The sequence below is a fragment of the Pinus tabuliformis genome, chromosome 6, assembly GCF_031772625.1.
Source record: "Pinus tabuliformis cultivar Carrire ecotype Pingquan chromosome 6, CPIR1, whole genome shotgun sequence".
In the NCBI taxonomy this organism is placed as follows: Eukaryota; Viridiplantae; Streptophyta; class Pinopsida; order Pinales; family Pinaceae; genus Pinus; species Pinus tabuliformis.
The window spans coordinates 249,904,975-249,977,063 of record NC_142292.1 but is presented as its reverse complement, the minus strand read 5'-3'; the positions used below and the strand labels follow the sequence as shown (position 1 = coordinate 249,977,063).

The 72,089-nt window shown below is 35.3% G+C and overlaps 2 protein-coding genes across 4 annotated transcripts; both read right to left on the bottom strand.

The window, feature by feature from the left end:
• Window positions 1-15,901: 15,901 nt before the first annotated feature.
• Window positions 15,902-24,599, bottom strand: LOC149258327 (uncharacterized). 3 transcript variants are annotated; one of them, XM_089371300.1, is made up of 4 exons: window positions 24,466-24,599; window positions 24,039-24,320; window positions 16,562-16,690; window positions 15,902-16,433 (listed from the first exon to the last, which is right to left on the bottom strand). In XM_089371300.1, exons 2-4 carry the CDS (start codon window positions 24,039-24,041, stop codon window positions 16,017-16,019), a joined length of 549 nt encoding a protein of 182 aa, XP_089227426.1. In that variant the 5' UTR covers window positions 24,042-24,320; window positions 24,466-24,599; the 3' UTR covers window positions 15,902-16,016. The 3 variants fall into 3 exon arrangements, 2 of the variants coding, with proteins under 2 accessions (XP_089227426.1, XP_089227423.1); XM_089371297.1 differs by having other exon boundaries at window positions 24,039-24,333; window positions 24,466-24,597; XR_016246035.1 differs by having other exon boundaries at window positions 16,546-16,690; window positions 24,039-24,585.
• A 21,113-nt stretch (window positions 24,600-45,712) lies between these two features.
• On the bottom strand, window positions 45,713-46,252 carry LOC149258326 (uncharacterized). The gene has a single exon (XM_089410683.1). The coding sequence runs from the start codon at window positions 46,250-46,252 to the stop codon at window positions 45,713-45,715; it is 540 nt and encodes a 179-aa protein (XP_089266809.1).
• Window positions 46,253-72,089: the final 25,837 nt, after the last annotated feature.

The following is a 72,089-nucleotide window of genomic DNA, read 5'->3' as shown; positions in this document are numbered from 1 at the left end:
ATAATAATAATAAATAAATAAATTAGTTAAGAAAGAAGATGGTAAAAAAAGAAAGAAAGAAAGACTAGGACGAGAGTGCTGGGACCCAACACCGACTGATTTTCCAGCCATCATCTCTATTGAGATTACTCGGCCTCTTTTCAATCTCAAGCGCCTCCCTAAATTTCCGATGATGGAAGAGCGAAACCTTAGCAATAACACTAGCTTCCTCAATACAAACATGATGATTGGTTTTCTTAGCATGCTCAGCTAAAGCGGAAGACTTAGTTCGCCTATGCTTAAGGTCTGCTGCATGCTCACTAATCCTTTGATTAATGGAGCGACCAGTTTCCCCAATGTAGGGGGTCCCACAGGAACAGGGGATCATGTACACACCTTTCATATCTTTAGGGTCGATAGGATCCTTCGCTGATCTGAGGGACATGCGAATGGTGTTCAAGGGCCTAAAGGTCACAGGGACACTATGCGTCCTGAGAATCCTACCAATCTTATCAGTAGTCCCCTGAACATACGGAAGATGGACACCTGGAACTCGCTCCTTCGGTTCTCTTTGAGACAGCGAATTCTTGGAAGCTTTAAGGAAAGCCTTCTGACCCATGTATCTACTATAACCATTCTCAACAAAGACATCAAGGAGATGGGATTTTTCTTTCTCAAAACTCTTCTTATCCGAGATCCTTAGGGCCCGAGTAGCAAGGGTATTGAGAACACCCATCTTTTGAGCCGGGAAATGGTGGGAACTGGCATGAAGATACTGCTCAGTATGTGTTTTCTTCCGAAAAACTTGGTGGCCGAGGGAACCATCACTATTCTTAGAAATAAGAATATCGAGGAACGGAAGGCAACCATCGACCTCCTGCTCCATAGTGAACTTAATGGCAGAGGATTGATTATTGAGATGATTGAAGAAGAGATCTAATTCTTCTCGACCGTGAGACCAGATAACATTGGTGTCATCCACATATCTTCTCCAAAGCTTTGGCAAGAGCCGGGAAGAGTTTAGAGCCTTGGACTCAAAATCTTCCATGAAAAGATTAGCAATGACAGGGGAAAGGGGTGAGCCCATGGCAACCCCGCAGGTTTGCTCGAAGAACTCTCCCTCAAAACAGAAAAAGGTAGAAGTGAGACAGATCTCAACTAACTTAGCAGTGTCAGGATCTGTTAGGCGGTTGATCACTGCCATGGCCTCATTAATAGGGATGCAAGTGAAAAGGGAAACAACATCAAAACTAACAAGAATGTCCCCAGGGTCAAGCTTGATGTCCTTGAGCTCCTTAATGAAGGAAGCAGAGTCCTTTACGAAGGACTCCGTACGACCAACCAAGGGCTTAAGCTTTAACGCAAGGAACTTAGCAAGAAGGTAGGTAGGACCACCAATGGTGTTGACAATGGGCCTCAAGGGAGCTCCATCCTTGTGAATCTTGGGGAGACCATAGATTCTAGGAGTGATAGGGTTGCTTTCAATGAGTTTATGGTGCAAGGAACTCATTGAGCTAATGGATTTAATGGCAAATGCCACATTCCTAGCAACCTTCTTTAACGGATTCTTAGGAAGCTTTTTGTAGCTACCACTATTATGAAGATGATCCAACATCTTGCTGCGGTAATCAGCCTTGTTAAGAATGACGACAGCACCACGCTTGTCTGCCTTTAAAACAATGATATCCTTGTTCTGGTTTAAGGATTTGAGAGCTACAGATTCTTCCTTTATTATTGTTAATAATTTTAACAATAATAATAATAAATATAATAATAATAGATTCATTAATAATAAAAATAATAATAATTCGATTAATAAGTACTCATTTTTTAATGCAAATATTTCTAGCATGGAGAATAATAGGAATGATGTTTATAATCATTGCCTTTCTTCTCGTTCTAATAATAGGGTTATAAATCTTTCCAGTTTCTCCTTTCCCCCTTCTGTTTTTAAAGTTTTAGGCAAAGGTTTAAATTTTGCCTTAGCTCCGAAGAAAATCCCTGTAGATGATATCATTTGTGACATAGAGTTTGGGATCAGAGATTTACCTGATAGGGTCAAGGACACTATTAGGCAAGATTGTGCGGTTGTCTTGAGAAAGGCTAAGCCCCCTAAGAGCAACCTTAGCAAGGAAGAATCTGTAGCTCTCAAATCCTTAAACTAGAACAAGGATATCATTGTTTTAAAGGCAGACAAGGGTGGTGTTGCCGTCATTCTTAACAAGGCTGATTACCGCAACAAGATGTTGGATCATCTTCATAATAGTGGTAGCTACAAAAAGCTTCCTAAGAATCCGTTAAAGAAGGTTGCTAAGAATGTGGCACTTGCCATTAAATCCATTAGCTCAATGAGTTCCCTGCACCATAAACTCATTGAAAGCAACCCTATCACTCCTAGAATCTATGGTCTCCCCAAGATTCACAAGGATGGAGCTCCCTTGAGGCCCATTGTCAACACCATTGGTGGTCCTACCTACCTTATTGCTAAGTTCCTTGCGTTAAAGCTTAAGCCCTTGGTTGGTCGTACGGAGTCCTTCGTAAAGGACTCTGCTTCCTTCATTAAGGAGCTCAAGGACATCAAGCTTGACCCTGGGGACATTCTTATTAGTTTTAATGTTGTTTCCCTTTTCACTTGCATCCTTATTAATGAGGCCATGGAGGTGATCAACCGCTAACAGATCCTGACACTGCTAAGTTAGTTGAGATCTGTCTCACTTCTACCTTTTTCTGTTTTGAGGGAGAGTTCTTCGAGCAAACCTGTAGGGTTGCCATGGGCTCACCCCTTTCCCCTGTCATTGCTAATCTTTTCATGGAAGATTTTGAGTCCAAGGCTCTAAACTCTTCCCGGCACTTGCCAAAGCTTTGGAGATATGTGGATGACACCAATGTTATCTGGTCTCACGGCCAAGGAGAATTAGATCTCTTCTTCAATCATCTCAATAATCAATCCTCTGCCATTAAGTTCACTATGGAGCAGGAGGTCGATGGTTGCCTTCCGTTCCTCGATATTCTTATTTCTAAGAATAGTGATGGTTCCCTCGGCCACCAAGTTTTTCGGAAGAAAACGCATACTGAGCAGTATCTTCATGCCAGTTCCCACCATTTCCCAGCTCAAAAGATGGGTGTTCTCAATACCCTTGCTACTCGGGCCCTAAGGATCTCGAATAAGAAGAGTTTTGAGAAAGAAAAATCCCATCTCCTTGATGTCTTTGTTGAGAATGGTTATAGTAGATACATGGGTCAGAAGGCTTTCCTTAAAGCTTCCAAGAATTCGCTGTCTCAAAGAGAACCGAAGGAGCGAGTTCTAGGTGTCCATCTTCCGTATGTTCAGGGGACTACTGATAAGATTGGTAGGATTCTCAGGACGCATAGTGTCCCTGTGACCTTTAGGCCCCTGAACACCATTCGCATGTCCCTCAGATCAGCGAAGGATCCTATCGACCCTAAAGATATGAAAGGTGTGTACATGATCCATTGTTCCTGTGGGACCCCCTACATTGGGGAAATTGGTCGCTCCATTAATTAAAGGATTAGTGAGCATGCAGCAGACCTTAAGCATAGGCGAACTAAGTCTTCCGCTTTAGCTGAGCATGCTAAGAAAACCAGTCATCATGTTTGTATTGAAGAAGCTAGTGTTATTGCTAAGGTTTCGCTCTTCCATCATTGGAAATTTAGGGAGGCGCTTGAGATTGAAAAGAGGCCGAGTAATCTCAATAGAGATGATGGCTGGAAAATCAGTTGGCGTTGGGTCCCAGCACTCTCGTCCTAGTCTTTCTTTCTTTCTTTCTTTCTTTTTTTTTACCATCTTCTTTCTTAACTAATTTATTTATTATTATTATTATTATTCTTAATTTTTTATTTTTATTTATTTATTTTTTTTATTTTTTAATTTTATTTTATTTTTTATTTATTTATTTTTATTTATTTATTTATTTTTATTTTTTTTCTCTGACTTATTTTATTTTTCTCGTTTCTTGTTATTTTTAAGATTGACTTATATTATTTTTCTCATTTATTTATTCATATTTTTAACCATCTCTTTCTTTTATATTCATATAATTTATTCATGGTCCTGTTTTTAGCTAAATTCTTTCAAATACTAATTTAACTTGTAATTTTTAATTATTTATTTTTAACTAACTATTATCATGAATTATTTTTAAATACTAATTTAACATTAAAATTTAATTATTTATTAACTAACTATTATCATAAAATTATTTTTATTTATTTTAAGGGATTGGTCCCCCTAGGGTAACTTTTTTCCCTTAAATTATTAAAAATGTTTTGATCCCGGTACCATAGTCAAAAGTAGTTGTTGGTCTTTTTAGCCGTTGGAGGGTCTGCTCAGTCTATTTAACTTGCTAAGCTGGATCTGTTTCTTCAACTTGTCTTGACGATGAACCACACTAGTTGGTTCAAAACGCGTCGACAAATGGTGTTTCATGTGATCTTCGCCCAAAAATCTCTTGTAAATGTCATATTCAGTTTTTTAACCACAGTAAATTCAAATATTTACATTTTTCCTGGGCGTTACACTTGACAACTTCCCATTGAAATATTTTATTTATTTATAACCTACCTTAAACTTTTCTTTGTCACTGATATTTTTAAAATCTTGTATATCAATTCCATATTAGAAATAAAATAAATTACATATCTCCCTAGTTAAAGTGAAAATATAAGAATTTTTTAAATTATTTATTCTAATTAATTGGCAAATTTTTGGAAACTATTTCAAAGTTTATTAAAGTTTTGATAAAATTAAATATTAAACTTATTATTTCTAATTTTTTATTGGTGGATGACTAATTTTATGTGGTTTAAAATAAAAATAAAAATCAGAATTAAAAATTGTTTAAAAAAATTAAAAAATAACCTCTTATGGCAACGGTCCTCATAAATTAATTATCCATTTTTTTTTCTAAATTTAGATTTTTTCCATAATTAATATTTAAAAAAAAATTGCCATTATTTTGGAGCTTTTACTAACCATGGAAATTGGCCCAAGCACGTGTGATTTTCTTCATACTTTTAGCTGGGTGATTTTTATAATTGAATGGACTTAATTCAATCATTTTCCTCAATAAATCTTTATATATTTTAATAAGATTTTCTTCACAATTTTAATCATAAATTAAAAATATACAAATATACAAATAATTTTTAGGAATGTTTTGCACTCACACTTAAGCCTTTGTGTAACTAAATTTTTTATTTTAATATACTAAATAAATTTCATATCAATAGGATATTTCATATTAATTTGATTTTTTCAACATAGAAATTCTACCATAGATTATTTATTTGCCCTTGAATTAAGATGATTATAAATTTAAAGTTAAATAAATAGTTTGTTACAATAATTAGTTTTTAAAATTTTTATTTATTTTATTGATGTCCTATATATATATTATTTAATATAAAGCTATTAGGCAGTGTAATTTCTCATCCTTATTTAGTCTCATGAGCTATAGATGGAATAAAATGTGCACAAACACATTTCAATAAACTCTCAACTTTGGTAAGAAATGATGATGTTGGGGTTAATATTTCATTCAAAATTATCTATGCACCTATCTCTATTTTGCTCCAAAGTTATCTAGTCCATTAATTACTTTCATTACTTCCTTTCCTCGTATTCAAATGTGTTTCATTATTAGATTTATGAATTTGTTCAAGAATTCAATAATTGCTATCAGGGAGGTACTAAGCAGCAACACATATTATACTTGTTTAATATGGAAATATTTTTTTGTTATTAATATTTTTTGTGTTAAATATCACTTGTAATCTAAATGTTGAATTAATTACATATTATGTAATATTAATAATATATTTCTTACCATATTAGCTAGTGAAGAAATTACATTTCTTCCTCTTAGTAGAATGATTTTTTTTTTTACTATCTCCATATTAAGTAGTGAGTAAGTTATATTTATTACTCATACTAAAAAGTAGATTATTATTTTTACTTTTAATTATTTTATATTACTATATAAAGTTATAAAAATTAAGGTGTAAATTGAAGAATTTTAATTATGGTCAACTTTAATTTCTTTTGTTATTATTAGTTTAATTTGTCCATTTAAATGAATATTTTTCTATTTTTAAATATAATATTAAGTGATAACATTTTTCTTATATTAAATTGTAGAAAATCTCTCAACACAATTAATAAATTTTAAATTAAATAATATTTAAAATACTAATATATTAAAAAAATTAAAACAGTTTTTAAAAGGCAAAAAATATATATTAAAATTTTTAATTTATTTTTCATTTTAATTAATATGTTTTTTTTTAATTAATATGAAATTAGCTTTAAGAAAAAAGTAATTGGATTCTCTATCTTAGAATTTTATCATTCTTTTATGACCCATGTACAGTTGTAAATAATAATGACAAATGACCACACAATGTGCTTTTAGAAAAGGAAAATTTGTGAGATTTTATAAAAGTGTCATATGTTTTTGAGACTTTTAACTCAAATGTCTTGTTATGACAAAGGTGGGTGTAATCTGTCTCATAAAATACTGTATGCTTTTTATCTTTTCACAATTTATTCGTTTTTTTAAATAGCCATGGAATGGTATCTTTACCATATTTCACACATTTTCAAGTCCAATAATCTCACCCTCATGTTGGGGCTGGTTGCAACAAGGATATTAGAAAAAAGAGTATATGTGATTAAGATGGATGGTTTATATATATATAATTTATAAATTAATATGGAAAAAGTATAACATTTATTATATGGTTTATATTAATTTTATTAATATTGTTTATATTAATTTTTTAATATGATATAAATATATTATCAAAATTATAGTAAAATAAATTTAATATTTTTTATATTAATTAATTATAAATAATTTATTGGTTTTATTTTTTATTATATTTAATTGGAATAGTTTATCCCGGTGGAAGAATTGCCCCGTTTCCGTCGCTTTCCAGAAAAACCTCCGGCTCCAGCGGCGGCAATTCCCCGCGCAGCTCACCACCCTCCGCGAGCTCCGCCACCCTCTGCATTTAATGACGACGTCTGACAGGACTTCCATCGCCGTCTTGCCGCCATTCACACCTCAATTCGAATTGGGGAATTAACCGTGGGCTGCATTCGACCCAGCACTCCCCTGCAGCTCAGCAGGTCAATGGAACAAGCAGAAACCGAAAACCTCCAGCGTTAAGAACAATCTCCGAGTTGAATGATGACAAACTGTAAGGGAGGTTACCAAGCCCGCAGTGAAACCATGGCTCCATAGGAACCTTAATCATCATGAAGGGCGAGGTAACATTACCAACCTGCAATGACATTTCCCAAAACCGCCAAGGAAACTGGAAGGAGGAATGAAACGAACTACACGAATGAGTTCGAAGAGGGAAAAGTAACCCAACAGTTTGCACGGAAGAAGGGAACGTCGGACTGCAAGGAAAGGCAAACCAGGGGTCACATATTGACATGCTTCAGTTCGGGTCATTGTATGATGCATAGATCAGTTTTCATTAGTGTTCCAAATGCTCAAGAAACAACGTTTTACGTAACAGTTTTTCAAGGTCACTATCTAATCAAAACAAGGCGTCAATTTGTCATGAATAGACTTAAAAACTGCACTGAAAAAATCAATAAAAAGATGAATTCTTCAGACTTGTTTCCTGAGGAAACCCTAGGCCAAGCAAACTACAGAATTAGAGTTTGGTTTCATTTTGTTACAGGTCTGATTACAGTTGAAGGAGCAAGGTCCTAGTCTTCTTAAAAAAAAGGTGTTTATATTGAAAAGTTTTTAACTATTATTGCAAGATTGTCGTAGTCCTAATCTACAGCAAAGCCATCAAACAATTGTTAAGGGTAGTGAAAACAAGGACAAGATAAGGCCTTGTACAAATCATGTTAGACAGCCTTATCAACCACAAATGATCCGAAAATTAGAGAAGTATAGAAGCGTTGTCATACAGCATTGCAACTTGGTTCATTGGAAGGGCTCGACTTGATGCCTGCAGCTCACCAGAACAAGCGGAAAACTCACTCCCGGGCTCTGCAGCTCACCACCCAGGCTACAAACAGGCAGGTTCATTCATCGAACCCACTCCCTGATCTGATTATATATGTATTTTGTTTCTGAGCTGAAACCAGGCTGTCTTGAATCGAATGTCCTGGAGCTCTGTCTCTCTGGGCGGGCTATATATAAATGTATTTGGCTGGATATAGGCTACCATCATTGACAGATTTGCGTTATCCAATACACCAAGGAGTCAACCAAACGAGATTACATTCTAGAGAGTCAGCAGATCTTTCAAACTCTAAAGGATAACCTTAAAACGCTTCAAGCTACGATGAAATGAAGGGGAGACTAGCATTGCTCCGAACTAGAATTTGCAATCGGAGATCCTTATGAACAGACCACTTTTATGAAAAAGGTATGTAAGAAACTATCTTCTGAGTGTTATGGTCCCTTCGCAATCCTTCAGCAAGTTGAATGAGTAGCCTATTCTCTACAATTACTAGCAAGCGTCAAGGTACATAACCCATTCCATGTTTTTAATTTAAAGAAGGAAATTGCAGAGGATTTGATAGTTTCATAAGATTTACCTCCCCTTGATGAGGAAGGAAAATTGATCCTGATAGATGAGCATATCCTGGTTTCCAAAGATGAAAGGTTAAGAAACAGGGTTCTTAAAAATATCTGGTGCAGTGCAAAGATCTGCCCATTGAAGATGCCTCTTGGAAGGAACCTAACAGCTGCCAACATCCTTCGTTGCTTACATTGATACAAACACATTTAGGAGAGCCAGACTTCCAATGAATGAAATTTCATGGTATGACATGTTAATCAGAGGACTTTGTTTTCATCGATTTAGAGGATTTTATTAGCCAGCTCATCCAAGAAGTTCAAACCTCTTGTCTGAGATAAAAAATAATAGTTTTTGGTCAAATTAAAGCTAGAATTTAATTTATGATTCTAGAATTGAACATAGCTGCATGCATTCAAAAACAAGGGTTTCTCTAAAATTAAATCTGGAGGTGTGGAACTTGAATCCAATGTAGTTGCAAGAGTTCAAAAACAAAACTTTTCCTAAACCTAGAGCTAAAATTGTGGAGCTTGAATGCAACGTCTTAATTATGGCTTTCACCTCGTTTCTTGGCAACAACTGTGTTATACAGAAAAATTTTGGTCTAGCTGAACCAACACTATATTCATTCAAGATTAGTTTGTCTTTACAATTGGGAGTGGCTCACCTGAAAGCGTGGGTTATTCTGTTTATTGTGTATGTGATTGGAAGTTTAGTCTTAAATTTCTTCAATTTTTCACTCTAAATTGTCTTCCCAAGCTTTTTAGTTCATAAACAAGTACTCAGCATTCCATCTTTCCTATGAGATTTTAAGGAAAATATATTGTGTGAATGTCTGCTGGATGGACGCTTTGTTTGTCCAAATCAGTGAGAAAAAAAAAAAGTAGATCTGAAAAGGTTTGAAAACACAATATAGTTTAACTTTGGACTATTAAGTGCACAATTGCAAATGATACTTCCCTTCATCCCGTGGAAACTATCTAAATAAAGGATAAAATTAGACAGTAACCTGATACTGATTCTCATACAAACATCCCTAACAACCTTGAGACTTAGTTCAATCTCTAAAAGGGATCATCATTCTAAATTTAACACATCGGAAAATGGAAATCAGTGATGCCAATGAAAATTTTCATTGATCTTATACAGGCTAACGAGGTTCATTCATTTATAGGTCAGTGGAGAGGTGACCATATTTCTTTAGTGCAGATGATAAGCTTAATTTGAAAATGAGGAACCCTTTCATGCAATACAGAGCATTCTCTACTTTTTCATAAATTTTCAATCTCATCTAGTGTTCTGATTTTCTACAGAAGGAAAGTTTATGGTTATACTAATGTATAATAGTTCCGGCACTGTTTTCAGTTCCTAACATAAACTATTAAGAGGTGTTGGTTTTACAGCCTTCCCTTGTCAGTCTGTTCTGCCTAGACACTTGCAATAATGTTTGTTAAAGTCCTATAGCAGTGGAGTAACTTGTACTTAACTGTAATTTCAGGAAAAGGACATAGCTGCGGCTGCAGGGAAGCTTGTAGAGTGCCAGGAAACCATACTTGTTCTTAGTTAGCAGTTGAAGGCCCTTGCTTGCCCAGTGGACGCCATATAATTTCCATACGAGGCAGAAAAGGTATAGTCAGGAAAAGGTACATCTTTCACTCTAGGGTGAGATCTGTTTTGCTAATAAGAACCAGTTGAGACCAGAGATTCAAAGCATGCTGAGGAGAGCCTGACAAATTGTCAATTTTTCTATGGCAGAGAGCTGAAAGGGACCAAAGATATGAACTGGATGCTCCTTGGAGTCCTCATAGCCAAAGTGCTTCATGGGCATCAGAACCTGAGAATATCAGCGCAGCAAATGGCAGAGGACGTGCTAGTGAGTGGACTAGTAAATCTGGCCTTGCTGCTTCTGATCTATATAAAGTGAACGTACCAGATTCACCAATTGTAGATTATTTGGATGGACGTTTAACAATGCATACCTACTCTGATACGGAAGAAAGCTTGCCAGCAGGGTCTCCATTGAAATCTACACAACAGAGAAACAAGTTCACATGTTTCTCATCAGGAAGTGAATTCCCCAAGTCTGTCAAAACATATGGAGGGGAGTCACCTACATCTTCTTCGTCATCATCTTCTTTAGCATCCACTTTCTTTTCAAAGTCACGGGAGTAGCTTATGTAAGCACTTTCATGTGCCAGAAGAAGTCACTAAATGGATAAGCAAGGAATTGGGAAAATTACAGCCCGTTTTGCCAGCAAAGAGCATAAATGTCACTTTAATTCATTCTAGCATGGCTTGTGATGTGGCTATTGAGCGGCAATAGCCTTGCAATTAGAATGCCTGTTACCAGGAACTTCAAAATTGTTACATTCAGTTTTGTATATTTACAGCTTTGGAATATAGCCTTCGTTTATATTGAAAACTTGTGGCCATTAATATACTGCTAACTAAACTTGATTTGTAGCTGTAGTTAGTTTGGAAGTTTAATCGAGTACTTGTGAAGAAAGAGTGAAGATTCAGCAGGTTAATAATTGCAGAGCCATGAACCTATGCTATTTTTAGATGTTTTTGAACATTTTGCTATCTTTAGTTCATTTCGTGTTGAACTGGTAACAAAGAAAATTATTCCCTTATTAGTAAAACCTATTTTAACATCACTATTTATCTTTCATTTATTGTTTATGAATCAATGTATTTCATTGTTGAACCTTAATCTGAATCATGTTTATATCATTTACAAATTTGAATTTAGTACTATTTTACTATTTACTGTTTAGTATTTGCGTTGCACAATGATGAATTTGCATAGGATGAATTGTTATTGTTGGGATTTGGGGACCCTTATGCTAGGTCCTTGACCTCCCCCCACCCCCATGAGTTCCCCAAAAATTTGTGGGTGCTTCCACACATACCCCATGTGTCTCCTCGCTTTTGCACTCCCCCATTTGGAAACTTACTGGAATCAAAGTGGGGCTTGGAAGGGGCACAAATAATTTTGCTGAGATAAACAGTTTAAGACACCTTCTCCTTTTTGCGCTGGAACAAAACTGTCACAGGATACAGATCGTTGGGGATTCACAACTTGTTATAAATTGGATCAAAGATGTATATCATTGTCACTTGCACCCACTCAGGGATACTCTGGATGATGTCATTACTCTAAAATCACATTTTGATTTTATTGTATGCTGTCACATATACAGGGAAAGGAATGAGATCGCTGATCGTATTTCCAATGAGGCCGTGCAATTAAATAGGGGGCAATGGATAATTCAAGAAGGCCACGCAGCTGAACAGGGAGAAATGGATACTTCAAGAATTCATAGATGGTGTCTTCTTTCAGTTTTTCCATCGTCCATTCATAGAGATGAATGAGAATATCTCGGAATGATCTTCTAGATAATTCCTTGGTTGTTTGCTTTTTGCTTTCACTCAATTTTTTGGACACCGTTTGATTATGCTATCACTGACTTATGCTGTTTTATTTATATATAAGTATTAGAACATTGACTATTTTGTTTCCATGTGACTGCATCTCATACATGTAATTTTCTTAATATATTAATGAAAATTACACTTTTTTCCTTGGAAAAAACAGAAGCAAATATATTATAACAACTTTATATTCTCTCATATTTTAATAAAAAAAATTCATAAAAGTTAAATTCATAATATATAAAGTTAAATTAAAAACAAATTTACAATATATAAACAACACATTAATATCACTAACACAAACATATAAAATAGAAAAATGTTATAAACATCGTTTTATTTATAAAACTTGAAAAATAAAAATGACATTTTAAATAAATTTTAAGAACAAATTTACAATATATAAACAACAAATTAATATAGCAGAAGCAAAAAATGTTATTCTAAATAAATTTGCTTTAAAAACTATTTTATTTTAATTTAAATATTGATAATACGTCATTAATGTGATACATATAAAAGTGAAAGCAGCATGATATTGATTGATAAATGAAAAAGTAAAACACAATATCAACATTGATTTATATATTTAATATGTGTGTAAAAGCTGCAGTTCAAACTTCACTTGACTAAACAGTGCTTTCCAGGAGATAGTGCTTTGAGTAATTTTATTATTTAGTTAAAAAGAATTAGTTCTCGGGGCTAATGGAAACATAATTAGTTATGATCAACATTTAGATTACAATTTGTATCCATTAAAAATATGGGATTTTAATGGATATTTTGAGTATGCACAACAAAGTTATCAAATCACAACGCAAAAAATTCCTTAATTTCAAAAATAAAAGTCACATATATCAATTAACATTTTATAAGACAAGGCATATGTAAAAGAATTAAAACTCTGTTCAATGCATAGCAGGTAGAAGACTAGCTAGAGGTCACTGTTCAAACAGAAACAAATTGGAATGCATAATGGTATTATGCACATTAATATGGCATGTCAATGTTATTAAAATAAAGGTTAATAATGACAGTCCTTGCTAGATATACAATTGCAGTTTACACTGTTGTGGAACTGAATTTGAATAATGAAATTTAAACTAAGCTAAATGATCATCCGGAAACAGTTAAATGGATGAACTTGTGGCTATCCCTATAAAAACCTAGAACATTAGAGAGAAGATATAATACTGAACGCAGAGCAGCATATACATAAAGCATTATAACTATGGTAGGCAAAACAAGATGATTATCATCAGCCACAGAAGTTATTCAAAGATTCGAGCTTGCATTGGGCACCTCGAATTAAAATCTGAAATTAGAACTCTTGACATCATCTAATGTAAGTCATTTAGCTCAAGTTCAGTCACCATGAAGTTCAGCGAAAATTTCAGTCAAAAGACCTGTAATAGAAGATAGGGTGCTGAAAAAACTCTTTAGAAAGGATTCAGCGTTAAATTGGAGAAATAATATGATCCAAAATATTTCAAATACAATAACATAAATTTGAAAAGCTTTGTAATCAATTTTTTTTTTAACATATATAATAAAATTCATATATTACAGACAACATTAACCATATATTCTAAAAAGGCCATATTGTGTTCAAAATTTAGAAACATGTTTTAAGTGTGGAGGCTTGAAATTAGAAGACTTTCAAATTTCAAGATTGAAATTGGCAGAGGGCATTTACTAAAGCATGTGATCGTTATGTTCCTGAAAAATAGATAGTCCCTATATGGGGCAGCATACAGTTTCATTGTCTTTCTATATTTTCTAGAAACGACAGCCAACATTCAGGCCATGGAGATAAAAAGCCATAACGTTCCCATCGTTTCTACAATAATATATGACCTGAAACAACAAATTTGTTTAGCAAGTCCTCACAGCCTAGCTACATTTGGTGCCTTAATGTTTGGCAACACTGCAGTGCTCATATGCACACCTGACACTAACATTCAGGTTCAATGAAAAACAGTTCACGTCAGTAGCAAAATAAGTCAATAGCTTGCAACATACCTTTCATTTCCACATGCAAGGGTAAATTTTCTTGTGGATTACAAACAATTAAGGATGACATGTAGTTGCAGCTTGTAATCATTTCCTAGTAGACTAATTTGCAAGGGCCACGTGCAACATTAAGCAGAAATAACTATTGAAATAAAAACATTACCCACCTAACCCATTCAACTTCAATGAAAACCAGTACACATAAGTAAAATAAGCCAATAACTTGCATCATACCTTTCCACAGGCAGCTAGTAATTATTTTATAGAGGACTAATTTACAAGACCCAAAAGCAACATTAAGCACAATTAACTATTGAAATAATACCATTACCTACAGCATGCCTTTGCCATAACAGCAAATCAATAATCCTACAGGTGATACTAATTTGAGAGAGCCACATGCACTACTGAAAAAAAAAACCATTATCACATATCTTATGCCATAACGGAGCATCAACGTTCATTACCACATGTCTTGTGCCAGAGCAGAACATCAACATTCTTAGAAGTGACTATTTTCAAAAGCCATGCAAAATTAAGTAACTAATATTACTACCCAAAAAACCCTTGCCATAACAGAACTTCAAAATGCTTCCAACCTATAGGATGAAACTCTGGAAACATAGGATAGGCTCTTTCAAATTATAAATGTTTTAACAGATGAACAAACTTTACCAAACCATTCCCACATGTCGTATGCCATAGCAGAACATCAACATTCTTAGAGGTGACAATTTTCAAAAGCTATATGCAAAATTAAGTACAAATACTCTTAAAGTAATATCACTACCCAAAAAAACCTTGCCATAAAAAGAACTTCAAAATCCTTCCAACCGATAAGATGAAACTCTGGAAACATAGGAGAGGTTCATTCAAAGTATAAATGTTTTCACAGATGAACAAACTTTACCGCAAGAAAGAAATTAAAGGCAAGAACATAGTAACAAACACATTTGTACAGAAACACCATCACCATCACAACTAAAATTCAAAAAGCCTGGGTGTGTGCTCGCTTAGTTACAGAGACCTTGAAACCCAGATAGGGGCTGCTGTCAGTATGCTCACCAAAAATCTTGAACTATCAGTAGCCAACATTACCACAATCCATGCTAGTGATAGACCATGGCATTCTTAGTACCTGCCTTTCTTTCTTTAAGCTCTTCAAGATTGATTTCACATTCTTCTTGTAGAAGAGCGAGCCTTAGTTTATAAGCTTCCAACTCTAAGAATGATAGGCAGCATAAACCATCACAGAGCAGCATAAAGGAAGGCTTAGCAGACCTGAAAGACCCATAAAGAGAGGTCTGAAGATATGAAATGGTACAAAATCTGAATAAACTTGTCAAAAAAGGGGAGTGCTCAATGCAATGCAAACTATCAATATAAGTTAATGATGTGATACTTTTATACAAATGAGATAATGCAATAATATTTCCCCAGGTAAACACTAAGGGGTGATGTTAGAATTACTTGTACGTAGATACCTTTCTACTTGCAATTGGTAAATGGAAAATCAGGTAATTGACAACACACAAGATTGAAAATAGGTTTTACTAATAAGGGAATAATTTTCTTTGTTACCAGTTCAACACGAAATGAACTAAAGATAGCAAAATGTTCAAAAACATCTAAAAATAGCATAGGTTCATGGCTCTGCAATTATTAACCTGCTGAATCTTCACTCTTTCTTCACAAGTACTCGATTAAACTTCCAAACTAACTACAACTACAAATCAAGTTTAGTTAGCAGTATATTAATGGCCACAAGTTTTCAATATAAACGAAGGCTATATTCCAAAGCTGTAAATATACAAAACTCAATGTAACAATTTTGATGTTCCTGGTAACAGGCATTCTATTTGCAAGGCTATTGCCGCTCAATAGCCACATCACAAGCCATGCTAGAATGAATTAAAGTGAAATTTATGCTCTTTGCTGGCAAAACGGGCTGTAATTTTCCCAATTCCTTGCTTATCCATTTAGTGACTTCTTCTGGCACATGAAAGTGCTTACATAAGCTACTCCCGTGACTTTGAAAAGAAAGTGGATGCTAAAGAAGATGATGATGAAGAAGATGTAGGTGACTCCCCTCCATATGTTTTGACAGACTTTGGGAATTCACTTCTTGATGAGAAACATGTGAACTTGTTTCTCTGTTGTGTAGATTTCACTGGAGACCCTGCTGGCGAGCTTTCTTCCGTATCAGAGTAGGTATGCATTGTTAAACGTCCATCCAAATAATCTACAATTGGTGAATCTGGTACGTTCACTTTATATAGATCAGAAGCAGCAAGGCCAGATTCACTAGTCCACTCACTAGCACGTCCTCTGCCATTTGCTGTGCTAATATTCTCAGGTTCTGATGCCCATGAAGCACTTTGGCTACGAGGACTCCAAGGAGCATCCAGTTCATATCTTTGGTCCCTTTCAGCTCTCTGCCATAGAAAAATTGACAATTTGTCAGGCTCTCCTCAGCATGCTTTGAATCTCTAGTCTCAACTGGTTCTTATTAGCAAAACAGATCTCACCCTAGAGTGAAAGATGTACCTTTTCCTGACTATACCTTTTCTGCCTCGTATGGAAATTCCATGGCGTCCACTGGGCAAGCAAGGGCCTTCAACTGCTTACTAAGAACAAGTATGGTTTCCTGGCACTCTGCAAGCTTCCCTGCAGCCGCAGCTATGTCCTTTTCCTGAAATTACAGTTAAGTACAAGTTACTCCACTGCTATAGGACTTTAACAAACATTATTGCAAGTGTCTAGGCAGAACAGACTGACAAGGGAAGGCTGTAAAACCAACACCTCTTAATAGTTTATGTTAGGAACTGAAAACAGTGCCGGAACTATTATACATTAGTATAACCATAAACTTTCCTTCTGTAGAAAATCAGAACACTAGATGAGATTGAAAATTTATGAAAAAGTAGAGAATGCTCTGTATTGCATGAAAAGGTTCCTCATTTTAAAATTAAGCTTATCATCTGCACTAAAGAAATATGGTCACCTCTCCATCGACCTATAAATGAATGAACCTCGTTAGCCTGTATAAGATCAATTAAAATTTTCATTGGCATCACTGATTTCCATTTTCCGATGTGTTAAATTTAGAATGATGATCCCTTTTAGAGATTGAACTTGTTGACACCTAATCCGAAACGGATGAGGTGAAGCTGGACAGTCATCTAGAAGATGAACTGATCCGTTGTGTATATGTATAAATAAATAATTGTCTAATGAATAAATCCATCAGTTCTGTCTTGCACTCAATATTTTCTGGAGTTAACCTGGCCTGACATGGTATCAGAGCACAGGTCCCAAAATAGTGTAACTCCTGCTGAGCGCTGCATCATCCTGAGCAATTCCCTGACACTGCTGAAGACTGCGCCCTCTGTCCTGACATGGAGACTGCGCCCTCAGAAGTAATTGGTATGCGTTTTGATATTAAATGTATTTCCTGAGCTATGAACGTTGATGCGTTTCAGATTGATATTGAACGCCCTGCGCTCTCTGACTGCCAGAGACTGTGCCCTCCCTTTCCGCTGGTCTTTTTTTTTTTTGAAACACTAATTGCATATTCCACATTACCTGAAGGCCATGACCTGCGTCAAAGCATTTGATGCGAAAGCTCTTTTAGGGATATAGCTATGCAAACTGTAGGTGAACGCCATCATCGAACTGTCTCAGATCCAAAATAGCGCCCTTTTCATTCAAGACGCTGCTGCTTTTTTTTTCACAGAGATCTCACAGTTCGAAGAGTCTTTTTCATTGTTGAACTGAAAGTTCCACAGCAGTCTTTTTCATTGTTCCGCAGCGAGGTGGTATTGGACAGCGAGGAGAAGAGCAGTGACATGGTAATGAAGCAATCGCTGTGCTCGTTGTTGTGCAAGATGCTTCTCGAATAGAGAGGTTGATTAAGAAGTTTTAAAAGTAAAACTATAGGAAAATTGGCTGTCATCTCTTCATTTACAGTTTTCATCAATCATTAAAGCTTTACCCCTTTCTGTACGCTGATCTGGTTGAGGTTTAGAAGCATCTGGCTGTTTGAAGCAACGCAAGAAGACTGCGTATTGATGTATTGTTGCCTTTTAATGGTTGACTGCGTATTGATGCAAGAAGACTGCGTATTGATGTATTGTTGCCTTTTTAATGGTTGACTGCGTATTGATGCAAGAAGACTGCGTATTGATGTATTGTTGCCTTTTAATGGTGACTGCGTTTTCTTTATTGAAGACTGACATACATGGTATCTGTTGACTGCGTTTTTTTTTGAAGGGAGTAGTATATGGTTGACTGCGTTTAATGGTGACTGCGTTTTTTATTGAAGACTGATATGGTTCATTCAGTGTGCGCAGTTTTGAATGGTGTTTGGTGCATGGTTCTGCGGTGAAAGTTGTGTGTTGGAGACTGTGTATGTTATTCCCCTTGTGCGTTGAAATTTTGCAGGGCTATGTTTAATATTGGCAAACTCAATGTTGCAATGAAGTTGAGCATTTATAAAAACCTGTCCAAACAGTGTTCTTTGAATGCGCTGTCCAAAAGACTTTATGTTTGAGTTTTGAATGCACTGTTCATACATTAGTTCACTATTTCAAAGTTTCTCCAGTAGTGCTCTATGAAATGTTTTAGAGCCTTTGATGTATGAAGGAAAATGGAACACCATTGAATCTGTTCTCAAGTAAAAGACAGTTTTTAATAACTGATGCATTGGTACATAGAGAGGTTCCATAAGGCTGTGACATAAGAATTTTTTTTCCAGCAGAAGTCTTTTATCAACAGAAGTTTTTTTTGGCAGAGATATTTTTTTTTACAGAATGCATTCAATCATTTCTATGGTTGGAATAGTTCTCACTGGCAAGGAGAACTATTCTGAATGGTCCCGGATGGTAAAACACACCCTTATCTACAATGAACTGTGGAAAGGAGTGTGTGTCGGAGAAGAAGACAAAGACCCTGTGCAGCCCACATCAGACAAAGAACTCGCCATTTGGGAAAACAAGAACAGCAAAGCCTTTGCATTGATCGCAGCATCTGTAAATGAGGAAGTAAGTCGTCATATTTCATCCTATTCCACTGCCTTTGAAGCTTTACAAAAGCTAAAAGAACTCTATGATACACATTCTGCACTTGAAGTTGTTCAGCTCATGATTAAACTCTTCACTCTCGAACTGAAAAATAATGATCCTCTTACTCTTGCATCTGAAATAAAGTCTATAGTGCATGATATTAAATCCACTAAGGTTGAGCTGGATATCTCTCTTATTGCCTTTCTCAAAGCACTCTATCCTACCTACTCTAACTATCTTGAGTCTTTACAAGCAAATGGAAATCTTAAAGATATAACCTTTGACACTCTTGTGAAAAAGTTTGCTGAAAGAGAGAAAGCCTTTGGAAAGAAAACAGTCCCTGAATCTTCTGAAGAGACTGTTTGCCTTGCTCATAAAGAAAAGCATCCTGCTCAAGATTCTACAAGAGGAAGAGGTGGACGAAGAGGAAGAGGAAGATACTTCAGAGGCAGGGGGGGCAGACATCCTCACGCAGAAAAGGCAGATCTGCATTGCATTCGCTGCAAACGAAATGGATCACATGATGCTTCTACATGCAAGCTACCATGGGACAAAGTTGAGCAGAGAAGAAATCAGCAGAAAGGTAAAACTGATGACACAGACAAAGGTAAAGCACCTGAATCCGCTCACTATATTGAGGCACAATGTAACATTGGAGTAAATGAAGATTTGTTTAATGCTTCACTTGCTTCTTCGAAAAATGACTGGTTGCTTGATTCAGGAGCAACCTGTCATGTGACTCATAGGAAAGATTTCTTTGAAGATTTCACTGACAATGTTGATGGAGCAGTATACTTTGCAGATCAGTCAAAAATCAAGCCATCAGGGCTTGGCACAATCAGGCTTAAACTGCCTGGTCTTCCAGACTTTCTTCTGGATCATGTTCTATATCTCCCACAGCTGAAGAGAAACTTGCTGTCCCTGGTCCACATCCGCCAGCAAGGTCACTCCATTCACATGTTTGATGGCAAGCTTGAGGTAAGAAAGGCATCTGACCACTCACTTGTCATGAGGGGTATAGAAGAAGAAAGACTCCTTAAACTGCAAGGAACCTCTGCTCATGCACAACATTTCTCATATATTTTTCATCATGAAGAAGGTGCACTTCCATCAAGTTTATTATGGCATGCTAGATTTGGACATTTAAACTATGATAGTCTCCGCTTGTTGAAGAAAAATGGTGTTGCTGGTTTGCCTACAATTCCTAGAAAACATAAACAATGTGATGCTTGCATTCTAGGAAAGCATAGCAAACAGTCTTTTCATGATTCACATTCAAGAGCACATAGGAAGCTTGAACTTATTCATTCAGATTTATGTGGTCCAATGCCTGTTCCTTCTGTAAATGGAAATAAGTATATCATGACATTTATTGATGATTACACCAGAATGTGTTGGGTTTACTTATTGAAGAACAAATCTGATGCTTTTCAAACATTCAAGAATTTTCATAAATGGATTGAAAATGATGCACAATCTCATATTGGGTCTATTCGCACTGATAATGGAAAAGAATATACATCAAATGAATTTGAACACTATCTTCGTCAACATGGGATTAAACATCAAACAACTGTGCCTTATAATCCTCAACAGAATGGTGTAGCTGAAAGAATGAACAGAACAATTTTGAATATGGTACGATCCATGCTTTTCTTCAAAAATGTAAAGACAATGTTTTGGGCTGATGCTGTTCTATGTGCTGCATATATAAAGAATAGATGTCCATCTAGTGCTATAAGAAACAAGACTCCTTATGAATTGTGGTATGGACATGTTCCTTCGGTAAAACATCTCAGGATATTTGGTTCCACCTGTTATGCTTTAATACCAAAGGTACATAGAAACAAACTTGGTGCTAGAAGTCGTAAGTGTATCTTCCTGGGGTATTCAAACACATCTAAAGCATACCGCCTTTATGATGAAGTAAATAAAAAGTTTGTTTTATCTAGAGATGTCATTTTTCTTGAATCATCCAAATCTGACAGTGTTGTTGAGCGGCAACTTGATCGCTTGGATAGATTCACAAAACCGAAATCATTCCAAGAGTTTGATAATCAGATTCCACATCTTGAAGGGGGGATTCCTATACTAGATCAACATGTGGAATCCTCTTCTGAAGAACAATCTCCCCTGCATGACACTCCAACAACGGATGATGCTTTAAGTGATGTAATTGATAGAATTGGGAGACTCAATCTTGATTCAGACCCAACTCAATCAACAAAACAGCCTGGACCATCTCAGAAAGGTCCCCCAAAATGGCTGACAAAGACACTTGAAAGTGTTCATCCTGATGAAATTGGAAAAACAGGAACCAGAAATACAAACAGACAAGTTGGAGGTGATGTAGATAACTCTAATTCACCTGTTGATATGGATGTTACTTATGATTGTGAATTGAACTTGTCTACAGATTTTGAACCAACTTCCTTCAAAGAAGCTGCTTCTCATGATGAATGGAAAGAAGCGATGCAGAAGGAGTATGATGCCCTCATAAAGAATGGCACTTGGAAGCTGGTTGATCCTCCATTTGGAACCAAACCTATTGGCTGCAAGTGGGTCTACAAGAACAAGTACAAAGCTGATGGCTCACTTGACAAGCACAAAGCTAGGCTTGTGGCAAAAGGTTTTGCATAGAAGGAAGGGGTCGATTATGAGGAAACTTTTGCTCCCACAGCAAAATGGGCCACCATCCGGACACTCTTTGCACTAGCTGCTCAGAACGGTTGGAAAGTCCATCAAATGGATGTAAAAACTGCATTCTTGAATGGAGATCTAAAAGAGAATGTTTTTATGTCCCAGCCTGAAAGATTTGCTGTGAAAGGACATGAACACAAAGTATGCAAACTTGTGAAGTCCTTGTATGGCCTCAAACAAGCACCACGAGCTTGGTATGAAAAACTAACTGAGCATCTTCTGAAACTCATCTTCAATCATTTTGATCTTGATGATGCAACTTTATTTGTCAAGAAAGTTGGCAAAACAGTTGTATATCTTGTGGTATATGTAGATGATCTTTTAATGACAGAGAACAATGAAAGCTATATTGCACACATAAAGAAAGAATTAGGAAATTTTTTTGAAATGACTGAGTTGGGCTATGTTCATTACTATCTTGGCATTGAAGTAACCCAACATCCAAAGTCCATATTTCTTTCTCAAAAGAAATACATTGGAGATTTGTTATACAGATTTGGCATGACAGAGTGCAATCCCCTTTCTACTCCAATGGAACAAAACTTGAAGCTCACATCTACTGAAGGAAAGGAATTTGAGGATGCAACAAAGTATAGACAGCTTGTAGGAAGTCTCATCTACCTCACTACTACCAGACCAGACATTTCATTTGCTGTTGGAATCCTCTCCAGGTTTATGCAAAGGCCTTGTGAGGGACATTGGTCTGCTGCAAAAAGAGTTCTAAGGTACTTGAAGGGAACTCAAGACCTTGGAATCAAGTATACACAGGTGGACGACTTCAACTTGATTGGATACTCTGATTCAGACTTCGATGGAGACAAAGAAACTGGGGTATCTACTTCAGGATATGCTATGAGTCTTGGATCGGGAGCTGTCTCCTGGAGATCACGCAAACAATCAGTACCAGCAGATTCCACAACAGAAGCAGAATATGTGGCAGCAGCTGAAGCAACGAAAGAAATTGTGTGGCTCAGGAAAATTCTTGAAGATTTGCAGGTAAAACAAATACAATCAACTCCACTCATGATTGATAACACCTCTGCAATAAAATTGGCCAAGAACCCAAAGTTCCATGATCGTACTAAGCACATCAATACTAAATATCATCTGATCCGACATCATGTTGAGGCCAAAACAATCCATCTCCGTCATTGTTCCACAAACGAGCAAATTGCAAACATCTTCACCAAAGCGCTTGGAAGAGAAAAGCTTGAAAGATTCAGAACGATGCTTGGACTCACCAACATCCCTTCAGATTAAGGGGGGGAATGTTGACACCTAATCCGAAACGGATGAGGTGAAGCTGGACAGTCATCTAGAAGATGAACTGATCCGTTGTGTATATGTATAAATAAATAATTGTCTAATGAATAAATCCATCAGTTCTGTCTTGCGCTCAATATTTTCTGGAGTTAACCTGGCCTGACATAACTAAGTCTCAAGGTTGTCAGGGATGTTTGTATGAGAATCGGTATCAGGTTACTGTCTAATTTTATCCTTTTTTAGATAGTTTCCACTGGATGAAGGGAAGTATCATTTGCGGTTGTGCACTTAATAGTCCAAAATTAAACTATATTGTATTTTCAAACCTTTTCAGATCTACCTTTTTTTTTTCTAACTGAGTTGGACAAACAAAGCATCCATCCAGCAGACATTCACACAATATATTTTCCTGAAAATCTCATAGGAAAGATGGAATGCTGAGTACTTGTTTATGGACTAAAAATCTTGGGAAGACAATTTAGAGTGAAAAATTGAAGAAATTTAAGACTAAACTTCCAATCACATACACAATAAACAGAATAACCAACGCTTTCAGCCTTCAGGTGAGCCACTCCCAATTGTAAAGACAAACTAATCTTGAATGAATATAGTATTGGTTCAGCTAGACCAAAATTTTTCTGTATAACACAGTTGTTGCCAAGAAACGAGGTGAAAGCCATAAGTACGACATTGCATTCAAGCTCCACAATTCTAGCTCTAGGTTTAGGAAAAGTCTTGTTTTTGAACTCTTGCAACTACATTGGATTCAAGTTCCACACCTCTAGATTTAATTTTAGAGAAACCCTTGTTTTTGAATGCATGCAGCTATGTTCGATTCTAGAACCACAAATTAAATTCTAGCTTTAATTTGACCAAAAACTATTATTTTTTATCTCAGACAAGAGGTTTGAACTTCTTGGATGAGCTGGCTAATAAAATCCTCTAAATCGACGAAAACAAAGTCCTCTGACTAACATGTCATACCATGAAATTTCATCAGTAAATTCAAATTACCATTTATTTGGCTCTGGTTTTGCTTGTGAGACGAATTGAGCTCATTGGAAGTCTGGCTCTCCTGAATGTGTTTGTATCAATGTAAGCAATGAAGGATGTTGGCAGCTGTTAGGTTCCTTCCAAGAGGCATCTTCAATGGGCAGATCTTTGCACTGCACCAGATATTTTTAAGAACCCTGTTTCTTAACCTTTCATCTTTGGAAACCAGGATATGCTCATCTATCAGGATCAATTTTCCTTCCTCATCAAGGGGAGGTAAATCTTATGAAACTATCAAATCCTCTGCAATTTCCTTCTTTAAATTAAAAACATGGAATGGGTTATGTACCTTGACGCTTGCTAGTAATTGTAGAGAATAGGCTACTCATTCAACTTGCTGAAGGATTGCGAAGGGACCATAACACTCAGAAGATAGTTTCTTACATACCTTTTTCATAAAAGTGGTCTGTTCATAAGGATCTCCGATTGCAAATTCTAGTTCGGAGCAATGCTAGTCTCCCCTTCATTTCATCGTAGCTTGAAGCGTTTTAAGGTTATCCTTTAGAGTTTGAAATATCTGCTAACTCTCTAGAATGTAATCTCGTTTGGTTGACTCCTTGGCGTATTGGATAATGAAAATTTGTCAATGATGGTAGCCTATATCCAGCCAAATACATTTATATATAGCCCGCCTAGAGAGACAGAGCTCCAGGACATTCGATTCAAGACAGCCTGGTTTCAGGTTAGAAACAAAATACATAAATAATTAGATCAGGGAGTGGGTTCGATGAATGAACCTGCCTGTTTGTAGCCTAGTGGTGAGCTGCAGAGCCCGGGAATGAGTTTTCCACTTGTTCCAGTGAGCTGCAGGTGTCGAGTCGACCCCTTCCAATGAACCAAGTTGCAATGCTGTATGACAACGCTTCTATACTTCTCTAATTTTCGGATCATTTGTGGTTGATAAGGCTGTCTAACCGACTCTAACATGATTTGTACAAGGCCTTATCTTGTCCTTGTTTTCACTACCCTTAACAATTGTTTGATGGCTTTGAAGTAGATTAGGACTACGACAATCTTGCAATAATACTTGAAAACTTTTCAATATAAACACCTTTTTTTAAAGAAGACTAGGACCTCGCTCCTTCAACTGTAATCAGACCTGTAACAAAATGAAACCAAACTCTAATTCTGTAGTTTGCTTGGCCTAGGGTTTCCTCAGGAAACAAGTCTGAAGAATTCATCTTTTTATTGATTGTTTCAGTGCAGTTTCTAAGTCTATTCATGACAAGTTGACACCTTGTTTTGATTAGATAGTAACCTTGAAAAACTGTGATGTAAAACGTTGTTTCTTGAGCATTTGGAACACTAATGAAAACTGATCTATGCATCATACAGTGACCCGAACTGAAGCATGTCAATATGTGACCCCTGGTTTGCCTTTCCTTGCAGTCCGACGTTCCCTTCTTCCGTTTGCAAACTGGTGGGTTACTTTTCCCTCTTCGAACTCATTCGTGTAGTTCGTTTCATTCCTCCTTCCAGTTTCCTTGGCGGTTTTGGGAAATGTCATTGCAGGTTGGTAATGTTACCTCGCCCTTCATGATGATTAAGGTTCCTATGGAGCCATGGTTTCACTGCGGGCTTGGTAACCTCCCTTACAGTTTGTCATCATTCAACTCGGAGATTCTTCTTAACGCTGGAGGGTTTCGGTTTCTGCTTGTTCTGGTGACCTGGTGAGCTGCAGGGGAGTGCCGGGTCGAATGCAGCCCGCGGTTAATTCCCAAATTCGAATTGAGGTGTGAATGGCGGCAAGAGGGCGATGGAACTCCGGTCAGACGTCGTCATTAAATGCAGAGGGTGGCGGAGCTTGTGGAGAGTGGCAAAGCTGGGCGGAGGAATGGCCCGCGGCGGAGCCAGAGGTTTTTCCTGGTGGCGACGGAAACCGGGAATTTATCCGCGAGTAGAGTACTCCTATTTAATCAATTATCTTGTTAATAATATATTATATAATATCAAGTATTATATATTGATGTAAATTTATTTTAATTAAAATTATTTAAAGTAGGAGAAAAATTGTTTTTTATTTTAAAAGTTTTTTAATATTTTTGTTTTTTAAAATTAAGTAAAGTATTATATTTTAACTAAACAAAAAGAGGTATATAATATTATTTATCGCTGTTGGTATGGTATTTGGGAAACAAGACCAATAAGATCAAATTAGTACTTTTGTCCACACCAATATGCAATACGATATTATTTACTCAAAATTGATAACAAAAAATTACAAATGTCTCAACTAAAACATGAAAATTGTAATCTATCTAGCCTGCTACTACCAACATCGAAACAAAAAGCATACACTAACAAGATTAATATATTAGGTTAACGGGGAATCCACCTGAATGGTGGTAGGAACTCAAGTGTCCTCCTTGGAATTAGAGAATTCCAAGTTGGTTATCTTCTTGGGAAGGATTGATACTTTGTCATCTAATTTCTAAAGTTGTTTCTAGACTTCATTAATGCAAAGAAGAATTCCATGTTGGGTCTTTGACCTCTCCCCCTGCATGTAATGGCTTTGTTGCATGTAAGTATTATCGCTCTCCGGAATCCAACTATTAACTTCTTCCTAGATATCTACATCAAATATAAACCTCTTTTCCCCCTAGGCTTCATCTTCAACTTGGTGGATTTCTTTGTGAATTGTTGGAGGTATGGTAGCTTTGTAAATTATAGCAAAATGTTGAGCAACAACTTGGACTCATAGAGTGGAAGAGGACTAGGCCCTCCAATGGCTAGCCAGAGGGTTGATGGAGCCTGGACATCAATGCAAACAACAAAGGGGTAGGAGATAAAGGACAACCAAAGACAACATCCAAGAGAAGTGGAGTCAACCTCAAACTTCTAAAGAATATAGGATGAAAGGATATAGGACGAGGCTAAAAGGGAGAATGCCACATGGAACTGTGATAAAAAAATATTGAACAATTGAATATTTATCCCAATAGAAGCTTCAAGTGGGTGAGGAAAATAGAGGATGGAGTCCTTTGTCACAGAGCTGAAGGGCTCAAAAACATTAGAGGCTTTACCTCTATTGGTATACTAAGAAATGAAATCCCATAAAGACCATAAACAAGACTGCACCGTTAAGAGCACATGGGATAGCTCATGAATCAAAGATCATGTTAAAACTAAATGAGGAGGGAGAAAATCATCTAGCCCATCTTTGAAGGAGAAACTTGTATCCCATGACCTGTGAGGAATGAACCAATGAGGAAGAGAAAGATACCCACCTTGGAAAGTTGGGTTGCTTATCTTCAACACTGAGCTATCTACCTGAACCAAAACTCCCTCGAACTATCTTGCTTAAATCGAGAATTAAAACACTGATATAGGAAAGAAACTATACCAAATCTTTGTGAATCATCATTCCCACGTATTCCACCTTTTCCCACTGGTGTGCCTATCTCCATCTCCTTCACCATGACTACGAAGATGCAATCAAAAGTATAATTGAAAGGGATCAAGAGCTCTAACACCACCCAACTATTAAACTAACCACCACCCTTTATAAAACCCCGCAATAATATAATTGCAACATCAAAGTGGATAAATACTAGGTATACAAGACGTAATATCCTCAAATCTCACTATCCTTTAAAGAATTACCCTTGACATCTGCCCGTGTTTGCCCTTTTCTATAGAATTGCCTCACCATTCTATATTGAGTCAGGGGAAATAAATGTTTTCAATATTCACTAAATTCAAAATCAAAATAATATATCAAAAACTTAAAACTAAAAATTGTTTTAATTAAAAAATAAAAAATAAAATCTTTCGATTAATTACATGAACAAAATTCAAACAAAATCTAAATAAATCTAAATTAAAAATTATTTTAATTAAAATAAATAAAAATAAAAAACTACCATATTAGAAAGGAAGGAAAATTCAAAGTTAACCCAAGGAGGAGAAAAAAAATGACGTTTAACCTGAACTTAAATTTGTTGTTTTTTATTATTAAATATTTTATGAAAATAAAATATGATAAGTTGTTTTTGTTTTTTCTTTTAGATGAGTATTTGGAGATTAAAAATTAATAAATTATTTATTAAAAAATTATTAAATTATATTAAATTAATATATATTTTAAAGTTATTATTGATCGTGTACATTTCTATTAACTTGTTTTTTTATATTAAAAAAATCAATTTTTTAATCCATACAATCAATACTAATAAATTATGGTTATTATGGCCAAATGCAAGTTAATACATAATTATTATTTATAAAAAAACTACACTAAGTAATATATCCAATAACATGCAAGATCGATATATTAGATTTTATGATTTAGCAAGAACAAAAACTCTTTGAAAGTGGGGAGTCTACTTTTTGAGCCAAGATCATAGGAGGCCATATAATCAATGGGATCTCGTTGGTTTCAACACATAAACTTACGGTTAAACCACATATCATTGTATTGTAAGTTGACATAGTTTTAATCGTCCTAAATGCCTTTTGGTTTTGGATCCAACCCTATTTCCTTATATCCAAGGAATAAAATCTCTTAACTGAGAAGGATTTCTAGATCTTCTCTTTCTCTCTTCGCTCCCCTCTCCCTCTTTCTCTTTGGTATCAAGAGGATTGATAGACCTATCACCTATCACTTGGGAGGCTCAGTGTCAAGTCAAAGGTACTGCCCCTATAGTCCTCCGTGTAGTGCAATTGCCCACTAGAATGCTTTTAGATGCAGAACATCCACTTTTTGGTCTAGTTTGATCAACTAGTTCTAAATCTACTCTAAAACAAAAACACAATTTTCAACTTAGATAGTATTATTAAGTTCAATGATAATTTCAACTTAAATAGTATTCCTATGAAAGAGTCAGTATCCCTTCTAATCATTGATGAAACTACCTTTAGTGGAATCATATGTTTTTTAATAAGGGTGAGGTAGTTTACTTTGATGGTTTCCAAGTAGGTAAAACACTCTTCCCACCTAAATTCTACTCTAAAACCAAAAAACAATTTACAACTTATATGATATCTTTAGGACCAAAGATAATTTCAACTTAGATAATATTCTTAGGAAAAAACCATTATCCCTTCTAATCATTTGTGAAACTATCTTTAGTAAAATTATATGTTTTTAATAAAGTTGAGATGGTTTACTTTGATGGTTTTCAAGTATGTCTAAGACTACCCATCTAAATTCAAATCTTTGATGAAACTTTGACACATTATAACAAGATTAAAAAGATAGACATCTTTATAGATTATAAATTATCTATTAATCATACACTTATACCCCTCATATCTTAACTTTTTAATTTCCATAACTAAAATTATTATTATTATTTTTATTATAATAATAATTGTGTCCATCCCCAAATTTGCTTATAAAACCTCTGTATATTCAATTGACTACAACAAAATTACAAGTATTTTTTATAACCTTTCTTTTTACTTTCCTATTTTTATTATTAATAATTTGAACACTTATATTTATTAGTCATTAATTCAAAAGAGTACAACTTTACCGTGTCTCTCCTCTTTTATTTTATATATTTTTCCACACATTCCTCATCATGTCATTCGATTGAGTCATTTGACACATTCGCTTTGCATAAACCAGATTTTCAATTAAAGGATTGATTCCATCAGTTTCTATTCCCTTACACATTTTATTACCCCAACTAGGGTTTCAGGCTAACCTGTCACGCTCTTTGTCCATAGGAGAAGAAAATCAATTTTGAAGAGTTTGTTATAACCTCAAGAAAGACATACTATGGATTGAGATTGCTTATCAGGCTGAGAAACAATTCCTGGGAAGATATTTTGAGATGGGTATCTTCCAGGAATTCATGATACTGTTGTTGATGATCAAGTTTGTTGGGCGGTTGAAATGGCTATTTCGCATTACTTCAGCAGGGTTAGAATTAATTGAAACAGTAACAGATTCCGTTAATTTGCCTGCTGCCCTGGGAATTACATGCAGATGCAATCTGTACATTTAAACTGCAGGTTTGTTCTGAGTGGGCGTATTTAAGTATTGGCAGGGAAACCCATACATGATGCAGTTATTGATTTTAAACCTGGTTGGCTGATTAGGCTGGTTGTGTAGTCTTCCTTTTAGCAATACTTGGATTAATTGAAATGTTAACAGGTTGTTCAATTTTCGCGCAATCTGTCAGTTTATATTACAAGTTTATTGAGGGGACGACTTCATGTAGAGATTTGGGCTTCATCCTATTGCAATGCCTTTCTTTAGGGTCGTCTGCACTCCTAACCGAGACCTAAGAATGCAGCGTGAGATCCAGTCTATTCTGGAATTCGAGCAAAGTTGATTGGACAAAGCTGTTGATTAGATCTCTCAGGGCTAAAGATTACTGATTCTGAGGAGTCAGAGTCATGGCTTAGGATGCCCTGCAAAACTACATGGCGCACTACATGGTGCAGAGACGAGGATGAATGGATCAGAATATGACAGTGCCTCCTTAATAGTACCCAGGTTCGAAAATGTATTTCTGAAGCTTGTACTAACTTCCTGGTTCAGTGTAAATGAGATGGTTTCTCCGACTCTCTGGTAGGAAGAAGGGGAATAAGAGATGATGTTGTGGACAGTAAAGGAACTGGGTTCGCTGCCATGCGTTTCTACCAGAGGTTTGGTCAATTCTAATGGCCATAAAACCGATGATTGCTGTGTGCTGACTTTAAGAGGTACTCTTCTCGGGCTCAGATCCTTGTAGTTTAGTGGGTTGTCTCAACTTCATTAGCTCTATTGGTTGGGCTGTACTTATTGAAATGGTTTAGTGTATATACGCCATCCCACCCTCTAAACCAAGAGTTGCTGTGAAAATGGAAGCTATTGTTATTAGTTTGGGTATGGAAGTCTTTCATTAAATATATTTGGGTAGATTCCATTGTCAAAGAGAACCAAGACTCTTATGCTTTGGAGACAGTGTGCATTGTATGAGGCAGCGCAGTAGCAGGAACTTTGGGTATAAAATCTTTTGGGAGATGGTAGTATGGTATTCTTCAGGCCAGGAAATTGGTACATATCTTCTGTGTAAAATTTGTAAAACAGATTTGAGATTTTAAGAATGCATATGGATGAATATCTTTTCCAATGTGTGTAGAATGTGCTGAAATTCATTCAAATGTAAAAGATTAGGTTTAGAAGTTTCGTGTAAGGAAGTCACTTTCTGGAATTCAGTAAATGGTTACTGGACAAAGTTGTTGATTAAATCTTCCATGTCCGAAATTAATAAAAGCAGAGGCATTAGATTCATGACTTCAGATGCCTTGGATAATCACATGGCTCAAAGCAGGGAGTACGGATCAGATGCGTATTTGAATACAGCATTGCCACCTCAATAGTACCAGGGTTCACAGAAGTATTAGTCAACCTTATACTACCCGGCTGGTTCGTGGATGGTCCTCTGGCATTCTGGTACAAAGAAAGGCAATCAGAGAATATGTTGTGTAGAGTTAAGGAAGTGGGTTCTACTGCCAATGAGTTTCTAACGAGAGCTTTGGTCAATTCTGATACCGGTAAAAGCCATGTTTACCAAGTACTAATCTTACGAGGTGTGGTTCCACACCTTAAAAACTTTTCCTCTATAGTCAGTTGTGTCAATTGATTTGCTCTATTATTTGAGTTGTGATTGATTCTTCTGAAGGAGGCGCTGGCAAATGGGTTTTATGCTATACACTCCAAGGCAACCTCTAAACCTAGTGTTGTTGTGATAATTGACAGTCATTAGTATTGGTTTGGGCATGCACTGTTTACAGTTGTATGTGGGGAGATTTCATTGTCCAATTACTTTATGCTTGTTCCTCAGAGTAGTTTCTCTTAAGACTAAGAGGAAGAGAATGAGTTTCAGCATGCAATATAAGATTGTAGTTTGAATGGGATATACAGTTTATTTATATAATTTCTATTCATTCTCACTTGATTGATATAATCTATCTTCTGAGTGGTTTACCGTTTCCATTTGAATCTGAGATCAGATGAATCAAATGCGTTAAGAAATCGTCATGTAGGTAGTTCCACGTGTCAAAAATAGCGCAAAAAGGTTCTGCCTGAAGCTGTAATAGATATAATCTGATTTTATTTTGCCGAATATTTTGAGCCTAATACCTGTTATGGAGGATAAGTCAAATTTGATATATCGCCCTGGGATGCCTCTGTTGAACATATCTAGCTGCAGTAACTGAGCATAGGAGTCAAACAGCGAAAAGTGAAAACAAGAAGAAAAAAAAGAACTATTAAGGAGGGAGACATTCAAATGCCTTGGGGATGATCTCACAATAATCTAACCCTAACCTACTGCTATATGCTTATGAAAATCTGGACTTTTCTAATGCTGTTTTCTTTTAATCAAATCATTATTATTTCTTCATTGTAAAGGAGTTGTGTATCATGTCTTTATGATCAGTATGAATGTTATTTACTCTGGATGCTATGTTATCCACAGATGTTAATAGTTAGTAGCAAGATATTGTATTCAGTCTTTATTTTTTCCTGTTTATTATGATCGAACTGCTTCCTTACATCTTCCATATATTGGAGTTATGATACGATTTTCAATTCTTCATTTTAGACAATTAATTGGGTTACAGAGATTTTTAATTGGCCTCCTTTGTTACTGATTTATATCTTTTGTGTCTTCTGGGTGATATAAAAATGGAGCCATGTTGTCTATATAATAAATCCGTATCAGAAAGCTCAACTACAAGCTGCTAATGCATACACACTAATGATTATACACATGAACTTTTAACCCAAGAAAATCATCTCAGCTAATAAAATCTTTCAAATGTATTAATGGTACAATAATTTTTTAATTGCAAAGTGACTGTAATAAGTTTGCAACTTCGTCTTTTGTTTCTAGTTCTTACATAATATAAATCTGTGAATTTCCTAGGACAGAAGTATTTTACTTATTCTTCTGGAAGATGCCCGATGTTTATAAAAGTTTAAAACTGATCCATGTGTCCGTTCTTTTTGCCTCCATCCTGTTTGCCTTTGCAAACTCTCATGTTCCTTTTCAACAGCTCTCTCTGGTTTTCCCTGCTGTCCAATTCGTTGGCTATTTGATTAGGTTTAGTTATTCCTATAGTACTTGATGTTTTCGTGAATCTATACTGGCCATACCTCCTCCATTTGGGAGGTTTCAGGTTCCGTACTAACTTATTATGTTCAAGCTGAGAATGGTTTCTTTTGCGTCATCTCCTCCATTAATATCTCCTGGCTTTGCTTAAAATTTTGCCTTCTAAACCATTGTGTAAGTACTCTTTGGCCATTTCCTATAAGCACGAATCTTTCTTTGCAATAGGATATCATGTACAAGTTCGGTTTGCATACTAGGTATCTCCTCAGCTACTAGAACTATTCTTCATCTTCATCCCACTTCTGACATTGATAGTTCAAAGGCTTCAACTTTTCATCATTCAATATGGAAAGAGGATGTTCATTTATGATGGGAGGTACAAGTTGAATGAATGCTTCCAATCCGCTGTAAAATCTTGAATGGGCCATATTGGTGACTTTTCAACTTTTTCCCTTCTACTTGGAATCTCTCCTTGCTTAAACGTAGCCACATACAAGATCTTCAACCTGGAAATTTTTAGTAGTGATTCTTTTCCAAGGACAACCATATGGGGAAACCCACTGGATATTACCCCACCACACTAGATAGCATTTGTAGTGAATGTGTTAGTATAGATTAGTGCACCGTACTAGGGGATTCAAACTAGGCCCTTACTGGGACAGAACTAGCCAAATGCCCAACAATATTAGCAACAATGAGTTGAGTTAATCTCCTTCGACTAAATTATGAGTGGTTGTATTCTAGTCATGCCATTATTTATACATTGTCTGAATTTTTTGGAGTTGTTCTTGTACCTTCTTGTTGATTTGTTGTATTGTTTCGATCAATTTGCATGCTTCACTAAAATATTGTCTACTCTTTGTTGCATCGATACATTTGTCACAACAATGTCAAAAGGAGTTTGAGTTAGAAAATCTAAATTTGTTTAAGAAAAAAACTGATTGGTTGAGCAATGAATTGCTCTATTGTAACAATGTTGAATATCATGTAGGTATGCATCCTATGTTTTTAGGCTTTATTTATTATACTTTAATAAGAGTTTGTATCGTTGTCCTATTCACAACTTTAGTTTATGCATCGGTCTATGGATAATGAATTGATCTATTGTAACAATGTTGAATTTAGTGTACGTCCTGTGGCTTTGGGATTTTCGATTATGTTTTAATAAGAGTTTGTATCATTCTCTTATTCACAATTATAGTTTGTGCATTGGTTTGTAGATAAAATGTTGTAGGCCTCTTCAAATTGGTTTCCATCTTTTCCCAAAGTGTGGGCCAAAACATAGGAATTAAAGATGTAGATCTGGCTAATCCAAATGAATTCAGATTTCCTCTTGTAAACTGAAATTCCCCCTCTGAAAACCGTACATGAGAATTTCCCTTCATACGGCTTGAACAAGAACACGCAAATGCTTTTGGACACGAATAAATAAATTTTGGAAAAGAGATACTTGAGGGTTCGTTGCCTGACCGGCTGGAGAAATGAAGATCATTCGAAACAATCCAGCATTTCTATTAGAAGACTCTATAGTGCCAAAATTTCAAAAAGTGCCAAAATTTCTAGAGTGTGTGTTTCTTTCTGTCCTAGACAATATTCTTATATGGGATTCAAACCCAAATTGTATTGAACTGGTCGAAAATAAAAAGTAATCAATCATTTGCTCTTTTAGTCTTGGTTAAATCACACCTAGGAAATCCATAGAAATGCTTTCTAATGTTCTAGTGAGTACTAGTAATGGCATATCAAATTTTAATTTCCAATGACTTGGTTAATTTGTAAGACAAAGAACACATCATCTTAGATATTTGGATTTTGGAGGCATCAACATGCATTTTTGGCCAATAGACATACTTTTGCAAATGGATTCTAGTTTTCCTTACTCCAAAATGACTAGCTAATCATGTCGATAGGCATGGTCTATTTCGGAATAGGGCTTCCAGAATTTTCATTCTTTAAAATATACAAATTATGGATGATCCTCTTCTCTTAAGAGGTTACCTCCTAAGAGAAACCTCGCGAAGACTGAAAAGTTTGAGTGATCTGAAGTGATGGCATCTCCTTCAAGGAGGGAAGAACCCTGCTGCAAAAACATTCCTCACGGTTTAATGGATCTGCAGCGATGGCAACACAATGAGGGAGCTCTGGGTGAAGGGAAGAATCCTGAAACCAAAAATCTTCTAGAGACAAGGTGGCGGTGGAAGGCTTTAGGGTTTCCATCACAATCTCGTTAGCCTGGACTGCCATTAGTTCCCTAAGACTAAGTGACACAAATTATGCAAATTATAAAAAAAATTGATTTAGTTTATTGTTAAACAACGTGTATTTCTATATTAATCAATGCCCCCGAATACAAAATAAATTTTCATCACAAAGGATAACCATTAAAAATCTCTATAATACATTTAATTGTATAAGACTCTGTTTAATGAATTGAGAACTGTATTATAACTAAAATTTCTATGGAACGAAGCAGTTACAAACATAACAAATTCATAATGCAAAAGCTTTCTCCTATCTTTTGATAACAGAGCATCCAAAGAAACCATGGTTCAGATTGATCAGAATAATATTATGTAGAGCTTCTTTACAAGAAAGAATTACATTGAATTTGTAGAGCTTCTTTACAAGAAAGAATTACATTGAATTTGATTGAAAAGAAAACAACGATTAAAAAAATTAAATTCAAGGTTAAATAGAGAAGTCCATTTTATCATAAACCTATTATGTTAAATTTAGATTGCTATGAGGTCGTGCAAGGTTTCTAAATACCTTTCCTCTTTTTCTTGTTTTCATGTTTTGTTGTTAAACTCCTATGCTCGGCTACTGCACATAGATATGTTCGTTGGGCTGACATAATACGGTTACAAATCATCATTTGATCAATTTTGAATGATCCTTATATTTAGTAGAAATATTTATATTTGCAGTTGTCTGGCTTTAAAAATATTGTTAACTGAATATAGATTATATCTATTCCAGCTTGATGCAGAGCCTTTCTGCATAATCCTGATACGTGATAATTTGGAGATTTTGGGCATTGGAGTATTCATTTTATCTAAGACCATGTCAGATGCTTCTTCATGCATTTGATCTCACACTCAAATGAGATTGGTAAAACACTCATAAGATACACTATATCAATCAACTGATAATTTGAATGAGATTGGTAAAAGACTAATAAGATACACTATATCAATCACGTGATAATGCACAGAAATTATAGAAAATGATTTAGATATCTCATGCAACTTCCGGCATTATATTACAGGTTAAAATTGTTAAAGATAAAAAATAATGCTATAGAAAGAATGATAAAAAAAATCATATATAGTAACAATACATATAAAGCACCCATCATAATTTATCTTGGAAAACTTCAATGGGGAAAATCTAGTTAACAATAAATGTATTATTATCTTATGGCTTAAAAGCACCCAAGCCAATCAACATCCTGGTCCAGCCAAGTGAGCCCTCTGCTCAATTCAGACAAAAACCTGTACCCAAAACCACTGGTATCTAACAACTTTGACTTTTTCGCAGAGTCAAGTTTACCTTAAAAAACTCATTCTCTTATTCTTCCTCTTGGTTTCGACTCCCTTATACAATTATAAGGCGATTAGACAATGAAGTCTAGTCCAATACAAATGCAAACAGTCCATGCCCAAACCTATACCAATGATTGCCATTATCAAAACATCTCTGGGTTTAGAGGGTGGCATGGAGTGCACATCAAAAACATCTCTGAGTTTAGAGGGTGGCATGGAGTGCACATCACCCAACTAATGGACCAAATCAAGTTGACAAAGCTCACTATAGACAATTTGGGTTAAAAGGCCTGGGCATACAGAAGTACTTGTACAGCATTAAAGTTGGCCAGAGATCTAGTTAGAAACGCATAGGCAGCAAACCCGCTTCCTTTGCTGACCAAAGCATATCTCATATGGCTCTTCCTTTTACCAAAGAGCTAGAGAAACCATCCACTCTGAATGAACGAGCCACTTATGACATGGCTCACTAATATTTTGGTGAACTGTTGACTGTTATCATCGATGTTACTATACTTTTCTAGGCCATCCAAAGCCATCATTCTAACGCTTCTGGCTTGCTTATCTTTAGACCTAATCAGCAACTTAATTCAGGCAACATGGCTTGTATTCCAAAGTGAAGGCATAAGTTTACAATTTTTAGATTTATTTTGAGCACATCTAACATATATTATGGGAACATATTCAGCCATATGTCTTCTTGGCCTCTCAAATACATTTTTGTTGAAAAGCTAAAGTAGGTTCTCATCACGCCATATACCCATTTCCCAGAAGCCTTTATACCCAAAGATCCTGCTATCCCTGATGCAATGCACACTATCTCCTAGACTTGCACTGCCCAGAGCATAATAGGCTCCCTCGGACAAGGCCCTGTTAGACAATGGAATCAACCCAAATAGAAAAACAAATAGCCATCCCAACGAGCAACCAACTTTAAATCAACACTTGCATAATGAATTGGCTTCCCTGCTAGTTTTTGAATACACCCACTGAAAACAAACTTGCAGTAAAAACTGCTAGATTGCCTATGCAGGGAATTTCTACATCAGCCGGTAAGTTAACGGAATCTGTTACTGTTTCATTTAATGCAAGCTGTACCGAAGAGATGATAAAGAGCCATCTTAACCAGGAAACAAACATTATAATAAAAAATTGCATCATGTATCTTCTTCCTGTCAATCCTGTAATACGCCCAATTCAATATACATACCAAAGGCTAAAGTTCCCAAATCCCATTCCTTGACTCATCCATATCGTGCCTGCAAACTTTTCCAGCAAAGTTGTTGGCATCCGAAGATGACTAGCTATAAAGTTTTCCTTTAACTCCATTGCTGGATCAAAGCCATGTGCTTTTTCCAGTGCACAGAGATGAATAGCCCCATGGTTAGATTGATATACAAAAGATTAAAGTGAAAGTAATTCTGAGACGAATAAAGAAAGTGGAAGACAGTATGAATCTTCTTTATGTCATACACAGCCCATTGGATTACAGTGCAATAAAGAAAGTGGAGAGATATGAATTGTAAAAGAGATAGGATATCATTTTAAATAGTTGATAGATAGAGTATGATTCTAATATAGATTTGTAAATAAAAGTGAAGACAATATAACTTAAGCAGATAGATCAAGATGAAGAATATAATTATCCGAGAATGGTTTATAAATTAAAGCGGGAGCAATATGGCTGCAAGTATAATTATATGATATATTTTTATTTTTTTGGATTTATTATAGTTATATAATTATTGATTTAGTAAAATAATTAGATTTAAAAATAAAAATTATATTACTTTATGGGGATAGATATATATAATTTAAAATATATATTTTTATTAAATAAAAAATATTTAATTTTATATTTTTAGATTCTGTTGTTTTATATAGCGGGAAAATTTATTATTTTTAGATTTATTTTATTTTAATTAATTTTAAAAATAAAAAATAATTGATAAATTTTGAAATTTTAAATTTGATCGCATATTTTTTAGTTTAAAATGGAAGAGATGTTATAATGTCTAATAAACATTTTGATTAGTCAAATTACATAAAACAAATATTAAAATTAAAATTAAATAAAAAATAAAATTAATGATGTAAAAATATTTTTAGTCGGGCAAAATAAAATAAAAGTTAAAATAAAAATAATTTCATGGTATTGATTCATGGTATGAGAATACATGGTATTCATGTGGAATATAACTTATTTAAAAGGGGAAATTAAATAAACCTAGGTTCATCTTAACTTCGGATCTACCAGGCAGCAAAAGGGATCAAATCTCTTTTCACTTTAAAAGAGGTTTGCATCTTAGGAGTTTTGATCCATCTCGGAGCTTGGTAGATCCAGAGTTTAGATGGATATAGGCTCGAGAGAATGGAGAGGTGCAAGAGATGTTGTAATGGCTTGTCATGTCCTGTAAACATTTTGACTCTGTCAAATTACATAAAAATTAAAATTAAAATTAAATAAAAATAAAGTTAATAGCCTGAAAACATTTTTACTTGGTCAAAATAAAATAAAAATAATAAGAAAAATGTTAAAATAAAACTAACTTCATGGTATTCACCTATGATATGAGAACTCATGATATTCATGTGGAATATACCTTATTGAAAGAGGGAAATTAGATTAGCCTAGATTCATCTTAATTTAGTATCTACCAAGAGCAGAGAAAGATCAAATCTCTTTTTACTTTGAATGAAATTTGCATCTCAGAAAAATTGATCCCATTAAATAATTAGTAGATCCAAAATTAAAATAAATATAAACCAATTTTATAAAATTATTAAAAAAATTAATTTTAATAACATTAAATTTTTTTGGGCCAGCCCCTTTGCAAACAAAAAAATGCTCCTATCCACATGGGATTTGCCTCTGGAACAAAAACTTCAAGAGGTTAGGTCGATGTAATTTAGGAAAGATGATACTGGAATAGTTCACTGTTCTTTTGAACCACCCTTTTTTAAAAGCAACCTGGCAGAAATCAATAGGGCCTCAGAATCAAACTATTGGCGGGTTGGTAACTCAATCAAAGACGCTTTAAAAACCTAGTTCACATACCCAAGCACAGAAGGTAAAAAAGTTCTTCCCATAATTGTGGCTTGGGGAATCTAGCTGGCTTAGAAGAAAGTTCGTTTTATTACATTTTCCCTTCTCCTATTACCTGCTTTGTTCAGAGCCTGGCTATCATCACAGTCTTCTGAAGTACAAAATCTGCCCTCATCAAAAACCCATGTCAGTGTTGTGTTATTCAGAAAGATCGTGTGTGCGCTTCAGCTCAGGGGTGGGCTGGAAAGATCATGTATTTTTCTAAATGCACCTTTATCTCTTTCTGTATTGTATTGGCCTAGCTTCAATCAATTTTAGTGAATTGAATACCTTTCCTTTTACCCTTTTATGGTTCAAGGAAAAACAATACAAAAGTTTCATATTTATGGAAATCTCTTACTGCTATATGGAGGACGATTGGATTGACATCCATGCAAAAGCTTCATATTTATGGAAATCTTATGAAAATCTCTTACTGCTATACGGAGGACGATTGGATTGACATCCATGCAAAAGCTTCATATTTATGGAAATCTCTTATTACTATACAGTGGACGATTGGTTTGACATCCATGCAGAATTATCTTCTTACTTTTATTTTTTTAGAAATCAAGATAGTTACTTTTCGTTCATGTCTACCAGGGGCATAATAATGGTGTTAGAGTTCAAGAGAAATAAATATAACACATAGCAACAACACATTCAAATCTAAATTTTAATTAGGGAAAAACCAACGAATAATAAATTTATTATTGCTTTTGGCTAAAAGACAGCCAAACTGGCCAACAACCTTAGTTTTCACTGCTCAACTATGGCTTCATACAATGTAGAATCTTTATGTCTTTTAATGACTTCAAGTATATGTAATACCATGAATCACCAATACCAAGTGCCCAAAACCACAACTGTTAACCATAACTGTTGACACAATCTCAATTCCACCACCGTAATACCATGATCTCAATACCATGAATCACCAATACAAGGTGCCCAAAATAACTGTTGACACAATCTCAATTCCACCACTGTAATACCATGATCTCAATACCATGAATCACCAATACAAGGTGCCCAATCTCAATTCCACCATCGTAATACCATGAATCACCAATACCATAACTATTGACAAAACCTCAACTCCACCACCGAGTCAAGCTTATCTAACAAATGGAGCACACAAACCCTCCAAAACTCAACTCACAATATATTCACCCAACTTGGTTCTAAATTTGATTGACTCACATAGATGGACAACTTTTATCTTCTGATTTTGATGAAGTAGAGCTCAGTTGTCATGGTTCTAAATTTGATTGACTCAAAGTTTCCTAAAAAGGAATAGGGAAAAGAGTTGGGTAGAAATAAGTACTACATTGAGGAATTGAACCCTACTTATGATCTACAACAAAAAGAGTTCATTGGAGCTAGCATTTCATGGAGGGCAAAGGTTCTTATTGCTCAATTAAGGACCAACTCGCATCAACTTTGGTGCGAAATCGGACAGTGGAAAAAGCCTAAAGAAGCTCATTGGAGCTAGCATTTCATGGAGGGCAAAGGTTTTTATTGCTCAATTAAGGACCAACTCACATCAACTTAGCTGGAAAAGGCCTAAAGAAGCTTGGGAAGAATGGCTGTGTACATTTTGCACGTCTAGGGCAGTGGAATCTGAAAAAACATTTCATTTTGAAATGTGATGCATTCAAAAACATCAGAGAAAGTTATGAGAACATGTTAGCATCAATTTCTTGAGTTGGGGCAGCTCATCATCAATTTAAATCGGAAAAAGATTGAATTGCAAAAAGCTAAAAACAAATAACCAATGATCTAATAAACTACTTTTAATCACATAAACTACTTTTAATCTCATAAACTTTAAAATATCATTTCATAAATAAATAAACAACTTTTATCTTTTGATTTTAATAAAATAAATCTTAGTTTTCGTAAGAACCTTTTCAACTCCAGATTTTATGAAAAATACTTGGCCCCAGATTTTCTCACCCATGTATCCATGTTTATCAGATCGAAGCTTTGCATATTTTTTTAGCATCTCTTGCTAACATTTTCCATTTTGCAAGATATTAAAGGTATCTGTATATCATTGAGTTGTATTTTTGTATTGATATCATATTAAAGGTATATGTATATCATTGAGTTATATTTTTGTATTGAGATTAGACACCCTTCTTTAGTAGGGGTATTTGGGCACTCAAACAGAGGAATGCAAAGAGAGACGTAATTTTGTTTTTCTAGTGAAATTATTTATTTTTTCCTTTTTAATTATATTTTTATAATCCCACGGGGTTTTGGATTGACGGTGAATGAGTGCACTGTTAAGGCACTCCTTGCGATAGGTCAGTGGTTCAAATCCCCCGTGGGTACTTAGGTTAGTCTTAACTAGAAAAAAAAAAATATTTTTATAAGTTTTTAAAATATTCAATTGTTAAATAATATGAAAAATAAAAAATCTCATGAGTAGAAAAGTTCCAATTTAAAAAAAAAAAAAAAAAAAAAAAAAAATTATAAATTTTTCCTTTTAATCATATTTTTAGAAGTTTTTAAAATATTCCATTGTTTTTTTTTTTACAAGATCGGGTATGGGATTATATTAAACTTTGGCCATAATGCCTTTCACCGGTTACATTTGGTCGGGCATAGCCCTTAAACTTTTTTCCACTCGCTGATCAAAGGTCCCAAATCCTGGGTACCTGCGACATTTATTCAAGACTATCAAGTCTATCTCTGTTATTTTCCCTATCTTAAATAGACAAACAAACTGGTTCAGCAAAATGCAGAAAAACATGACAATCGTTATGGAATGGAATCCCAACTCTCAATTTCGTCTACCAAGAGACAGCCAGCGGAAAGAGGAACTGCCCTGTTGGCTTCCATATCAGCATCTTTATTGTTTTCTCTCAAAACATGGAGGAAAGTTGTAGTCCGGAAAGATTTCATCAAGGTTCTGATTCTTGAAATGATTCTTGCCAGTCTAATGTCTACAAGAGAGGAATCCTCTACTAAGACTTTGATAATGGCTTGAGAATCTCCTATAATGCTGACTTCTGAGAGACCAATAGCCTTTGCTTGCTTAAGTCCTTGCAGAAGTGCCAAGGCTTCAGCTTGCATGCTGGTTGACTGCCCTAATCCCCAAGCGAACTTTGCCACTGTTATGCCCTCTTTATTTTTTATAATTCCTCCTGCCCCAGCCAATCCAGGATTGCCTTTCGCTGCTCCGTCAAAGAACAAAGAAAATCTGGATTGCCTGAGAAGCAAATCCGACAGTTCATTCTCCTTCCCCCTGAATTGCCATTCTTTTGTGGCCTTGTGGTGCCTAATTTCGCCTGAGAAATGGAGGCCCATCGAGGCACCCCAATCTAAGTCATGCTGGCTCAGATTCAGATCCGGCAGATAATCCCCAAGACTTTCTTTCCAAAGGCATTTTGTTTTGATGATGATGACCTGTGAGTTGAGACTTTCATCCCTGAAAACTCTTCTGTTACGCTCGAGCCAGATCTGCCAGCAAGCGAATTTCGGCAAGGAGAGCCATGCTGCTATGAATCTTTCGTTTTTTGGGAGAGTTTCAGGGTAGTAATTCCGCCAATTTGCAAAGAGGTCTGATATAGACATGGGCAAAGTGAATTCAGATTTCCAGAAACTCAGAAGTCCTTGCCAGATTTCTCTTGAAAATTTACAGTCCAGCATGATATGCTGAGTGTTCTCCTCACTGTCACAGCATAAATGGCAACGGGAGGGGCCATGAAAGCCTTTCTTCTGCAATCTGTCAGCTGTTAATATCCCTCTGTGGCATAACAGCCAGCAAAAAGAATCGACCTTGGGCATGGATTTAAAGTTCCAGATCCCGTTCCATACAGCTGGGTTAGGGGGGACATAAGGATGATCCTGCAGACTCTTGTAGCCTTGCGCCACCGTGTACAGCCCTGGGGCGGCTCCCCATCCTCGGGCGTCCTTCTTACCCACGCGCAGAGGCGCCATCCCGTTTAGCAAGGCAAGGAGCAGATCGCGAGCTTGAGACAGCTCAGGAGGGACGGGTGGGAGTCTCCAGCGCAACCATGATCTGCCTTCCCACTGCGAGATGTCCCAAAGTGTGTTGCAGCCTGCGTTGTCCAACCACAAACACAGCGATTGTAGAGAACTGTGAGACGATAAGGGTGGATGCATCATAATGCTATCTTCCCATATCTTACATTCTTTACTGTTTCCTGGAATCCAATATGCTCTGTCTCTGATTAAAGGGACTGCTTTTTGGCAAAGTTTGATCAGCTGCGAGCCTGTGGTGGGTAGAGGGGCGTCCAAACATCTCTTTCTCTTTCCCCTGAAGTATTTCCTCCAAAGAGCTCTTTGCGCCCAGCCTGGATGTGATCCAATGACTCTCCAGAAGATCTTGGCTCCCATGGCTATGTTTTGGAGGCTGAGATCCTTGAAGTTAAGGCCTCCTTCGCTCTGAGGCTTGCAAATTTTCTCCCAACTTACCAATGGGATTTTCCTGTCATTATGATTGCCCCCTTTCCAGAAGAACTTGCGAATGAAGGCTTCCATTTTTTTTATGATGCCTGAAGGGGCTAGAATTACAGAGAATTGAAAAATGGGGAGGCTACAGAGAACGGATTTGATGAGGACAGTTTTGCCAGCGAGATTTAGCCATGAAAACCCCCAAGCTTGGATTTTGGCCTTAAATTTGTCCAACAGAGGGACCCAATCTCTGTTGTAAGCCAATTTACGGAAGATGGGGAGGCCCAAATATGTAAAGGAGGACCAGTTGAGGGAAGCAATAAAGCCCAGAATTCTTGAAATGATTGAAAGGGTGGAAGTCGAAATATTCCAACAAAAGATTTTACACTTACCACTGTTTAAGCTGCTGCCTGTAGCTTCACTGTAGTCGTCCAGGACCTCCTTGAAACTTGAAGCAGATCTGGCAGAGGCAGCCCCTAACAAGAGGGTATCATCCGCGAACAGGGTGTGATTAACATTTTTAACACCTCTTGCTATATTGAGCCCCAGGATCTCTTGGTCAACCAGTTTCTGATCCAGGTAGAAACTCAGGACAGAAACATGAAGAACGAAGAGGAGCGGAGAGAGGGGGCAACCCTGCCTAAGCCCTCTTGAGGCTTTAAAAAAACCAGCTGCTCTCCCATTCACAAGAGGGGCGATCCAAGGATCAGCAATACAAGCACGGGTCCATTTTAAAAAACCCATTCCAAAGCCAAAATTTTTCAGGACCTCCCAAAGAAAGCTGAGTCTGACCCGATCAAAAGCATTAGCTAAATCTAATTTAATTACCATACCTTTCTCTTTGCGAAGCTGGCTCGAATGAATCGCCTCTTGAACCAAGATGAAGTTGTCAGCAAGCTGTCTCCCTTGAACAAATCCGCCTTGGTTCTCCGGGATGATGGCTGGAAGAATGCCTTTTAGTCTGTTGGCAATGACCTTTGTGATTAGTTTGTATCCAATATTACAAAGAGAGATGGGGCGGAACCGATTGAATTCTTTAGCACCCTTTTCCTTGGGGATGAGGGCAAGGAAGGCTGAATTGGTGTTGCCCCCAATTTTCTGGCAAGTTTGGGATTTCAAAATCATTTTGTAGAGGTCTTTCTCCACAATCTGCCAGCAGGTTTGAAGGAATCTTGCAGTGAAGCCATCCGGGCCCGGGGCTTTGTCAGGCTCCATGTCGGAGAGAGCATCTTTTATTTCTTGTATAGAGATCTTCGCCTCGAGCTGTTGATTCATTGAAGGAGAGATCCTAGGAGGAACCACCTCCAAGAATTTAGAGTTTGGGTCCATCACTCCCTCTTCTTTATATAGATTTTGAAAATGATTGAAAGCTGCTCTATTTATGTTATCAAAGTCTTTGTGAGTTGAGCTGCCATCTTTGATTTCTACAATAGAATTGAAGCTCTTTCTGGCTTGAGCTTGTTTGTGGGAGAAGGCAAAATTTCTGTCTCCTGCTTTAAGCCATAAACTCCTAGACTTCTGTCTCTAATGATCTTCCTCCGAAAGGCAGGCTTTATGGAAGATTTGCTGGAGCTCAGCTTCCTTGTCTAGGACTTCTTTAGTGATTTCTGCATCTTCGCTTTGAGCATGATGGTGGGCGAGGTTGTCTTGGGCCTGCTTTCTCTCTTTTGTAGGGGAGGGAAGGGATTTGGCCCAAGTTTTAAGGACTGCTTTCAATCTTCTAAGTTTTTCTTCCCAAATGAAGAAAGGGGAACCTTTCACTGGCAAAATCCAACAGTCTTGAACCAGCTTCAGGAACTCTGGTTCCTTAACCCAAAGAGGGTTGAATCTGAAGGGGATGGGTCCAAGATCTTTGTGGCCCAACATCTCAAGCAAAATGGGCTTATGATCAGAAGCGCTACATGGGAGGATATGCAATCTGGATTCTAAGCCCAGCAGAAGAAAGGAACTCTGCACCAAGCATCTATCAAGTCTAGCAGCAATATGACCAGGACCTATTCTTTTGTTAGACCAGGTGTACTTACCATTTTCTGGGGGGATGTCAAGCAGATCCCAGTCCTGCATGAGGTCTTCCACCCATTCCCTTGCAGGATCCCTTATGATTGTTCCTCCTCGCTATTCCTCCATGCACATGGTAAGGTTTAAATCCCCTGCCACAATGATGTTTTCCAGATTTTCTGACTCCGACAGTTGTTTGATGGAGTCCCAACACTCCCTTTTCTCCCCTATATTTGTTGGAACATAGACATTGAAAAGGCTGACTGCCTCCCTCGAGTCCAAAGGCTGGAGCTTCAAAAACAGCCAGTGGGTGTTGTGCAACTCGATGACCAGCCTATACTTGAGAGGATTCCAGAGGGAGCCCAGACCCCCAGAGGCTCCCCGTGCTGAAACTGCATGTCCGCTGCTTCCTTTCCAAATTTTTTTACTGATTTGGAGAAACTCCTTGTCCTCCATTTTGGTCTCCTGAATCAGAAGAATGTCTGGGGCTTCTCTTCTTATAAGGCTTCTCGTTGCTTCTTCTTTCACTTTGCTCCCCATTCCTCTGCAATTCCAGGAGACGATCTTCATCATTTATTTTTATGATGATGGGCTCCCTTGGAACCCTGCACTTGGTTTTTGGTCGTCTTCGGATTTTTTCCAAGGAGTTTCTCCAGAGTGGGCTGACTACCCTGAAGCTTGTCTTTGTAAGTTTCCTGATCTCTCTTTTCTCTAGCAGATTTACGGCCTCTTGCAGATCTTCTGACTGATGTCTGCATGTCTCCTATTTCTCCATCCTCCTCAGACTCCTCCGAGTCATGTTCCTCCTCGGATGCTTCTGTTTGCTTTTCCTTGTTTCTTGCCGTGGCGCTTTCTTCAGGTCTTGCATCTGCTGAAGTCGTTTTTTTTGGTGGATTATCTTGCTTATCTTCTTCCTGGGGAGTCTCTTCAGCGGAGCTTAAGACCACATACCTGTTTTCTTGACTTTTTGGCGGGGGAGCATTCTGGGTGGAGGCAGGATGGGGGCCATGTACCCCAGATTTCTTTTGGGATGCCTTTGACCTCTTGACCTGGTTCCAGCCCTCTTCCTTACCTTTCTCTGCTTCCCCTTTGTTCGGGCACCCTCTTGCAAAGTGGCCATAGATATGACATTTTCGACATTTGAAAGGAAGTTGCTCATAGTCCAGCACTTGCACATGCGTCCAACTGCCGACCTTTAATTTGATGGCCTTCGGAAGCCCCACCTCTAAGTCTACCTCGACACAGATTCGGGCGCAATCATACTGGTCATTGTTGTTTGCTCTATCAATGAATTTTCCCAGAGTATTCCCTATGTGCTTGAGGGACTCCCAGTTCCAGCAATGCACTGGAAGATTAGGGAGCCGAACCCAAACAGGGACCGTCGTTGGGACATCCATGGTCGGATCGAAGTCAGGGGTCCATTTGTTGAGATAGAGACCCTAAGGTCCCATGAAATATGGCCCATTCCTGAAGATCAGGTCTTTGTCCTCCTTTGTGTTGAACTCAAACAGGAAGAAGCCTCTACCCAGAAAATAAGAGGTGACATTGTTTTCGATCAGCGGAACCCAGTTCTTGATGACCCAGTTTTCCGTCGATTTTGGCGAGGGCCAAAGGCCCGTGAATTGACCCACCAAGGCTCGATCTGCCAAGGACAAAGCAACCTGGATCGGACCCTCCGGAGGAAGGTTTACCTCCGAAACATCGTCGAGCCTTTTAACGAATTTAGAGACTTTGGGCTTCTTCTTTTTGGGCAGCGAAGCAAGGAGAGAGGAGAAGGCTGCTTTAGCTTCCGGGGGTGAAGCTTGCGAGGGATCGATAGGTGAGCCTTGGGCCTCCATGGCAAAGCACAAATCAGCAAAACCGATCTGCACCAAGCAAGAACAGGAAGCGAGGCATCTCAAGCTCGGAGAGAAGGAGATCCGATCAGTCCCTGCAGGACGAGGGCGATCCAAGCAGATCTGACAGGTGCAGGGGGCACAACGAGGTCTAGGCGAGGAGCAGGAGGGAGGCCTGGCAGATCCAAGCAACCCTGCAGTCAGGAGGACCAGGATCGGGGGCGGAGAGGCCGAGAGGGCAGCGCCCAGGCTCAGACTGCGCAGATCGCAGCGAGGACAGCAGCGCTCAGCGAGAAAAATCTAGCATGGTAGTTGTTAATCTCCATAAAATATTCCATTGTTAAATAATATGAAAAAGGTTAAAAAAAATCTCAAATGAGTTGAGTAAATTTCTTATTTTATTTTTCTAAAGATTGACTTGTTAAATAATATATTTAAAATCGTTAAAAAATTAAATAAATATAAACATTACACTATTAAAAAGTTAATTGTGTTTTTTTCTAATTCTAAATAAACAAGAGTTGCATAGTAGCATAGTAGCTAGTACCTTTAGCTTAGCTTAAATATAGCTTAATTAAATAAAAAAAATAACAAAGGCAAAGATTTCATCACAAAAATAAAACAATAAATAAAATATTGTATTATTGAATGTATCACCAAAAATTAAAAGAATGTGATTAACTAATATTGTTTATATTAACATACATATATCTAGATATAGGTGTGTGTGTGTATGTTTTATTTTTATTAACATATATAAGTGTTTATACTTAAATTTATTAAAATATGTTTTTAATATAATAATAAGTCAAATTAAATTGAAAATATTGTGAAAAAATTATAATTCATGAAAATAGAAATAATAGAAAAAAGAAAAAGAAAAACTCAAAAATTAAATAAAAAGGAAATAAAACTTAAAAAAAAAATGGTAATTAATAGAAATGGAAGTTACTAAAGAATTCATAATAAGACCTCAACCATAATAAAAAATAATAAAAATTGAATTCCTAATGTTAAACTATGGATAAGTGTCATAAATTTTTGGTCAAAGACAAACTAATACCTAGTCAAAGGCAAAACTGAATAAGTTATACCATGCCTACCACAATAAAAAAGATGTTTATTCATTCATTTAATATTGTGTTTTAAATTTATGAAATATCTATTTTGAGTTTTAGAAGGGTCAAAGTTGTAACTCTAGTTCAAAATTGGAGTGAAACTTAAACACTAGTTTGCTATCACACTATGTTATAATGAGGCCACCATGAGGAAAAGTGGTTCTATTGTATTTTGGTGCATTTTGTTTCATAGTAGAAAATAGTAGCTAAGAGTGGAGAGAGAGATAGAGAGAGCAAACATAGGGGGTTTGTGTTCTATAGTAGCCAATGGACCACATCACTCATGTAACTCCATAGAGAGTTTTTTCTCCTTTGTATTTGCATCATTTCCATTCAAATAAGAGAGAGCAGAACAACCTCACATTCCAACTAGGTTTTCCTCTTGAAAGGTTTTCCCAAAACATATCTTGGCATTCATTGTGATTGGTGTGTATGTTTGTATTTCATTGTTCTCTATTTTTCACATTGTATGTATTGCATGCATAAGTAGAAAAATCGTAATTAATAAATCTAAAAATCTAAGGAAAAAAGAACCCTCATAGTAAAGATTTCATATTTCAATATTTTTTATTAGATATGTGGAATATCCATGGTAGTTTATAGATCAACTTTTGTGGGTCTTCATTGTCTCTCGATTTCTCGTTTGATCCAACTCCTGAATTAGAGCCATCAACATCTTGAAAAGGCCCAAACTTGTTCTCTAGAGCTACCATGAAGAGGACCATGTTTTGAAAGATATCAATGACTTATTCTTCTCACTTCAAAAAGTTATCTCGTCTTAAATATTGTTATGACTAGAATCATCCACCATAGTTGGGGTTTTGAGAATTACTTCTTAAGTCAATTCCTAGATCATACAACCTCCCACATAACCCCAAAGAAGGTGATCTCTAGTGGCATTATGATCTATAAGATATCACAAATATTATATTGGAACAATTTGTTCCAATATATCTTACGATATATTGAAATCTTTTAGTATATAGTTTATTACATTAGATCTCAAATTTAATATTACTAGAGTAGTGCTCAAAATTATGGAAATCGTTGAAACAAAAATCAAAGATGCAAGGAAAAGAACACAATGGCCATAGAAATGAACACAATATGTGACTTGGGAAGCCCAATATGCAAGAGAACCCAACTATAAGGCGTGACTTATGCTCTACCCTCTTTTTCTTAGTTACGAAATACAAGTTCAAAGAAAATGACACTTATTACAAAGTTTCCATGGACATTGTGGACTTAATGGCTTCTATAGAATCTTCTACCTCCTTTTTTATGCTTCAACAATCCACTCTTAGATGCTCCATTATACTATGGAAAATAACAATACCAAAATAATGGAACCCCTACACTTCCTAACATCTTAGTATTTAACATAGGCTAATAGTTAGCTATGGTCAGAGTTAGGAATGTTGCATGCCTCAACCCTCCATTGGAGTTAGAGTTTTGGAACCTCTAGATTCTTCTATAAATTCCACACATGACTAGCCTCGCATGTGTGAATAATGGAGGCTAACATGGCATCCACTCTATCCCATGGTGATCAACAAGGTATGTCAACTTGTAGGAAGCCTAAGTTTTACATATGAACTCTAATTGAAGTGATTTCCATACTATTGGAACTCTTTCTATGTGTAGAGCAATGTCAAAATGCTAGGAGTTGTGCTAGGAGTTATGCTCATAAAATTTTGACCCCAAAATGTGAACCTTGATTCCTCAAAATGACTCTAGAAGTTTGTAGACCCAAAATCCCTAAACTAGGATGTGACCCTAAAATGGGCCCTACAAGTGAACTACTACATTTTTTCCTCCCAAAAAATTGCAAGATAGATGAAAAAATATCTAATGATCCATTCCAGGGTAGTTTCCCTCTCTAGGTGAGGTAACTCCATACCTAAAGTTTTTTATTGTCTTGGTTGGGTGACCTCCAATACAAGTAATGATTCTTTTGCTCCAATCCAAATATTGACTACATTTTTATGTTTCTCTATTTTCATACTTAAAAAGCCTTTAGGCTTCTTTTTTTTGCACCTTGGATTTCCTTGGTCTTGCTTGATTCACATGGAAAAACATCCTTGAATGAAGGGATAATAGTGAGAACCATAAATCTTGTGACTGCCTCCACTTCCACCATTGTTAATCTTTGAACTAGCTCCTATAACATATTCTTTGAAATTATGCCATTAGCAACACTAACTCTAATAATCTCATTTCCCTCATCACTTCTTCAATGAATGTTATACAATTAAAATAAATCAATGAGATAAGGAGTCAAACTTGATTTTAAGGAGGAAATCTTGGAAATCTATAATTCTATGGTTAAGGCTTAATTTTGACATCTAAAGCATCTATTCAATATATATATAACTTTGAATTTGAAGTAACACTCTACCTCCAACTCAAAAGTATAAACTCCTTTGAATGCTCACACATGCTAACCTAAGATAATCTTACTTCCACGCTTTGGGATTGAATTATTTGAGTGTCTCATGACATGTAAAACTTTCGATGAGTGATGGTATACAGTGTGAAAATCCCAAAAATACATGAGCAATCATGGGACTTCAACCCAAGTAGCGCAACAAAATTGAGCAGCTTGGTTAGTGGAGAAACTTTCCTACCAAGGATACAATGCTCACACATGCTAACCTAAGATAATCTTACTTCCACGCTTTGGGATTGAATTATTTGGGTGTCTCATGACATGTAAAACTTTCGATGAGTGATGGTATACAGTGTGAAAATCCCAAAAATACATGAGCAATCATGGGACTTCAACCCAAGTAGCGCAACAAAATTGAGCAGCTTGGTTAGTGGAGAAACTTTCCTACCAAGGATACAAGGGTATTATGGGCAAATCCAAGAGTTGTGATAAGTAATAGCATATATATATATATATATATATATAAATCACTTTACAAGGCACACGTGTGTATGGAATGAACCATGTAGCTCCTGGACTTCACTAACCCAAGCCTTTGTGACAATTTTAGGTGGAATTTATCCAACGAAATAATTAAACAATTTGTGCCCTTTGACCTTATTATAAACACTCTCATATTCATCCAAACCAACGTATATGGGAAATACCTTGTTATAAAATTTAGGTTCAATAATTCTTAGTGATTTTGATGGAGTCGTGACCATCATCTTCTCCTTGAGTAACTGGAGCTTTCAAATTATCAAGTTTAATAAACTCAACCTCAAGTCAAGGGTTGGTTATATTGAAGTGTGCTCAAATCTTTTGGTAAGGAAAATGAGCCTTCTCTTGACAACAAGGATATTAGCTAAAAAGTAATAGCAATTACAATGGATTGCTATAACTTTAGACATGGTACATTAGAGATATTTACAAGAACAACATTTTTTTCCAATTACAAGTTATGAAAACTTTACAATTAATATGATTAAGTTTCCTATTTTCTTCATCATGTAGCATCTTTAAAATTTAAATTATTATATATAAAAATTAATGTCAAAAAATTTATCACTATCTCACTAACTTAAAATAAAATAGCAAATTGAAAATAATAAAAAATGACAATAATAAGTTCAATGGAAAAATGACAATATTATGTCCACTCTTTTACTTAATTAATATGGAATTTAAAAATTGAAAATTAAATAGAAAAAAATTACCATATCACTGTAATACTATCAAATTTTAAATTAAATAATATTTAATATGTTAATATATTAAATTTTTTAGTTTATTCTATTTTAAAATTTTAATTAATAGGAAACTAACCCAAAATGTGATGAATGAACTATTAATTATTTATTCTTTTATTAAATGTAAAATTATAAATGTGGCATAGGCTAGCTGCTGTGGAATTAATCAAAAAATGTGATGAATGAATTATTAATTATTTATTCTTTTATTAAATGTAAAATTATAAATATCTGCATGGGCTAGCTTAAGTGGCGATGATCATCTTGAGATGCAAACATCTTTTAGAGTAAAAAGGGATAGACCCATGTAATATAAATGTAGTTGACATTGAAATATTTTATTTATAATTTATGTTCTCCACGTTAAAATGTTAAAACATGCACCCTCATATTTTTTTATTATTAATATTTTCTAAAATATTACATATCAAATCCATATTAAACAATAAAAGAATCACAAATATCCCTCATACATTGAATTAGAAAGCACTTATTGATGAATAAGAATTCTCTCAATCTTTGTGATAAAATCTTTTACTTGACAACTTCCTATTGAAATATTCTATTTATAACCAGCGTTAAACTGTTCTTTGTTACTGATATTTTTAAAATCTTGTATATCAACTCAGTATTAAAAATAAAATAAATTACACATCTCTCTAATTATGGAAAGTGAAAATATAAGTTTTTTTTAATCAGTTTGGTCAAACTGCTTTGACTTTTTATTAATTTACAAATTTTTAGAAACTATTTCTAAAGTTTATTAAAATTTTGGTAAAATTAAATATTAAACTTTGACTATTTTTATTTATGTGGTTTAAAATCAAATTTTAGAATTAAAAATTGTTTAAAAAAAATAAAAATAAACCTCTAATCCCAAATGTCCTCATAAATTAATTATCCAATTTCCAATTTTTTTTACCATTTTTATGGATTTTTCCATAATTAATCATTTTTTTAAAAGTTGTACCATGGTAACAATTTTAAAAACAAAAGCAACAACACTGCGTATTACTAATTTTCTTCCTATTTTTCCGTGATGTTTATAATTGAATGAAAACAAAAGCAGCCACAGTGCATATTACTAATTTTCTTCATATTTTTCCAATTGAATGGACTTGGTTCAATCATTTTCCTCAATAAACCTTTATATATTTTCACAATTCAATTTTAAATAATGCCATATAAAAAATATTTGTCTTCACTATTTTAATCATAACTTAAAAATATAAAATATAAAAATATATTTTAGGAATCTTTTGCACTCACACTTAAGCCTTTGTAACTAATTTTTTCTTTTGATATACTAAACATTGTAATTCTAGATATTTTATTACATATGAATTCTTTGCCAGGTGAGACAACATGGGATATTTCATATTAATTTGATTTTTTCTACCTAGAAATTTTACCATAGATTATTTATTTCCCCTGATTTAAGATGAGTATAAATTTAAAGTTAAATAAATAGTTTGTTACAATAATTAGCTTTAAAAAATACTATTTATTTTATTTATATGGCTCCACACCCCCCCCCCCCCTCTCTCTCTCTATATATATATATATAGGCATTGTAATTTATCTTCCTTGTTTAGTCCCATGAGCTAAAGATGGAATAAAATGTGCACACCAATAAACTCTTAACTTTTGTAACAAACGATGATATTGGGGCTAATATTTTAACCAAAATCATCTATGGTGAAAATTTGTCCTGGTTAAAATAAAAAACCATAAGTTGGGCAAGGACCAAACAAAAGAAGGATGAGGTTGAGGTTCTCAGGATTGAAGGAGAACTCAAACAGTTGGAATTCTCTGGGCTTTCTAGTTATTCATCTATTGAAGCAAAAGATCATCTAATTAAACTAGAATCGGAAAAGATCAGATTGTTGAGACAGAAAGAAGAAACATGGCACTTGAAGAGTAGAGTGATTTGGCTAAAATCGGGGGATGAAAACTCCAAGTTTTTTCAACAATATGCTCGAGGGAGAAAGTCTATCAATACCATCTGGGCGTTGCAAGACCACTCGAGCAGGGAGGCAAGCACTTTCAATCAACTGGCAGATATGGGAACGTGCCATTTTCACATATCTTCAAGGCGCCTATTGGAGCCACCCTCCCTAAAATTCTCCGCATAGCTGAGGTTTTCCCAAGGTTTGTTGAACTGGAGGATGAGGAGGTGTTAAATGAACCACTTATGTTGGGATAATTGTAAACAATACTAAAAGGTTCCAACAGAGACAAAAGCTTGGGGTTGGACAGGTGGCCTATGGAATTTTATAGCACCTTTATTGAGCATATTCGGCCAGACCTTCTATTGGCTATTGAGGAATGCAGGACTTCTGACAGAATGTATAAAGGTTTTAACTCGACTTTCTTGGCTCTCATTTCGAAAGTTGACAAACCCCTCACCTTTGACGATTATATCCAAAACTATTGCCCTCGAATTAAACCTATTTTATCTAGGATGATTTCCAAGGAGCAGTTTGCTTTCCTTAGCCACCGACAGATCCATGAAGCCATCAAGATCGCACAGGAAGGACTCCACTCAATCAAGCTTCAGAACAAAAAATATATCATCCTCAAGATTGACCTCTCCAAAGCTTTTGATCGGGCTTGTTGGTCATACCTACAACTCATTCTGACACATATCGGTTTCCCTCATTCTTTCATTAATTGGATTATGTGTTGTGTCTCTTCCGCATCCTATAGTATCCTTATCAATGGGGCAACCTCAGGATTTTTTCATGCTGAACGGGGACTGCGTCAAGGATGCCCTCTATCCCCCCTACTTTTTCTACTGATCATGGAAGGATTAAGCAGACTGATAAAAAATGCTTGCTCAGAGGGAGCACTAGGGGGGGGGGGGAGTTTCGATAGCATATATGTCATACCTTACACATCTTCTGTTTGTTGATGATGTTCTTATTTTTTAAATAGTTCTATCAAAGTCTCATCTTATTTCAAGAATATCCTATCTCTGTTTTGTAAAGCTACAGGTATGGAGCCAAACTATGACAAATCTACTATCATTTTTGTGTCATGCCTACAAAACGAGGAAAGATATGCATCGCAACACTTTGCTTTCATCAGACAAGATCTGGATTCTGGACTGAAATACCTCGGTTTTAGGCTGAAGCCAAATGGATATCGCATCACTGACTAGGCATGGCTCATCGCTAAAATTGAAAGACGCATAAACATTTGGCAGCAATGCTGGCTATCCAGAGCTGGCAGGCTCACCTTGATAAAATTAGTTCTTGAGGCCATTCCGGTATATTGGATGTCCCTCGCCTGGATCCCAAAAGGAACTCTCAACAGGATCCAACAGGTCTGATGTAGATTCTTATGGTGGGGTCAAAATGTGGGGCGAACATTTGCCTGCATTCGCTAGAAAAGGATTGGAAAGCCAAAAAAATGGGGCAAATGGGGTATAAATAATAAAAGACCACTAGAAATTTGTAAAAGCCCTAGCGGCAAAGCTGGGTTGGCAAATTAACAAATCAAAAAACCTATGGAAAGAGATGGTTTATTTTAAGTACATCCATCCCTTAACAATTACTGATTGGATTCACAGACCTTGTCAGTCTTTGCCTGGTGCATCCATCATTTGGAAGGCCATCGCCCACTCCATAAGTTTAATCAAGGATGGATTGGCTTTGAGTATTGGAAATGGCGATCAGGTTAGAATAGGAACAGATGCTTGGACAGGTTGTGGCAATGCGCACATTCTCCCGAGGGGCTTGAGACAATTTCTTTCGGGGTCTGGTATCACCCAAATCACCCAAATTGCGGAGATTGACCATGGCCAATGGGCTCCTCAGTGATGGATGGATTATAGGATCCTAGGCATCCCTGAAAGATGGAGTAGAGTTTGGCCCCGTTTCATCGACGCGATGGAGGAAGCCAATATTAAAATATCAACGAGGGATGATGAAATCATCTGGGCACCTGCCCCACATGGCCAGTACACCCCGAAAGCTGGTTATGCAGATCTTATGAATGAACAGGACCGGGGATTTAATTTCTGGTGGTGGCGCCATCTTTGGAAATTGAAACCCCCCCCACACAAATCGCGATTGTTTATGTGGTGCATTCTCTCAAACAAAGTTCCAACTGAAATTAATCTAATGAAACAGGGTTTCCAAGGGCCCTCCAGATGTTGCCTATGCAAATCCAATGCAAAAGACGCATATCATCTTTTGGCAACCAATAGATCCCATGCTATTGGGCCATTAATGCCCACCCCATCTTATGTCTATAGCATGGGATTCGTATGCAGCACCATGCCATACCCATCCCCCATGGCGTAAATGCAATGCTGACCGAGATTTCCGGCTTTCCGAGATTTCCGGCTTTGCTGAGATTTCCGGCGCCGCGTATTTACCACGTTATAAATTTCCCGCCGTCTGATAGCTGAATTCCGCCTTTTAAATAACAGCGAAAGGGCGAAATCATGTTATCCATTTCGGCATCCATTTCTGCGTCTGCGTTTTGAAACCAGGGTCCATTTCTGCGTCTGCGTCTGCGTTTTGAAACAGGTAAGTTTATTCTGTTAGCATGGATGCCTTTTCAATTTTTAATAACATGGAACACTTTATAAATGGCTTGCGAGAGGAGGTCTGCTCGTTTAATACTCGGGTCTCAATCTTAGAAAACATTTGTCTCTAAAAATATCCAGCTCGGCTTGAGAGGTTATGGTCATGAAACAAAAGAAATCTCGTTGTCTGCGGGTTGCCGACTCTCCTAGAAATAGTCGTAGCTAAAGAATTGGAATTACGTCATTTTGAATGGTCTCTTTTCATTGATATGTTATCTCGCAGATATTGTTTATTTCTACGAATTTTTTGTCGTGTCTTTAGTAGAAGTGTATTTGGTAAAATTTTGAGCATTTTGTTTACTTGGATAAATGTACATCTCTATGGACAAATCTAACTTTTCATTGATATGTTATCTTGCAGATATTGTTTATTTCTAAGATATTTTTTTGGAAGTGTTTTTGGTAAAATTTTGAGCATTTTGTTTATTTGGATAAATGTACATTTCTATAGACAAATCTCCCAATGCTCTTTTAAGGGTTTTAACTTTCTCTCTGATTGTTATTAATAGAATATTTTTAACTGTTTTTAAAAAAAATAAATATATTAAATTATGTTATCTAATACGTAAATTTAAAATATTTTATTTATAGTTAACATCACCAACATCTTCATTATCATTTTATATAAAATTTATAACAATTTTTATTTTATTATTTTAATTTTATTCATATAAATATTATTTTATTATTTTCTTCTTCTAAAATAATCTAACATTGATTAGATCAATACTTTAAACGAATAACACTAATTTAATATATATATATTTTTTCAAATAAGCTAAATTGCAAGCTTATCGTACAATCTCCTTTAAAGACTCGCAAAAAACTTGCTAACGATTCATTATGTAAAGCATTATTAAGTAACAAATATCTTGAACACTTTAATCACCTATGTGGCTAGCAAATGGGCCCTAGATTAAGTGGTTCAGAATCCAACTTCACCAAGTTCAGAAGCAGCAGCACTCTGTACATGAACTGACTCACTAGTTTCTCTTCTACTTCTTATAAAGCTATGTACATCTTAGTATTGGTAAATGAATTGGTTTTTATATATTTATTATTAATTCATTAGTTATATAAAAATAATAACACCATCTTAAGAAGCTGTTATGATCGACTTTGAGATCTTAAAGTTATATTTTCAATGTTCTACTATACACGTGGTTTAGGGTAATTATCATCATCTTGACGTGGTTTAGGGTAATTATCATTATACAAGTGAAGGAGATCTTTAACATTTGGGTAATTATCATCATGTTGACAATGATATATATAGATTTTGTCCAACCATCAAAGTCTACGATGCACGAAATTAACGAAATCTGTTGAAGTATTCCAAGTTTTTGTGCTTTCATTATATATGAAGTATATTTATAATAATAATATAAGGAGATAAAGTTATAAGTTAATGACTTACAAATATATGTAGAGTAATAGATTTTTTTGGTGGACTATCAATAAATTATTTTTTTAGTATCCAAATTTTATCTACCCATAATGATGTAAGCTAAACCAATAACTCTAAGTAATGTAAGTTTTTACTTATTCAAGATATAATTTTGTTTTTTTAATTGAACACTACATATTTGTGAATGAAAGTTTATAGCTAGCCTCTTAAGAGAAACGAAGTGTGACATCGTTTTTAATTTGTTTTTTTATTTTTCACAAGTCACATAACTTAAGTGGTCCATAATCCACACATATTTTTTTACTAACCAAAGCATTTTTACTTCATTAGGAGTGGGACTTTGAACAAAGGGCATCAAGTTTCAAGAGCTTTTGTTCATAGTTTATTTGAGCTTACTTTTTCTCATCATAAGTGAAGGAAGACACATAAAAGCAATCATAACTTGAACAAACTAAATTTCCCCACAGGGGCCATAAAATAATTTATTTTGTACAAATTGAAATATGTTCCGAAAATACTCTTGTTAATATCTAAATGGAAATTTTGTTATACTAAAATGGAAATAATTCACGTATTTGTCATTGAGATTTTGAAATTTGTTACCAAATGATATAGAACCGGTTATGGTTTATTAAGTTTTATGTCTTAGGAGCCAAATCAATGTTCTTAACATTTATTTATAAGTGGAGAAAGAAATACAACTAACACATTTTAATACAAACACACACATATTGAATAAATAAATAACCTACCGAGTTCATCAAATGTACCGACAAAAGTAGGATTCTAATTCTTACAACTAGCCGCAAAGTTTATATCAATATATATCAAAGTAAAAAAAAATTACTTCCAAAGCTTGTGTTTTTGAAAAACAATATGTTTGATTAGAAAAGTTCAATGAAACTATTGCAACCATATAAATTAGATGACTAGTAAATAATAGATATCAATTCATAATCAATAACAATAGACACTACTTTAGCATATCTCATTTTATTAAGATTTAAAAAAACATAAAACCCAACTAATCTATAATTGTATTTCCCTTCGACCCCTTCCACCTCAACCACTCATCACAAGTTGTACCATGAGACCAACATGGTGACACCACCTCCACAAAGACATCATATGTCATACATGGTTAGTCTAAATTTGTATGAAATCTATAAGTTGATTAATGACCCAAATATTACCTTTACCAAAGTGGTTTACGTGAAAAGTATAAAATAGTTACCTAAAAATGTGATTGCTATTCTTAGTGATATGCATTAATCAAGACCATAATATCTACTCAAACCAAATTATTTTCGATGCAATTTTTATAGGTATTTGAAGAATGAAGAAGTGGGAGAGGATTAATGAGTTGGAAGTTGAAGACCCGGAGGATATGATTGAATTTTCAGCAGAAGATTTAACATGGACAGAGATTAATGGGGACCAAGTTGCAATTATTCCATATTGTCGACTTGATGATTTTATAAGAGGAGAGGAATCGAGTGAACGGGCACCCACTCAATTTCTTCTTGCTTCTCAACGAAGTAAAAAAGCAGAGGATATCGGACAAACATATTTTTCAACATATCTGGAGTACATGATGTGAGTCTTTATATCTTTTTTCAATATATGTATAATTCTTTTCAATATGCATAAATTTTATATCTAATTTGTTGTAAATGTTTTATATATAGTTATTGGTGTGCATATGGTCCGAAGTGCAACAACAAAATTATGAGTGCATCCTCAGATCAAAACAAAAAACACAATCAACGTGAAAGTATTAAAGTTGGTTGCCAATGTCACTTCATTGTGCGGCGACTTCAACTTAGACCAGATGATGCTGTAATAATATATACTGCATGTAGGCATATTGATAAGTCCAATGTTGTTTGTCATGGAAAAGATGCAATCGGTAGGCCTATGAGATTCAGTTATGCACCACATTTAACAAGGGATATGCGATCTATTGTCCAACATTTAATCCAAAGAGGTTTTAATGTTACAATGATATGGGATAAGTTCATCTCTGATGTGAAGGATGGATTCGGTGAGTTATACACAGGGACATCTCGAGATACATACATGACAAGACAAGATATATTAAACATTTACAATGATACCATAAGGCTAGAGTATGTTAAAGATCAAAGTGATCCAATCAGTGTAGAATGTTGGTATAAGGAACACACTGAGAGCTTTTTCTTCTACCAAAAACAAGATCTTGCTGAAAACATCCCTTTTATCATAGGCATATAGACAAAGTGGATGCGTTCAATGATGCTAAAATATTCTCACAACAATATAATCTCAATGGATTCAACATTTGGTACAAATAAGTACGGGGTGAGTACAAAATTACCCTAAATCTAATTCATTTATTCAACACCATTTTAATGCTTGTATCTTATATAAATATAATTATGTACTTTGTTTGTAATGTAGTATCAACTTTACACTTTAATGGTCTTCGACAAACATCACAATGGGGTTCCAGTAGCTTGGGTGATATCATCACGCAATACTATAGTTGATATTTGTAAATGGATGTCAACTCTCTTTGCCATTGGGAAGAAAGAGCAACCAGATTGGCATGTTAAAGCCTTCATTACAGATGATGCTACTGCTGAAATTGAAGCATTAAGGTGATGTGTTTATTCTTTTTATAAGAGACATAAAAATATTCTTAATGTATATTCTCTCTAAAAATTACGTTATTCCAGGTCTTCAATCAACTGTACAATATTATTATGTGTGTGGCATGTTCGTCGTGCATGGTTGAAGAATGTTGGAAACAAAGTCCAAGGAAGGGAAAACCAAATCCAAATTTTCCGTGCTTTAGGAGAAATCATGCACACATGTGCAGATGATGAATCTGTAAAAAAGGCAGTTGAAAATTTATTTGAAGGATTCAGTGACCATACAAAGTTTTTGGAATATTTTAAAGCAACTTGGTTAGCCAACAACAAAATATGTAAGTTTCTTATAAGTGGCTTTAATGACTCTTTTTTGCATGTCATATGTATAGTTATTAATTCATAACCAATAAATTTCTTTCTACAGATATGTGGGCAAAAGCGTACAGAAATTTTCCACATTCCAATCAAAATACAAATAATGCAATTGAGTCTTACCATCGGTATATCAAGCAGAGGTACCTAAGTGAGAAAAACAATGCATGCCATAGGCGGGTTGATTGGTTGATTTATGTGTTGTTGACAAAGGTTGTATTATATTACAATCATATGCAACGTTTAAAAGAAGCTGGTTTTGTATGACCCAGAAAAATTGAGGAACAGTTGAATTCATCCAGGTGTAGAGCTAACCAAATCCCAAATGAAGATTGTGTGCCTGATGAAAAGAGTAACAACGATTATTGGGTTCGTAGCCAAAATAACAATACTCGTGATATTTGGTACAATGTCATATATAAAGATTCCACTCTACACTTTTGTAATTGCAAGTGGGCCTTAAATGGAAACATCTGTAAACATGTATTGAAAGTTGAGATGTTGGCAAGTAACATTAGCTTGGGTGAAAATGTATTCCCTAATGTCACTAATCCTACTACAGAAATTCCTAGAATTTTATTTGATTTGAATGAGTCACCTATATTGGGCCCAGAAATCCAAACAGAGCTTCTACCATGCTTTGATTCTCCTCCCATTCTAAATTATCATAATGAAACAAGCAATGATAATTTAGATAATTTCTCATATAATGTTGAAACGACCAATGTACGACCAGATAGTGCATTATTTGAAGATGATGAGATGAAACGTGTTAACTCATCAACTCATGAGAAATTGAGATCCATAATACCTACAAATTTGGAACAGGCATATGCATTAAACAACTTGGTAGACAAAGTATGTCAAGAATACAACAAAATGTTTTTCAATACTATAACTCCATCCAAGATCACTACCAAGAGAAAACATAGTTTCTTGAGCCCAGTCAATAAGAAAAGGTGTTGTGGTCACAAGTCAAATGCAGGGAAAGATAAACTACAATTTGAAAGGGTTGGACGAGTTCGTGCAAAAAAAGAGAGCATGAATGAACAGCTGGAGTTGTCTTCTCAACGACAAAGAACTGTGGACCACATGCCTGAGTTAGTGCAACATTCTATTATACACAAAAATGGTAAATCTGATGTTATGCATTTTTTCATGTGAAATATGATATACTATCATTTGCAATGCATAGGCATAACTATATGAACTTTTTTTGTTGTTACAGTTGACAGGCCAACTTGTCGACTCCAATTATTTGATGAGCATGTCGATGAAAGAAACTATAGCATTGGGAGCACTTCTCCAATCAGTACTTCTCCCATGCCTATAACCGACTCCCCAAACCCTTCCCAATTCCCACCCCTCCCCTTTAACCATCCGCCCTTCTCATTGTTCCAATCATCCACCCTCAACATTCCAATTTCCCTTCCTAGGGTGATCGCTCGCCCTAGGGTTATTCCCACTATCGTACAACCAATAGGGATGTATCATCGCCCCAACCCACTACATTTTTCCAATTTTTCTCCCACCATGCCTTTATCCATCACCCCTGAACCATGCCTATATCCATCACCAAGTGCTCCACCATCTACCCAGGAAGGGCAGTCTTCTCCATTGCCTTAGATCTTCATGGTGAGAATGAGTAGTTGACCAAAAACTTATCATTAATTAACGAAATTGATTATATGCATTTTGGATTTTACAACTAATTGGTTATTGAATTTTTGCAGCAATATCACTTTGGAAATGCACTTGGGAGTGCCAAGAGTGGCGATGGTGACTTATACACCCAATTTCTAGATCAGTCATGAGGCGGCATTTCCATAATGTCATTCATGGGCATGAACTTCCATTATCTATGTTGGGAATGAAGTTCCATTTTGTAGAAAAGAAAAATGTATAACTAGACAAATTTGGAATACAAATACATGAATTTGAACTTGTGTGTATGACAATGTCTTCATTGACTTTTAAATTCATGATGTGGATTTGATGTTATATTCTATCAATGTTACATCAGGTTTGAGGAATGTAGTTAGAATGGATTTATTTGTTTCATGTACAAGTTATCAAGTTTGCAAGTTAAGTTACTTTTATATTTATATCTTACTCAATGTTGCACGCATGAAAAAACATATCATTACCAAGGAACTTTGCTTAGTTATAATAATAGATGTATCATGTACATGAAGAGAGCATATATATGGATTTAGATTTATTTTAATTTTTTATTTATGAAAAAGAAAACTAAAGTTGAATTTATGAAAAAGAAAAGTACACTATACATGCCATATAAGAAAATCTGCAAAAATAGATAATGATTTGAGCCTTTACCACTTAACTACTAACATTTAGAGATGAAAAATTTATTGATAAGTGGTGTAGTATTATTTAAGTTTTATTATATATATATATATATATATATATATTAACAATTCCTTTATTTATCTTTGGAGCCCTGTAACATAATGTACACAACTCCTCAACAAATCCTCCTCCAACATGTTGTAGATACTAAAGTAAAATTCCATTCTCCAATTACATCCAAAACAAGACTTTTGATTGTCCAATTGTATCAGAAGCAAGACTTTTGGCTTTTTGAATAAGCACTTCACTAATTTTATTTATTTTGGATATTTCAGCTTATTGCCTCAATGGGTGCATCATAATGAAAAGGTAAGTGGCTAGGTTGAGAGTTTAACATCACACTTCATGTTTAGATTTATACAAATCTTGATGCAATGTAAGCTATATCAATTTTTGGAGTGCTAGAAATTACAATGCCCTAATTTTATTGAACAAAGTTGATTGTGCTATAACAATATGACCCTATAATAATATATAAGGGCAAAATATATTATGATGCGATAAGGGCTTGGAACCAAGGATGGATCTAGAAGGTTTGAATTCTAGTTAATTCGACCATGCATTCTAGTTACTCAAATGAAAAAAAATAAATAGCTTTAAGCTAGTTCTTTGGTAAGGAATTTTTAATTGATTGAACATTTTAAATGTCTATTCTCTCTTATTTTGAAATGAACAATCCAACAATGCTCATGTCATAAAACAAAGACAATATTGATTCATAATTTACTACAAACATATATGGAAGATGTTTAAACCCCACAAAAAAAAAGACAAAAAAAAAAGAAGAAAAGATTATGTAAAATAACAAAGGTAGATACCAAAATACATGAGCAAGAAAAAAAGGAAAACTCAAACTAGGAAAGTGTTCACCCATAATTGAAAATCATCAACAACTCAAACTAGGAAAGTGTTCTGTCTGCCCCTCTATTTGTGGATGGTATGTTGTACTGAATTGAATATGAGTGCCTAACCCAGTAAAAAGGGCTTTCCAAAATGCAGAAGTAAACTTTACATCCTGTTCGGAAATAACTACTTTCGGCATGCCATACAACCGAAATATCTCCCTCATAAATATATCTACAATTTCAACAATTTTGTAAGTATATGTGATAGGGATAAAATGAGTTTTTCCTCTCAACTTATCCACCACTACCATGATAGAATAATTTTTCTTTTTGGATTTGGGCAAGCCTATTATAAAGTCCTATTGTAGCAGCTACAATCACCTTCCAAAATTTTTCCTTCGCTTCATTTTAGAGCCTCCCTCCTCGAAATCATAGCAGCGATCCTACAATGATAAGGTACTTATGTTTATTTGTTTTTATCTGTCACTTAATAGCTTGTGTTCACTCACTTGTTCTGTCCCAAAATTTTGAATTTGATCCTCACAAAAGTCGTATTTGTTGTACTTAGCATAATGCTAATTTTCTCTTAAGGTTTTCAACATTATCTGAAGGTGCTCCTTATGCTCTTCTAAGTTCCTTGAGTATATAATAATGTCGTCAATAAAAATCAAAACAAATTTATCTAGGTAAGGGTGAAAATACTATTCATTTAACTCATGAAAGTTACAGGGGAATTAGTAAGCCCGAACGGTAAGACGACAAATTCATAATGACCATAATGGGTTCAAAATGTTGTCTTGCAGATTACTCGCACTTTTATTTTGATTTGATGATACCTTGACAATAGATCAATTTTAGAAAACTGAGTCGCTCCCTTGACTTAATCAAATAAATCATCGATTCTTGGAAACAGGTACTTGTTTTTAATAGTTAATTTATTTAGTTTCCTATAATCGAGATATAGGTGCAAGGTCCCATCTTTCTTTCTCACAAACAACATTGGGGCTCCCCAAGGTGATACACTTGGGCGAATGTACCCTTTGTCTAGCAACTCTTGTAACTGCATCTTAAGCTTTGTTAATTCAGGCATACTCATTCGGTAAGGGGATTTTGACACTGGGGTAGCTCCTGGAACTAGCTCTATATTGAAATCAATTTCTCTTTTTGTGGGAAGCCTAATAATTTTTTTTCGGAAAGACATCTAGGAATTCTTGTTGTCACACATGTGAACCTTGTAGTATTCATCATCATGTAGAATCATAGAATATCAAGGTTACTTTCTATGATCACCTTATAGTACCTGGACCTATTTCTGAGCGCTATGTTGCAGATGGTCTACTTCAATATGCCATCAAGTATCATGAATATGAGTTGTCAAGACTGTATTCTTTATAGCAAATGATTCAATCCGAGGTAGTGATTGTCACTATTATGATGCCATCATGTTATTATTGAGATCACTGTATGACATAGACTGAAACTGTGGGAGACACCAAAATTGTTGATATGTACTCGAGTTCTGAATGCTTCATCTTTTGACTGAGATTACTTGATCCTAGAACTTTAGATAAGGATCCAAATCAACCTTACTGTAGGACTAAATTGTCTTGTTGTTGTAGACTTTCTCCTTAATTATATAGACAAAAGCCCTTACCATTGTATATTGCTGTTGTAGACTGATCCTTCAATCCCTGAAGTAGGTTTTGAAACACAAAACCCTTCAACTTTCTTTGATGCCCTTCTTGAAAAATGATCCTTGAATATCTCTTTTTGCCTCCCTTCCTTTGACTTCAACACCTTAGATTTGATACCATGTTGAAGAATCTAGTGCAAATTATGTTAATAAGATTCTTCTCACCAGGATAACTATTTGTGAGGTATTTTTAACTGTTTCTTATTAGCACTATCTTCGCTTTTATTATTAGAGTGCATTCTTAGTTCATCAAATAGTTACCAAAACAAAAGAGACAAGGACACAAGATGTTGGCTTTCTGCCAGGGCCAAAACCTCTCACTCTTTAAGAGGAAAACACAGTACACAAAATTTTTCTTATAGAGATTCCAATTGACGAATACCAAGACCATTACCCTTGACCTATTAGGCCACTCCAAGACCAAGACACCAATCCTCTTCTTTGTCGCTGCTGAGATCATCATCATCACTGTTGCTTCACTGAGGTCATCATTATTGCACCGCATATATCATTATAGTTGCACCATTGCAACACCTTTATTAAGATCATTGCTACTCTTCCACTAAGATCATTGCTGCTCCTCCATTGAGACTTTCACCATAACACCAAGATCTTTATACTAAGATATGTATATATATACCAAGATCTTCATCATGCTTATGACTATGTATTAACTATGATTACTTCTATGCTCAAATTATAGTTGCATCTTAAATGTATGCTGAGACAGAGAGTGATAGTTTAAGATCCTCCTCTTTACAAGAATGTCAAGACTGTATGTTGAGACAAAGGTATGCCAAGAGTATATTATTGAGAGATCTTCATTACACATATGTGGACAATGGGACTACATCTTAGTATGTCGAGACATTACTTCATTAATACTATGAGGAGGCCGAGACATCACCGAAAAACACAAAGATCCTTATTCATCCACAACACTAAACTACTGTACTCATCGGATATTTCTGAACCACTGTACTTGTCCAAGATTTCAAAGGATCTGAGTTCCTATCCTTCTTATAATGTAGATCCTTTTCACGCCTATATATTGTGGTTTTCCTTGTATATATGTCGACATGAGAGAGGGAACCATTGTGTCTCTTTATTTGAGCCGACATGATTGTTTTTTATTCATTTTGCAGGCCGACATGATGAAGAAAATTGTGCTTATCATTTGGAGGGCTTCTTGACATTTCTATAGACTTGTATACATTAAACATAAGCTCAAGAAGAGCTTCTTCATACATGACATTGACTCTTTGACTTAATAATAAATCCTAAGGCTCTCAATGTGAGCCACTAACAAATAAACCTATTGCTCATGAAACCCACGCAACAAGGCATACAAAAATAATTTTATTTCTTTTATTTCATCATTTACAAAGATCATTTCATTATGAAGACTGAAGCTAGTTACACCTTTTTCAACACAATGTCACATTGTGACTAAGATTTTCTCAATATGAAAATTAACCATGGCCCAACGTCACATTGTCACAAAGATTGGCTTGATTTGAAAATCAATCATGCTCAAGAATGGTCAACCATGGTTGAATGCCACATTGTGACAAATATTTTCTGAATATGAAAATGAACCATGGTCAACCATATTTATTTTAGGGTTTATAATATTTATATTTCAGTTTATATGCTTTGGGTTTATAATATTAATCCCTTGGGTTTAATATTATTGCCTTGGATTTATAATAACTTGGGGTTATAGAAAAATGTATAGCATTTTATAAAGATAAATGTTTTCTCTTTGTATTAACATTTTAATGTGGAGAATATGAATCATAAATAAAATATTTCAATGTCAACTACTTACAAATTATATAAAACAAGTGAAAATAAAAAATATTATAATTAAAACAATTTTTTTAGTGTGTTTCCCAAAACCAACCTCGATCCATTGAACTATGGATCTACCAATACTAGTCCAAAGGAATAAAATATCTCTACCGCATTTTAATTACAATTATGATTTCTCATTTATAGTTTATCTCAGCCCATTTATCACTTCACATAAAACTTATTGAATATAACCTATATTAATTTTAATTATACATATATACATACTTTCATACATTTCAAAATACATGAACTCTATTTTTATTTTGTGCGTATATATAAAATTATATTTTTGGGTATTTATTTAAAAAAAACACACGGAGTGGGGATTATAGCCCTTACATAAATATGTTGAGCTCTAATCCCCACTCTATGTGCTTTTTTTGATATATATATAAAAAGAGTCCATGTATTTTGAAATTCAAGTTCTTATGTGATGGAACGTATATATGTATAATTAAAATTAGTATAGATTATATTGAATGAGTTTTTCATCAAAATATTTGAAAACTTAAATATTATATTTAAAATTTATTTATTATAATAAAATAAATTTCCATAATAAAAAAATATTTTAAATTTTCTTTTTTTAATTAGGTTAATTAAAATGTTCATGTCAATTTATATATATATTTCTAATGGTTATATTTAAGAAGTTAAATATTATATTTAAAATTATAAAATTTATTTATTTATTACTATAATAAAAAATATTATTTCAAATATATATTAAATTTTTATTTTTATTATATTAATTAGGAACCCCATTTGTTGGTAAAGCGTCCGCCAAAAAATCTTTTTATGTGATTTCTACCAAAAAACTTTGCTTAATTTATTATGGATCAAAAAAACTTGAATACATAAATAAATATTTATTTTTTATTAAAATTTATAATACTCAAAATAATGTTAAATTTACATAATTTATATTTATATTTTAAATATTTAATTTTAATTTTATAAATTATATAAATAATACTAATATAATAATATTTCATTTCTATTTATATTTTAAATTCTCAACCTAACTTCAAATTTTATAAATTATATAATTAATATAATTTAATATTTTTTTTTTTCTAGTTAATACTACCTAAGCACCCACAGGGGATTTGAACCGGTGACCTATCGCAAGGAGTGCCTTAACAAAACACCCATTCACCCTCAATCCAAAGCCCCGTGGGCAATATAATTTAATATTAATATAAATTATTTTATTGATTGTAATTTAAAATCTCTAAATTTATTTATTTCAATAATTAATATAAAAAAAATATTTTATTTAAAATTCTTTAAAAACACCTTTTTTATGCTTCTCGTTTCACGCCATTAACAAAGACATATGAAAATATAAACAACGATATCAATACCAATATCAAGCCTAGATGCGAGAACTATTGATATAAAGACGCCACCCGAAACAAAAACCGGAGCTTTGACGGACTATATATTTAATTAAAATGAGTGGAAAAAAATTATAGAACAGTAATTTTGTGGTAATTTTATACGATGTAGTTTAAGTAATACATGAAATAGCTTTTAGTAAAACCTGAACATACAATGTAGGGTACATGAATATGACGCGAAGCTCTTGAGCGACATCCCCATTGCCATTTCATGAAGTGCGCTCAAATTTCAAATTTTGAATTTCAAGTAAAAGATTGTTCTGCATGCGTGCTTTAATTCAGTCGTCCTTGCAGAACAGTGGCGGCGGCTCGTTGTCAGACCTCCAGGACATGCAAATCGGCGTAGCAGGGAAAAAGGAGCTGCCCATCCATCATCATAGACTATTCCGAAGATGCCGTAACCATGCCTTGAAATGGCTATGGTCATACATAAAAGGGCGTACTATAAGGCATTAAAATCCCTATAGCATGGGATTTATGGCTTGCCTCATCTTTTCCTCCATCGTACGGTTACTGTTCAATTCTGGTCCCGCCATTATTAGCTCCCTAAATCTGAAGAGGAAATGGGACGGTCAAAATATCGAGGAAGCTTGGTCTCAATGGTGTTCACTCAAAAAGCCAGGAACCTTCCCCTTATTGTCAGCTGGGGCATTTGGTTAAACAAGAATTGCCTTATATTTCAAAATGCACTGATCAACTGGACATTCACCCGTAACAATTCTGTTGCCATCTACAATCTCATACCAATTGATCCGGACAGTCAAGCTGTTCGAGTCATCACTCCTGAACCTATTGATAAAAACACCCCTTGGGCATATTTCGACGGCTCGGCACAAGCTGCAGGGTGCTGGGGAGGGGGGCCTGTGCAGTTCTTTGTAAAAGTTATTTTATATTTGCGATCTTTCTTGATTAATTATGAACAATTCAAATTAACAACCCAAAGATCATCAATACCGAATATTTCACAAACAAAACTTAATATGATCTATTGTTTGAGATGACATACCTTGATTAACAGCGGAAGATGTAATGGCTGCCATCTACTTTCTTCTGACTCCTACTCTTCTTCTCAGAATTCGGTTTCTCTTTCTAGCCCTGTTTCTTCATGCGCTTCTTGATGGAGAAGAATGCGACTATTGGCAGGGGGAGAGAGGACCCAATCCTTTTTATATTATTTAACTCTAAATCTGGTACGTCCATCATATACCAATTCAACGCTTTAATGCTTTAATGCTTTTAACGCTTTTAACGCTTTAATGCTTTAATCGGGTCACATTAAGATTTAGAAACTGCAGATTTCTAACATTCTCCCACTTGACCCGACTATTCATAATATTAAGTGTTGAACATCATACTATGATAAATTGCTGAGAGTTATGGCGGTTGTGCACTATTAATTCAATGCATTTCCTTCCATATACTACAATACCAGCAAACCATCAATTCATACTCATAATTTATATAAAACAGCGTAATGGTCCACATAATGTCTTATATCATAATGATTAAACATAATATCTTTATAAGACTCTTTCTTGTTTAAAATTACATAAAATACGTACTACTATATTAAAACAAGAGACACATAATTGTATATCAGAAACACATGAAAGAGCTCAGAATGTCACACATCAATTATTATTAATACAACCAAGACCCATTCTTTGAACATGTTCCTTAAATTGTCTTGGTTGTAACCCTTTCGTCAAAGGGTCTGCAATCATAAGTTCTGTCCTGATGTGCATGATTGACACTCTTTGTTTTTGAACCTCATCTTTCACAACAAGATACTTCAGAGCTATGTGTTTGGCACCTTTAGAGTACTTGTCGTTCTTTGAGAAAAATACTGCTGCAGAGTTATCACAATAAATTTTCAGCGGCTTGCTAATGGTGTCGACAACCGCAAGTCCTGAAATAAAGTTCCGCAACCATAATGCATGAATTGTGGCTTCAAAACATGCCACAAATTCTGCCTCCATAGTGGATGAAGCAACGATAGTCTGTTTCGCACTTTTCCATGATATGGCACCTTGAGCAAACATAAACAGGTAACCAAAAGTCGATTTTCTAGTATCGATGCATCCAGCAAAATCT

Bases quoted from the DNA above. Each gene is read 5' to 3' on its own strand.
- LOC149258327 (XM_089371300.1), bottom strand. The intron at 16,434-16,561 runs GTATAGTCAGGA...TTTCTATGGCAG, and splicing joins TTCCATACGAGGCAGAAAAG to AGAGCTGAAAGGGACCAAAG.
- LOC149258326 (XM_089410683.1), bottom strand. From the start codon at position 46,252: ATGCAGGACTGGGATCTGCTTGACATCCCCCCAGAAAATGGTAAGTAC.